Source organism: Magnolia sinica, chromosome 9 (genome assembly GCF_029962835.1).
Source record: "Magnolia sinica isolate HGM2019 chromosome 9, MsV1, whole genome shotgun sequence".
In the NCBI taxonomy this organism is placed as follows: domain Eukaryota; kingdom Viridiplantae; phylum Streptophyta; class Magnoliopsida; order Magnoliales; family Magnoliaceae; genus Magnolia; species Magnolia sinica.
The window spans coordinates 5,328,441-5,400,529 of NC_080581.1; the positions used below are offsets into that span (position 1 = coordinate 5,328,441).

Here is a 72,089-nt window from a genome sequence, read left to right on the forward strand (position 1 = left end):
ATAAATACGCCCTCTGCCTTGGGAAAAAAGGTACAAAAAAAACATAGAAAATAACAACTCTGGCTATACCTAGTCTGGTTTAACCTATCGGACTTAGGCATTGGAGGGTCCCTGACCATAACCAGCCCCCCCATTGTCTTATAATCTCTACTGGTGTAGGTATTCGATAGCTTACAGGTGCAGCTGTGGGTTCATCCAAATTCGAGCGATAACATCCACCATAATCTTTGACACGATATTTGTATCGCTTCCGCCATTTATTATTAGATTACAAATTGTTTGGTTCATGATGCACTTCATTTAAAAAGATGTTGTGCCGCTGTGGATCTATCTCTTCATTTGACGTGTACAACAACTTTTTCGTAATTAGAGTTGTGGCTTGTGATTTACCATTATTGAGTGTTTTGCAAACATGATGATTGTGGGGTCCATCACCGATCTCATGTTGCTCATCATTACGAACACGGGCATGTTATAAAACTTATGTCAAATGGTTAATTGTCACCTATAGTTCTTACATAGCTCGCAAATTCTCCCATTTAGAGTCTTATCATTATTGTTATAAGATTGTTTCCCGGAGCACTGTCCATGAGATTGTTGCTCGAACCATTATTAGATACCATCGAATCAAGAAAAAACCTTGTTCTAATACCATCTGACGCAATGAAGATTGTGAAACAATAATGAGAAAGATCACAATCTTCTCTCAAGTGGTCAAAACCTTAAATTTATAAGGTAAGTTCTCAAATTCATGAAAAAAACGAAATTTTTTATATCAAATAATGTGTATAATTTCTCAATCACAATAGAGAAAAAATAAACTATAATTCAAAATTATCTAAAATAGCAAAACTCTTATAAAACCTAATTTCCTACTTCTAGTAAAACTTTTCTAAAACCTAATTTTCTAATTTTAGCAAAACTCTTTAGAAATTTAATTTATCAAAAATAAATAATCTAAATAAACTTTACTGAAATATTTTTGACTTAATTACAAGTATTTGACGTAAATTCCTAAAACTTATAAAATCAATAAAAATAAAAATTTCAAAAATTTATATTTCAAAAAAATCACAATATAGAACTAGGAGTTTAGTTTTTATTTACTTATTTATTATTATTTTTGGCTTATGACGAAATGGATGAATTTGGCTAGCATAATAGGCCAGGTGACTTCGAAAACATGGTTACATAGACATCAACGAGTTGTCATTTTGTGACAAGATCAATAAGTTGTCATTCCGTGACAATGCCCATAAAAAAAATTACGGTTAATGTAATATCTACATTCGGAATTATAATTTTTCTTTATTTAAATTAAACCTTTTCGAACCTTCTTATCTGATGTGGGTCTAGATCTAAACTCAATGGACTACTTCTGGTTTTGTTTGGGCTTTAAAAAAAAAAATTCAACTATGCAAAGAACGTGTCTTACGTTAGGCAACCAATTCAAAATCCCGGCGAAAGCCAACTTAGGCTCACCCACTGGCCTAAATGAGAGGTAAATGGGCCCACAGAAATGACTGTGAACTCTATGTCAGGTGAGCCCACCACACAAAACGGCAGGGATTGAATGACCACCATTGGAAAATTTGTGGAGGGATCAGGATGATATTTGTGCCTACAGTTTATCTTATCTTAATGGTAATAACATGATGAACGGTTTGGATGGCACAAAAACATTACCGTTATCTTGATGGTAATAGTATGATCAACGGTTTGGATGACATAAAAACATCACGGTCAGCACTAAGAAGGCTTCCATTCTCACAGTTCCCTGCCGCTAGCTTCGCCGAAATTTTTTACCCTTGGCCCAACGTGAGCTTGAGAAGCTGAGGGAGGGAGTGGGTTTCTCGCGGCAATCTGTGTGGGCCCACGTAGCTTACGGCCACAGGAATTTCCTGTGGTTTTGGGAGCCCAGGCAATTGTATGCCACGTGTAAAGTTTCTAAGTGCCCTCATATTAAGCGTGGTTTGAAGCCAGAGCATCAAATAACTCCTCATTTTTAAAAGGTTGCGGAGAAATTCTAATTCCAGGCCGATCCTCAAACGCAAAGCACAATCGCATCACACGTACCAACGTGGCAAATGTGTAAAGGACAACTAGCATCCGTAGGGTGGTCCTCACAGCGAATGTTCGTTATTACAAAATCCCGACTAGTAAAGTTTTTAAGTGGGCCACATTTGTAGAAATCAATGGACGGTAACAACAGGATAAAGGAACGGTCTACATTCAACACAAATTTTTCTTTTCAATTAATTAGAAACTCGGCCAAAGTTGTTGGTTGCAATACATGCACTGAGAGGAACGTCTGATGAACGTCCCAGATCCCTCACATCTGTGTTAATCAGCACGTGTGGCGGGCCTATATTCGGTGCTGAACTAGCAGTTTAGCAGCAAACCACGGGGTTTATTACAGTACATCTCACCCTATGGTTAAAGAATACTTCGGCAGTTTAGAATTTGGATATTGGACTATATATTGATGATCCAAACCGTTTATTCGATTTTTATTATCTTAATTATGGATATAAGAAATTAAAATTTTTATATTGGAATAATCTAACCCTTCAATCATTTTCCATTTTTATTTCAATATGGACCGTATACTGGAATTTCGAATAATCACATGGTCGAAAATTTTCATCATTTATTTCCCTGAGTGCCCACATCCACGATGAGGCCCATAGTATATACGGTCTGTCTCATCTAAAATGAGCTTGATCCAACGGTCAAGAATCATGGACGTATTCTAGCAAACCTCACAAACCACAGTTTCGAATTTTACTCTTTTGTTTTGCCTTTGTCGCAACTCAGAATCCAGCGTCTGTCGCTGCCTAGTTGAGGTCCATAGGCTGAGTGATCTGATGATCGAACGGTCCATTCATGATTCTATGCTATAGTAGCCACCCTAAGAAATTTAAGTTGAACGGATAATCGTGACCATCAATATCTTAAAAGAAATATACAGCAATGAAAATAACTTTCAATGTCTCTCATTCAAAAAATAAAAATAAAAATAAAAATCAAAGGTCAGGATCATCAATGAATACATATTATCGGGTAATAACTTATCTATTGTATTAAATATAATATGTACGGTTAAGATCACTGGACCATCCCAGCCTGTCTGGCCCAGTGAGTGGCGACACACGTTGGACTCTTAGTCGCGACGGACGTAAAAACGAACTCCTACTCTAAGTTCTCCGGCCGCGGATTAGCTACTGACAGGTTGAGTAGCGAAACTCGTTACCGAAGTGACGTCACCAAGTTCCATGGGCTCCACCATTATGTATGTTCTGTATCCACGCCTGCCATTCATTTGGAGAGATCATTTTAGTGCAATACTCAGATAATGAGTTAAATTCAAAGTTTAAGTGGACCCCACCACAGAAAACAGTGGGGACAGTAACGCCCACCATTAAAAACAGTGGGCAAATTTGAATGGATTAAGGTGAATTGGATGGGATTTAAAGGTAATGATGGGGTTGTCAGTGGATTGTCTTAAGACCCATGGGATTGGGATCAGATCACCGACTCTGTTTGGCACGCGCGGCCAATCCTAGGATTTTAACTCCCAATCCCTTCCAATCCGACCGGTCAAAAGGCCCCTAATGGCTACAAAAGTTTCAGGTCAAGCTGATATTTGTTTTTCACCATTTTTCATGCCTTTTTTAACTTTTGAACAGGTTGGATTTCGAATGAACACCATGGTGCGCCTCAGGATAGTTTCAACGGTGGGAATCACTCTCCCTACTTTTTTTGTGGTGGGGTCCACTACAGATTTTTATCTCCTCCTTCTTTGGCTCATGCCCTAAAATGATATCTCAAAATGGATGGACGGTGTGGATACAGTACGTACATCATAGTGGGGCCCACAGAACTTGGTGACGTCACTTCAGTAGCGGACTCGCTACTCAACCTGTCAGTATCTAATCCGCGTCCTAGTTCTCCTCACTAGCCCTCTTCATAAGCCGAAAACAGAGCGAGCGAGAAACGATGGGAGGGAAAACCCCCACAGCGAGAAATCGATATGGTCGACCGAGACCGAGACAGAGACAGAGACAATAGAAGAAGAGAGAAGGACCGGGATCGGGACCGGGTCAAAGACCGAGACCGGAGACGGTCCCGCTCACCGGACCGGACCCGGTCCAAACACGCCCGTTCCCGAACCCGCTCTCCCGACCGTCGATTGAGGTCTCGCTCTCCCGACCGTCGATTGAAATCTCGCTCCCCCGACCGCCGCCTGAAATCCCGATCCCGATCCCGTTCCGCCGACCGGACCCGCCGCCACAACCACCATCGGTCCGCCTCTCCCGACCAGCACCGGAAGGTCCGCCGCCGCGACGACGACAGCAACAACAACATCGGAAGGGAGCAGCAGCAGAAGCGGGCCCCACAAGATGCTCCGCAGGATGAGGCCGCTGCTGTTGACGTGGACCCCGATGAAGTGGAGATGATGAAGAAACTGGGGATTCCGGTGGGGTTCGACTCGACGAAGGGGAAGCCGGTGGCCGGCGCTAACGTGAGCGGGGTGCGGGCGGTGACGAAGCGGCAGCCACGGCAGTACATGAATCGGAGGGGCGGGTTCAATCGGCCGCTGCCGCCTGAACGGAACCGGTAGCTCGCTGTCTCCTTGGAAAGGTTAGGGTTTCTGCTCTTCTTGATTTCTCATGTGATTTCGAAAAGGAGTTTGGTCGATTGATGGAAGTAGTGTAGAATCCGAATTGATGTTTTTCTTTTGTTAGAAATTCTGTTTGTGCATTTTTGGGTGTTTTTAGGGTTTCACTGGATCTTGGTCTGAAACATCTGTTGTGTATGTTTGCGTGTGTATATGTCTGCGTACGTGTGTGTTCTTGTACTATTGACTGGAATCTATAATGTAGAGTTAGCTATGTTTGGAGACATGACAAATGCTGATGCAGTTCAAGCAAGGAGGTGACACATGCCTGAGGGCCTACAACTAGACCATCTGTATGGTTGTAGAGTTGCCACCATTTTCAAAATTGTGCTGAACAATCATAGGAATCTAGCACACCAAAAGAAAGCTACATCTTACCAGTTCCCCTCCCCTCTCATGCACAATTTGCAAATATTTCCTCTCCACATGCATTCCACACGACCATTGTTGTCAAATGCGATCGCATATGCGCATATGCGATCACATATGCGCATGCTGTGGATCGAATTGCATATGCCATCAAGTATGCCATGGCATACTTTTATATGTGACCAATACACAATTGCATATGTGAGTATGCAATCGCATATTGCATATGTGATCAGATATTTCCCAATAGCCAGAGTGGAAGCAAATTTTTTTTCTCAATTTGGAGAAATTTTGCCTGTAATAGACTCAAATATTGTGATCATCGAAACCTCTAATATTCCACAACAAGATGGTTTCGATGATGCTTCATAAACATCATCGAAACCATCTTGTTGTGGAATCGACAGAGGATACTGCTTCATTTTAATCATTGAAGCAATTGTAGCATCAGCTTTCTTCCTAGCTTGAAGATTTAATCTGTCATTAAAGGCCAGAGAATGTTCTTTATTTGATGGGTTCTCTCCTAGAAGGAACCTGAAATGCAGAAAGAGAGCAGAACAATCCATTTCAGAGCTCCCTTCAAAACTAAAAGATAGCCAGCTTCTTATTGATTGAAAAAGAGCAATTGGAGCAGCATGCAATTTGGACATGAATACAAGGTGGGACATGGAAATCCTAGCAGACCCCATAAATCCATACAGTTGATTCATACCACTAAAAGACAAGTTATATAAGGGACTTATGGGTCTTGCTCACTAGAAATCCTACAGTTCTCTTGAGTCTTGACGAACATGATCCCCTCCATGTGGTGCCCATAGTTTTGTAGTCAGAGCACTTGATCTGTTGGCCCTCACTGTGGGTTAGCGATGCCCCAGAAATCTCACAGATTAGACTATCGTAAGCATTTGCCTTTTGCACTTTTATCTGTTAAAAGTGGACGGTTGTACTTTAGCGTCTTAACCAATTGTTTTAGCCATCAATAGAAGGGTTAGGACTGTCCAATGTGGGAGATTTCCAAGACATCCGCCATCCACAATGAAAGGTGTCATTGTCAACAACAGTTCGGATCAACAAACAGCAAGCCAGCAAGCAGTAAATCCAGTGTCGGTAGGTTGAAATAATACCTCAGCATATAGACATTGCTCATATAGGAAACTGGAATTTGATAGCAAGATATACATCAAAATTACAAAAATAATCGTCCCAAAGGGGAAATATAACTGACGATTCTCATGTCATAGGGGACAGTGTATGTCAGAAACATGTCCTCCACAGCAGTTTGTTTTATTCTGGAAAAGTGTCCCTCTATGCAGGCAGATTCACTGACAAACCAATAATTTTGGATAGACTTCTTGACCCACTAAACAACTGATGTGTACAGATCTAGCAGTTGAAAATCACTGTTCAACTTGTTTTTTTTTCCCTATCTTTCTTTCTTTGTTTCATCTACAATAGATAAAATCCATCTATCTAGTAGGATCAGACAATAAGATGTTAGATGATCTCCAAGCCAAACAAAATGTTTCAAGTCTTTTGACACATAATACATAATTTCACATAACAAAGAAAAACACAAGGTGAAATGCTTGTATAGGATATCAACTCACATACTGATAAAGAATTCATTGCTCAAACCAAATAAATGGAAAAATAAAGGCTGCAAGCAACAAGTGACCCTCTCGTCACTGAATAGGCTAAGCACCACAGCCATAAAAAATAGACAAGGGGAAGCCCAAATGGACACCCAAAATGCTATGAGACGAAATACAGCTACTCGAATCACCAATCTCAATAGAGCACAAACAAATCCAAATTCTTCTCCTCAACTGATCCATCAGCAAGGCAATACCCTTGAAATTTCTACTCCATTCCTTTCACAAAATCAATGACATCCAAAAAAAATAAAAATACCATCTACCACAGAGATTCCTTTCTGCCTTTGAATGGCCCGCGATACCATTCCAGCAGCGAACCTCTATTGCCACCATACGACAGTTGAAAAGGTGATCAACAAGTTCTTCCTCTTTATTGGACACGAGTCATATTTGGGAGAGCCATATTCTGCTTTAAGCTATCTGGTGTAAATATTTTTCAAACTCTAGGGAGAAGATGAGCCTTCCAAAAAATAGCACATGAGGGAGAAAAACCACCAATATCCGTCAACCTTGCATAGAATAAACTAGTCAAATCTTCTTCTAAACTATCACTATGCACCACACTCAACCTACCCAACATATTTGTGAAAAGAGATGCCTCCTCGTATGAAAGATTCCTACACACTCTAATACTGCAAACAGTGATACCACTCGCCATTTCACAACAGTCGTTGACTTTCCACACCTTGGCAGTGGAAAGCTTGAATAAAGATTGAAATGGAGTCCCCAAGGGACTTCATCAAACCAAACATCCCTCCAGAATTGCACTTCAGAACCACCCCTGATGAAAAGGCGAATACCTTTCCTAAACTCCGCACCAATTCTTCTAGAACTATCCTTGTTAACTTCCTCACTATGCTGGCCCATCTTGCTGATGGCTTTCCAAACCTCAGATCCTGTGTGCTGAGCATAAATCCCCAGCAACCACCCATCATTTGACACACCATATTTTCCATGAATACATTTGTCCATAACGTATTTGGTTCCTACCCGAGTCTCCAACATTTGCTCAGGAGCACCCATCCCTCTCCGCCACATTACAAATGCGCTGTCCCCCAAATTGCAATGGCTTTTAGACTTCTTTCCAACTGATAAAATGGAACTTATGATCCAATGCATTCCCTTACTATAGGATGTTCTTTAGGAGACTTATGATCACCTCTTTCTAGACCATTATCTTCTGTCCTGAACCTCCACAGCCATATGCCTAAGAGGCCAAGGTTCATTGACCTAACTCCCCTATCCCAACTCCTTCCATGATGAGCTTACAAACCTCCTTTCATTGTAACATATGGAATTTGTGCTTGTCTTTCGGCACTTGCCACAGGAAATCACACCTAATCTTTTCCAATCTATTCACCACCAGAGTTGGGCGACAAGCATATTCAAATGGCAAGTTTTCCATCTTGTGGGCTTCTTTTCAATTATCTTTATGGCCTTGTTCCACAGAAGCTTCACAGATTAAAAAATAATCGTTGAAGACCAAGATACGAAGGCATAATACTACCAACTTTGGAACCAAAAAATATCTGCCAATGCGTGAACCTCTTCATTTGTTGTTCTGATGCAAAAGATTTCTCTGTTACGAATGTTAATCCTTAGGCCCGAAACCACCTCAAAGAACCTGATGATTGTCCTTAAAATGTCCACATGCTTGCTCATTGAGTCATGAAAAAGAAGCACATCATTTGCAAATTGAAGATGTGAAATCTAAACCGACAAGCCCTCTAGTTGAAGTCCCTCTATGAGACCCACCTTGATGCCTCTATCCAACATTCTACTCAATGCCCCCACCACCACCATAATAAGAAAGGAGATAGCAGCTCACCCTGTCTTAGCTCCTCGATGTCCCTTCTTAGATAGTACACTGCCACTTTCACTTTGCTCTCTTCAATCATTTTCTCTATAGACTTTCTACCTCTACAATCAAAATCTGAGCGAATGGTAAATTGTTTAACCTTGGCTGCGCTCCCATCCTTCCTCCGATAAGAGCTTCACATAAAACTTGATGATAAGATCACATGATTAATTCGTTTTTCTTAGTACTTAAACCATTCACCATCAGGTTGTGAATATTTGTTGGATCTTGCCCTGGCATATGCAATGTCGTGGAGAAACCTTGTATTTCTATCTTCTTCCTTTAACCACACTGACCTCGAACGTTGCCTCCATTTGATTTCCTCATCCTTAAGCTTATCTTTATAGTCAAGGATGAGTTTAGATCATTGAGCCTTGTCCTCATCAAACAACATATCGCCGTCCTCCTCAAAGGCAACATTCTACAAAACATTTATATGCCTTTCTCTACTTCATTGCTACCAAAGAATTCTTTACTCCACTACTAAAGTTTGTCCTTCATAAGCCTTAGCTTTGCTGACAATCTATGCCCCTCCCACTCCTCCACCTGAAAAGAGCTCCACCATTCCTTGACCCATTGTGTAAAACCGTCGACTTCAGTCCACATAAGCTCAAATGAAATGACTGCGGACCCCTATTCTCCTCCAGCATCACAATCGGAAATGATCACAAATTGGCCTTTGCAAACCCCGTTTTTGAACCAAAAGGAAACCTCCACCCAGTTCATTGACACAAGGAACTAGTCAAGTCTGCACATAGTTGGCCTCTCCTGGCCATTCAACCCCGTGAATTCACATCATCAAATGGAAGATGCACCATTTCATTCCTATTGACCTAGGCAAAAAGTCTCTCATACTTCTTATTCTAGACCTATTAATTTTTCTTTTATAGGAAACTCTTAACTACATTGAAGGCTCCACCCACGCTCTAAGGAGTTTGCCATCTAGCTTGCACTTGATTCACTTCCATCGGCCTGTAGAAATGACCTCCCATTCATTTTGTTTGGCCCATACACAGAAGAAAATGCCCATTTAAAACCAGAGGCCACATCCCTAAGAAGCACCGAAGTTGAAAATTATACACACAAATTGTCCTTGCTCCAGATTCTAGAGTCCCATATCACCACATGCCACCCACTGCCCCTATTCCTAATGGGATTTGCTTCTAGACGAAAGAACAGAGCTGTTGAGATGTTTAATAACAGTCCTCAACAACTACTTCACATCTCATCGCCAGCCAAGTGCTCGCCTACTTAATTGGCGTAACTTCAGATATTTTAGTGACTAGGCAGTTGCCCAACATCAACAAAGAGCTTTGAGAAACCTCTAGGTGAACCCATCATCGATCGTCCATTCTCTGACTCCTTGACCCAAGCCCAAACAACGTGCCTCTGGGATTGAAGGAGGAGCTTACAACTATATCGCCGGCAGATTGACCGTCTTCCCTCCTAATACCTCATTGAAGAACCTATCTTTGATCCCCATACAACCTCCCAATATCCTTATTAGACTTAAGCTGCCATCGTACATTCCTGTGTTCTTCGTCACCTTGACATCAACACTCTTCCTTCTCCACCATACTATTTACAACTTCCAGGCCATATCCCGCCCTTTGAACTGTAAGGTTTTTGCCCAAAAAGCTCCCTCCATTCATCTTTGAAACAACCCTAGCAGCTTCCTTAGTTGATCCAAACTTGACGGATGCAAAACCCCTAATCTTGGCCATAGTTTGGAATATTGCTAATATCATCAAGATATCCATTATCTTATCCGGATCTCCAGCTCGACGATACCAATAACACTGGTAGCAACAAAAATTCCACGTATCAGTGTGTTACAATGTATCATTAAGTATCGTCAATGTATCGATAATGCCAATGTATCACCAATATTTTTTACTGTGTAAATTCTAGGTGTTGCTTCTATTGTCAGTGTATTGACAATAGTATCAATATCACCAAAAAATATATTTATTAAAAAAAAAATCATTTCAAATTTTTTATGGGCTCGTTGTTGTATGTAGTGTTCAAATTGTCGACAATAATATCGATAACATCGCGATATTATCATTATCGCAACATGGGCGACATCGAGACCAGTCTTTTATTTCCTTTCCAGCTGGTGAGCCAACCATTGTGTCAGCGCCACCATTGCGAACATGGTCTGACCTGAAAATGAAGAAGGCATTGTATTTAGGTGAGTCATACATGTATGTTGAGTATAGACCGTTGGTTCTCTTTGTTGTAAGATGCCCAATTTTGATTTCCTCTCATGTTGGACCACCAATGCTGAGTGGACCAACCTGATTTGTGTCGCAGGGCATGCTTATGTTGTGCATCTACATGATGGGTAGTCCAATTCTCACTTTCGTGTGCTATGTTGAGCTACCTGTTTAAATTATCTCATGTGAATCACTCAGCGCTTCCTTTGGCAACATTAGATGAATGTTGCTGGCGCCTGGCAATAGCAAAGTTTACAGAGAGTGATAGTTTAGAGTGTAGACATTAGTGCAATGATAGGAAAGGGGAACTAGGAATTGAATGCATGTTAGAATGTGGGGATTTTAGTTGATTGAGCTGCATGTCTACATGGCAAAGTTTACTTCAGTCGAAAGAAATCAAGAAATGGAGGAACTCTTGCAAGGTGGATGGTTCTGCAAATTATGTATCAAATTGTCATATTTTGGTGAGATTGCAAGATTGAGCTGACATTTGCAATAATGATTACTGGTTTAGTTTTCTAAAGTCAATGTGAGGGGGGAAGAGTAATGGGGATAAAATGTAGGAAGTAAGTTGCTTAGGTCATGCTTAGGTCCTTATACAAACAACATGAGAGTTTTGGGGAAGAGTGGGTGTCATTAACTCAAGTTGAAACAAAAAGAAGCTTTGCACTTGTTAGAGCATCAATTGTAGCTTTTCCTTCTCAGTAGATATGAGCAATGTCCCAAGAATCCAGCCTTAAAAAGAGCTCTCTGTAGCTTAAGATCAAAGTGGCTACTTCCCAAGCGGGTCGCTAAATGCCCCTGATGAGATGTTCTTTATTCCTAGATGCTTAGGCTCAGGGCTTTGGGCTGGTTATAAGCCATGATATAGCCCAAAACATTTTACTTAGTTGCTATTACAATTTGTATGAGAAGAACATCTAGCAACAATAAATCCTGTCGCACATTACAAACGATGGCCTTAGATCCTCCCAGAGGGGGCTTATCAATAACAAAGCCATCAAAGTTGAGTTTAGCCCATTCCAACATAATCAGGGACCATTTAACTATGGTTGGTTGAAAAGTTTTTTGGATTATGTTTTAGTTTCATTTGGATAGGATTTGAAGTTGATCATTGTTTGTCCATCATTTTGGTCCATAAGTATGCTAAATGGTATTTCCTTATAAAATGGAGGCATTCTTGGCTTTCCATCTGTACGGCCACACATAGGACAAGCTAACCTCTAATAAGAAAGCCTCATGGTGGAGCGTTTTCTGATTTTCAACCCATTTCAGAAATGCTTCTGTTGTAGAGGGTGGGTGTATTCGACTTCATAGTTGGGATTTGGTAGCTCTGGATTGAAATTAAGTAATGGTTGGTATGCCATGACATCTTATGGCTTTGTTTGTCCTCTGAAAAAAGATGACCTCAAAATTGAGAAGATCCAAAAAAATCCTTCGGTTGTCAAACAAAATTCACAACCCTCATCTTATCAAGTGAGATATTGCTGCTAGGCCAAAAGACCAAGGGGGCCTTGGTATAAAGCTGATCCTAACACTTTATAAGGTTGTAAGCAGAAACATTAAAGGAAAAACACCTCCAAAGTGGCAACTTTTGGTATGGTGAAAGTACCCCTCACTAATCTCTTACATGGAAGGCCATCTTGAGTCAGTGTGATGCTTTGAAAGAGGATACTGTTTGGGTGGTGAGAGATGGGAATGTTAGTGACATTTTGGGAGCATAGTTGGATTCCCATGAGCAAGTCAACAACTTTTAGCTACTCCTGAAGTTAAACTCTAAACCCCTGGCCTAATTGGGCTTGCATATTAATTCTCCATGATAGGAATTGGAATATGGAGCTCGTTGAGATCATCTAGTGTTGGGAGTGGGTTGATGCAATTACCTGCATCCATATCCCCTTAAAAGCTTGCCCAGCCTGCCTTGTTTGAACTAGGGACCCTAAGTGCTAGTTTTCAATGAATGTTACGATTAGGAAGCTTTCGAAAGCAACTGGAGTGTCCTTGCTTTCCCATGGAAATCAATATGTGATCTCCTTTCTGTCCAAAAAGTTAGCTTATTCATGAAAGGCTCTCGACCCTTAATAAAAGGAAAGCACACTCTTCTAAATCATGCTCCACATGTTGGCCGTGTGGCCCTAAAGTGAAAATCCATAACCACTTTGTTCTTAAATGCTACACAGTAAAGATTGTGTGAAAGAAAATTATGCAATATATTGATGAAAAACTATATCTCTCGTCCTCTCCAATAGGAAGGGTTTTTGAGACGGGTAAAAGATAGAAAAGCGGGGCACCACTGGGTCTTTTTTTTTTTTTCCTTTTTAGTAACTCCACTAGAGCCGTTTATGGAATGTTATCTTAGTAGCACACATGAATTCAAGGAATTTTGTAATACCAGTGGACCAAAATCCTGCATTAATGATGATCAACTCATGTCCCATCTAAATGGGACCAACAAAATCTCTGCAATCAATGGTGTTCAAATAGTCCTTACCTATACAAGGATGGGACAAGCTCGACTTTGATAGCTTTGTTGTTGGTAGCCTCGTTTGGGAGGATACAAGTGTAGTGAGTTGATAGGATTCATTACCATCACACATTTTTCTCTCACACACACACACACACACATATATATATATATATTGAAATAGCAACTCAATAAAGTTTTTTGGGACTATTTATAGCTACTTCTGAGCCTCGACCTTAAGTATCTGGAAATAGAGGACGACTCCTTTGTGGTACTATCAAGGGCATATGGGAACTGGTTGGAGAAGTAACCAGTTTGTTCCTGAGTTGTATGCAGTGTTCGAAATATCGATACTATCGGCCTATATATCGTTATCGCACCCCTGCGAGACGATACAGTCACGATAACCCCCGGAAGATACCCAAAAACTCAAAATCCAGATATCGACCGATATATCATCGATATCGCACGATATTTTGACGATATCACGCGATTTCCTTTCCATTATTGTCGGACATCGACGTCATCATCCGAAAAAATCGGGAAAAAAAAATAGAGAGTGGATTTCGGTACCTGTAGAGGAGATCACAATGATCGAAAGCTTTCATTTGGTGGGCGATTCGAATTGAAGCGTCATTCCTAGGTTACCGCAAATAACATCTCCGATTTTGGAGAGAAATCCGGAGACATCCGATGAGATTTGGGAGATATTTTAGGGTTCTGGTTTCCGGAACCCTCTCTGTTTGAAAACCAAAGGTCGTTCGAGCCTTTTTTCTCGGACGCGGGTTAGCTACTGACAGGTTGTGTAGTGAGATCGCTACTGAAGTGACGTCACCAAGTTACGTGGGTCCCACCATGATGAATGTGTTATATCCACACGGTCCATCCATTTGGAGATATCATTTTAGGACATGAGTCAAATAACGAGGGGGATAAAATTCTGTAATGGACCCCACTATAGAAAACAGTGGAGAAAGTGACATACACCGTTGAAACCTTCCTTAAGGGCCACCGTGATGTTTATTTGAGATCCGACCCGTTAATAAGTTAAAAAAGGCATTATAAAAGGGGAAAAAAATATATTAGCTTAATCGAAAACTTTTGTGGCCCTCAGAAGTTTTTAATGGTGGGCGTCACTCTCTCTACTGCTTTCTTTGGTGGGATCCATTGGAGCTTTGAATCTTAGTCATTCTTAGGCTAATGGCATAAAATGTTCTCTCCAAATTAATGGACGGTGTGGATACAAAACATACATCATGGTGGGGCCCACGGAACTTGGTGACGTCAATTCAGTAGCTACTCAACCTGTCAGTAGCAAATCCGCAGCAGGAACGGATTGGCTACTCCGCACCACCGAACTGTGTTGACGTCACCAAGTTCTATGAGTCTCAGCATGAGGTATGTGTTATATCCAGGCCGTTCGTCCATTTGGCGAGCTCTTTGTAAGGCTTGAGCCGCAAAATAAGACATATCCAAAGATCAATTGGACCACACTGCAAACAGCAGTGGTAGATTGAACGTTTACCATTGAAACCCTTTTGAGGGTCACCGAAGTTTTGGATCAATATGATATTTATTTTTCCTCTTTATTCAGGTCAGGTCTGTGTGACCTAATTAACAGATTGGATAGAAAATAAACATTATCGTGGTCCCTACGACCCAGGGAGGTTTCAACAGTAGGAATTTTCCTACCCACCTTTTCCTTTAGTGCGGCCCACTTTAGTCTTAGATTCTGCTCATTTTTGCTCTCAAGTGCTAAAATGATCTCAAAAAATGAATGGACGAGGTGGATTTCTTACAAACATCACAGTGGGCCCCACATAGGTTTTGAGCGAAGGAACTTGGTAGCAGCGCCCCACCCCAGTGTGGTGGGAAGTGGATCCCCTAGTGAGCAGTGTACTTTGTAAACTTTGTGGGCCCACTATAATTCATGTATTTTATCCACTCCGTCCATCCATTTTACCAGATAAATTTATGGTTTGAATGAAGAGAAAAAACTATTATTAGCCTGAACCAAAACTTTTGTGGCCCCACTAATGGTCAATCACCATTGTTTCCTATGGTATGGTCTACCTAATTATTGGATCTGTTTTATTTTTTAGATAATGTCCTGAAATGATATGGAAAAACGGATGAACGAGGTTAATACTGAATATAGTTGTCTTAGTTCAATTGGACAGCGCACAGCTTGGGACCTTATACAAAGGAAATTTATTATGTACACTTCTTTTTTGAAACTTTATGATTTAAAAGTGTGTATTAAGGGCTTTTTTAACAATCCCCAACGTTTCATTAAAAAATTCAACCATTTTCCCAATGTTTCCCCGTGTTTCCCAAAAAGTGCGATAAATTATGCGATACAAACGATATATCCCGTGCGATAACCGATACGTATCTGTATCCCAAGGGTGCGATACATTGTGCGATACCGATATTTCGAACACTGGTTGTATGGAACTTCTTTGAAGACTAACTGCTTAGCACATTTCTCACGCATACAGGGAAGGTAATGCTGCAACTGATGCTTTGGTAGGTATAAAGTATCTTTCCATTTTAGATGATTCACCTCAAACCATCTCTTATTATTTGTACGAGGACAATTTGGTGTGTTTCTCGTTTCACTTTTAGTAGATTTAGTTCCTTTCTAGCAAAACCAAAAAGGAAAAAAAAAAAGCAAAAAAGGAAAAAAGAAGAATAAGGAAACATCTTGCAAGGATAGGTCTTTCACAATGCTATAGTAAATCAACAAAGCTGCAACATGCTATAGTAATATCAGCATGGTTTACTATATTGAGTCCTAGAGTAGTCTATAGTTTTAATATCATTTCTTTTTTGTATTTTCTTGTAGAAAACTTGTTATTAGTAGGTAGTTGGATATGATTAGGATTACCTATGATGAAGTGTTTGGAACAATGAGGGATAGTTTGAGCCTCACTTGGAAACCTATGTACACTTCAGGCTACGATAGGCTAGTAGGAATTGCATATAAACTTCTTTATATGATTTTATGATTAAGAGATTCTTTGCTTTGAATGTCTTGAAGGACTTATGCCCTAAACTCCATCGACTTTGTGTGGAGCAAGGTGTTCCAACTACCACCATTACCGTTATGATACAGGCCGTAATGGCCATTGCGACTCTTTTTTGTTTTTTGAAAAAACTGTTACAGGACCTTTACGGCCGTTTTGACCCCGTAATGCGTAACAGTTATGACCGTTACCGTTACATAACGGCCATTACGTAACTGATTTTGAATACCTTGGTGTGGAGTGATTCCACATATCTGTCCTTTCTTTTATCTCACACTAGGGGTATGGCATGTGCGACACATGTGGAGATAAAAAAAGGAGGGATAGTTATTTGATACACATGCAGCATATGATGCTTAATGCACAGGCAGGTAGAATTGTATGTGTGACATATTTTGGAATCCAATGTTTTCAGTATCAATGATATCGGGCGATATAGCCCATGATATATCTTGTATCCCACCTGTGCGATATGAAACACATTGGTAGTGCCAATATATCCTACCTGTTCGATTCGGTGAGCATTTTCAATTTTTGATCTTTTTTTTTTTTTTTTTTAATTTTAAATTTCTTCTATAAATCATGTTAAATCAGTGTCAAATGGTTACAAATTCATGATTCTTCATATTTTGCATAAAAAATCGTGAATTGAGAGCTTCAATTTTGAGATTTGGGGGAGATGAGTTGAGTTGCGGAAAATTGAAAAAAACAAATTTCACAATTTCTTGCAAATTGGTTGTAAGCTATGTTCAAACACAAAATCAAACATGTATGTACCTAATCTAGTGATTCTTGGTAATTTAGGGATTTTCAGAAAACTTTTTTTTAATTAAAAATGTTATTATTTTTTAATCAAAATTCCAGTTCGATCAATGGACAATTGGGCCCCATTTCAGAGTATTCAAGAGTGTTTGATGAAATCATCATCACATACACTTTGATTTTGGGATTTGGGGGAAGATGGGCCGATTTGCGAAAAAATTGTTTTTTTTTTCAAAATTTCTAAAATCGGAGAGGATGAGTGCTATTGTTATGTTAGAGAGTATCTTCACTGGCATTACTCTACTATGACTTAGGCATAGTATTGTCGGTTTGTGGAGCAACAATACTATTTCCAACCCTGTCGAGATGGAGATGATGATTTTGAGCTACCACACAACTCTATGTGAGTTTGAGGCATAGCTTCAAATTATTGACATGTATATTTCTAGTTTTCTACTATAACATCTCCAATCTCATTTCTTCTCCCAACCTTGCTATGTGTACGGTCTGGATTGCCATACAACTATGCTATGTGTATGACTAACATTGGAGTCTAGTGCCATTCATCTCCATGTAGCAAACACCTCATCCCCTGCAACTGCAATTTATGTTGGCATTTGGATTTAGTTAGCCATATGAGAATTACATTTACCATTTGGTGTGGATATTCATGATACTGTTCGTATATGCAACCTTCAACCTTATTCTTGTGTTCTTCACTTTGTTCAAGTCCGGTTTTGCATGACGTTGCTTGCGAACCTGTCCTTGGAGAAATGCTATGATCAAGCATGCTTTCAAGTTGTTTGAATTTCTGTCTGCATTGTATCTGTGGCAAATCTATGTGGTGAGTGGGACCGTCTATGTAGTGGGTCACCATGTGGATTGGCCCTTGCCAATACCCAGATCTGCATTGATGGGGAAGTCCTGCTCACTCATCAGTGAATGTGGGCCTCTTGCAATGATTGGAGTAGTCCTGCTCGTCCATGTGCCACATCTATGGTGAACTTGTCTTTTTTACGAATTCCATGCCTCATGGATGTTGTTCCATCAAATGCGCATCTGTTGGAACTGCTTAAGTCAGTCATGGGCCAGTGGAGACATGTAAGGCCCATGTTTAGTGATCCAGGCTGTTGAAATGATGGGCTCCACTGTGGATGGGGGATTATAAAGAGATCTTCCAAGCAGATGATTCATGGTGGCCTATATAGATGGCTGCCAGGTTGTCAAGTGGAGGAAAAAATGCAAGACATCGGAGGTTGAGAGCCTATAAAGCTGGAAGATTTCCAAGGAAGCCTCAATCCACATTAGGTACTATCACATCAACAGTATGGGAAAAAAAGAAAAAGAAAACACACACACACACACACACACACACACACACACGCATTCGCATGTAAATATGTTTGCTGATGGGCAAGGATTATTATTCCTCCAACGAGACGTACCGACTCCTGCATATAATTTTGGAGGTTTTGACTGAATTCTGTGGCCATTTCTTGGTTTTGCATGGCCATTATAGTTTTTCAGAGTGGCATCTTGCACTCTGGGGTTTGGTGAAATGTCTTGCTACTCTGTATGTGATTTCTGATTATTGTTTTTTAATTCTGTAGAGAGGTGGCCATGGGTCTGTGTCCGTGCTTCATCGCTTTGAGCTCATGTTATCAGCAGACACTCTTCGCCTGTTTTGGGACTCAGATTGGAATTGGGATTGAAACATCGTGCTGTATTTCAAGGGATTAGTTGGCATTGAAACATCCAGCTGTATTTCAAGGGATTTTGTGACGGTGCAAACATTGGTGTCCTATCGCTTAGATACTAATATTTCAATTAGTTATGATCTAATGACATATCATTTCAAGATATGCCGGTAAGTTCTGCGTTGTTCCTTTTTTTTTTGAAGATATTGGTACCTTGCTCTTCTATCCATTTATTGTTTTCAATCTCTACTTTTTGGGAAGATGGATTAAGGTGGACTTCACCTCAAATGGCCCCATCTCCATTGAACGAGGGACTGATCATGTGGTGATTGGAGCTGCCACCAGTGGCATGTCTTCTGTGGATGGGCATCATATCAGTTGGGAGTATCCTAACTGTCCAATTACTACTGTCGAAATGGATCTTCAAAATGGAAGAAGCAAGTCTTTGTTTGGATTGTAATGTCTGGTTTATGTGGTGTATTGCACCGCCCGCCTATCCACTTTACATTGGAAACCACTTGCTGAACGGTTCTGATCATTGCAAGGGGGTCCCACGTATAGGGAGAGTCGCAGTTTGATGGGGTTGGGGCCTACATGCCTTTTCCACCTTCGGATAAGTGGTAGCTCATTTGGATTAGGGATTCGTGGATCTCAATGAGGTTGTTTGTTTTGTTAATCTAGGACTGAAATGGCTTGAATTTGATGGTATCTCATTCAGCTAAACAGATAAATTGAGTCTGACTCTGAAGGTGGGCCACGCAGGACAAATAAGGTTGGTCCATTCATTCGGTGGGACACACCGTCACATGCTCGGAGATGGTTACAGATGGACGGCTATAAAATGTTATCCAACGGTTGACACAAAACGGGGAAGGTCCCCTAATCTAGATAACCAGTAGATTGGTTTTGCCCATTCGAGGTGGGTCTCTACCTCATGAGATGATGAATGGTCTGGATGTTATGTCAGCTATGTACGAGATTTCATGCGGATGTATGTCATGGAAAAGTAGATGGTAGAAAAAACTTGGATGCTCTGGCAGAGTGCTGGATGATACACAGGCACTTACAAATCCAGATTAAACCGTACAAATAATGGGTCGCACTTTACATGTCTGGCGAACTAAAAATTCAGCTTATCTTTTTTTCTATCATCTGACTATCGTACAGATGTCCGAAATAAATCAACTCCGTCCATCTGCTTTAAAAGACTACAATTGGACAGGATTCTAAAAATCAGGCAGATCCAAAACTCAAGTGGGCCATACCGTGGGATTGAGCGCCCGGCAGTGACAGAAAGTTTTTTTGTCTGGAATATATTTGTTCCTACTGTTTATCCGAGTGGTAATAATTCTGTGAACGGTTTGGGTATATAAAAATCATGGTCAGCTCGAGGAAGGTTTCAAACGTGGACGTTGCTGTTCCCACTGTTTTGTTGGAGTGGCCCACCTAAGTTTTCGATCTGCTTGATTTTTATAATCCTGTCCTATTGTGGTCTTTCAAAACATCTGGACGGAGTGGATTTGTCACGGGCATCTCTGTCGACCCCACACAGCACCGGGCATATAGGTTTGGATTATTCAACCGATCTGATTTTGAAAGTGCGAATTTACGTGAGTTACGCAATTTAATAGGCTTGGTTTGAGTTAATATATTGCAGGTGTACACTCTCTTAGTGCCTGCGTATCGAGCGCTATACGGTGTCAGAGTATCAAATAACTGAATTTTTAGAGTTACCGGCTCTCCCATTATTTTTGGCGCGAAAGATCTCCAACGGCATGAGCAGAAGATTTTACAAATCTACCCCACTTTTCTGCAAGAAATTCCTGCATCTCTCCCATTCAAAGAGAAACGCAAAAAATCCATTCCCTCCCCCACCACAACCAGATCTTCCATACCTCTCCCTCTTAGAACGATGCCGAAACATGACAGAACTGAAGGAAATCCATGCCCAATTCATCACCCTCGGCCTCGTCCGTTACACCTACATCACGAGCCGGATCCTTGCGTTCTGTGCGATATCTGATAATGGGGATTTGGATTATGCGTTCCACCTTTTCAACCGGATCGAGCTGCCCACCATCTTCAATTGGAACATCATGATCAAAGGCTACTCGAAAAGCTCGGAACCCAAAAAGGGTCTCTTAATTTTTATCCGGATGCGGGCTGAGCGGGTCGAGCCCAATATGCATACTTTCCCCTTTGTGATCAAGGCGTGTGTTGATTTGTGTTCGCTGTCTGAAATTCATGGGCAGATTATGAAGTTCGGTTTTGATCTTGATGTCTATGTAGTCAGTTCTCTGATCAAGTGTTACTTGAAGTGTGGAGGAGTTGATCTTGCCCGCCGAGTGTTTGATAGAAGTCCGAATAAAAACATTGTCTCATGGACGAGTTTAATTAGTGGGTATTGTAGCCTTGGGCTAGTTGACGATGCTCGCCATGTTTTCAATGAGATGCCTGAAAGAAATGATGTTTCTTGGAGCGCCATGATTTCGGGTTACGTGCAGAATGAGTGTTTTGATGAGGCGATTGGGTTGTTCCGCAAATTGAGGGGGCAGATGAATGTGAAGCCCAACCAGTCCATTTTGGTGAGCGTTCTTAATGCGTGTGCTGGTTTAGGTGCTTCAGAAGAGGGGAAATGGGTGCATTCTTACATGGATGAGAATGGAATTGACTATGGGCTAGAGCTAGGAACTGCACTAGTTGATTTCTATTCGAAATGTGGGTGTGTAGAAAGCGCACAGAAAGTGTTTTATAAGATGCCTAGAAAAGATGTCATGGCATGGAGTGCGATGATTATGGGTCTAGCCATCAATGGGCACAGTGATTTGGCTCTTGCGGTCTTTGCTGAGATGGAGAGAAGTGGAACCAAACCAAATGAAATCACCTTTATCAGCATCCTGAGCGCATGTAATCACGGAGGCCTAGTCGATCAAGGGTGGGATTGTTTCAAACTCATGATTCATGTCTATGGCATCTCACCTATGATTGAACACTACGGGTGCATGGTCGATCTGTTGGGCCGTGCCGGGCATCTGGCAGATGCAGAGCAATTGATCAGCAGCATGCCCATGGAGCCCGATGCCATCGTATGGGGGGCATTGCTTAATGGGTGCATCATGCATGGGCACGTGGAGTTGGGTGAGAGAGTGGGGAGGCATCTGATCAAGCTAGAGCCACGCCATAGTGGGCGGTATGTGCTTTTGGCTAACATGTATGCTGGCATGGGTAGATGGGAGGGTGTGTTGGGCATAAGGAAGATAATGAGGGAGAGGAGAGTGGTGACAGTTCCTGGCTGTAGCTACATTGAGGTAAATGGGGTTGTGCATAGATTCCTTGTTGATGACAAATCACATTCCCAATCAAATGATGTTTACAAGATGTTGAATGAACTCAACATGGAACTGGTTTCATCAAGCAATGGAAGAATCATGACTGGAAGTTCATAGAAGACTAGTAGTCTTTATTTGCTGGGTGGTGTTTGATTCCTGGTAAGAACAGAACAGGTTTTCTTTATGTATTGGATTAGCCAAATGAAACCAGCGGATCCGGTGGCTTGCATTTGCCAATGTGGCGTGTGCATATGAGATTAAGCTGCTCATCAGGTGGGCTCGACTTTGTAGATCCGACGGTCTGTAAATCAGGCCAATCTGGTTATCTAGTGGGCCATACACGGAGTTGAATGCGAGCCGTTGTTCTGTTTCTTGTGGGTGTTTGGTCCAATTGGCTAGGCCAGCTCTGGCACATTTCGGCTCAGAAAATCTGATTCATCTAAAATCATAAGAAAGAGAGATAGAGTTAACAAATAATCTGCTGTTAGCCTACTGGTCAGAGTTTTCCATTTGAAGTTGGAGACTTGGGTTGAAGCCATGGATTGAAGAATCAGTGAGTTGGATCCTGAGCCAAGCAGCTATTTTCCCGAGTCGGGTTGAATCGGTGAAGTCTGGTGAGTTGGGCATATTTTCAGTGCTGAGTCATGGTGCTGAACCAGATCAGACTCGAACAAGGCCGAGTTGACTCACCCAACTCAGGCGAGTAATCAATCCATGGTTGAAGCTTTTGACTGATGTAGTTCATCTTATTTATTTCTAACAAAAAGAGTTTCCCAGCCCATTTTGGTGGTCTCTTGTGGTCACACCCGGTCCAGAGTACTGATGAACGGCTTGGATCTTGCATGCATGCCATGTTGGTACGTGTGTAACATTCCCAGTCCTTTAAAATGGGACTCAACCAAGTCGCTGGTCTTTGAACCGTTGGGTCCGAGTCCTTCAAGTACAATAGGAATATCACATGGCTATGTGCTATTGGTTTTTTTTCCTGTTGAATATAGACCTTCGACCGTTTTCAATCCTAGCCATCCGTTTGAAGGCTAGTGAGTTTGATTTTCAACAGTGTCCCATCCACAGATAAGATGGACGACATGGACGGTCTGGATCCATCACCCACATTCGACGTGCCCGGTCTGATGAACGTTCCATCCTGATCAAGTGCATCCTGATCAAGTCCACAGATAGGTGATTGTGATTGGTGGCGGCACAGCAGGGGAATGATCACATTAGTTCGAGCTGTGTGGAGCCCACTGTGATCTGCGAGTGCCATCCAACCCGACCATTAGATATGCCTCCCCATGTAAGGCCCAGATACCAAAATCCAGCCTGATATATAACTTAGGTGGGCCACACCAAAGGGAATCATGGGGGACATTGAGAACGGTGATGCCCACCGCAGAAATTTCTAGATGGAATGTGGGGTCCGCATGTTGTGTATATGCCCTCCAATCAATTCATTAGGTCTGCCCTACCAGGAAAATCAGGTGAGTAACACCACTTGAATATATAGATTTTAGGCGTGATTATACATTTCTCCTTGCGGTGTGTTCCACCTGAGTTTTGGATCTACGGTGAATATGAGGAAGCGCACCAGATGCACGGTCTGGATTCTGCATGCACACCACAGGCCTGGGCCCACGAATACCATGATCCGAACGGGTGATTTGATGGTCTAACCGTCAATTTGGGGATGCTAATCCGCTTCAACCCGTGGGGCCCATTGGATGAACCGTTCTGATCCCACTACTCATGGATGATCTTTAACGGAGGAAATGCTGACCAAAGACAAAAACCCCAAATCAGAAAAAGGGCCCACCTCGTAATCACCGTCCCTCTGTCCCCTTCAAAACCGAAATCTCCTCCCACCCAACATCACATCTGCCGTCAACTTCTGTCCTTTTCTCTAACCGTTTTCACCCTCCTTTACAAACCAGAACCCCCCTCTCTCTCATTTGAAAAGAAATGTCTGCCGGAATCCTCTCCACCTCACTCGCCGGCGCCGGCAACCCGGCCCTGAAAACCACCTCCCAAAAGCTGTTTCCGGCCAAGGACTCAGTTGGGTGGACCCGAAAAACCGTATCCAACGGCTCCAAAACACATTGCATGAAGGTATGTATATATACATAAACAGTATAAGGCTGCGTTTGGATGTAGCAATATACGATTTACTTAGATTGCAATGCTGAGTAATCACTATTCACAACATCTTCCTCATAAGAAAGGTTAGTTATGCATGTGGGGCCCGTTGTTTGATGGTCCCCACCATAGATGGGGTACGCCTGTAGATTGAAAGATCCTAACCTTACATCCATTGACTCATTTTTGGTTGAATATGAACTGTTGCTTTAGATTTTCTTTTTAATAGTCTATTTCTAGGCTGTAGACGGAAGAATCAGCATCTTCCAGTGTGGGATGGTTTAGCTCCATCCATCATCCACGGTGGGCCACCCCTGATCCATGTGCCTCACATGCATCTGTTCTGTATAAGTGCAAACCCATGTTTCAGCAATTCTAACCGTTGATATTGTGGGCCCCAATATAAATAGTCAGACCAATTTTTTTTTTCTATATTAAGATGATCCTATCCATCAGATCAATGATACTTATTTCAGGTCATTTGTGTGACTTTTACATATCTATTTATTTGTAGGACACTAATCCAGTGGTCAGAATTTTCAAATCTGTTAGAACTTTTCAGTACCACCCATCTGTTGTTGGTTACTTCAAATCAACCATTGGATCTCCAACTTACGGGTCAAAACCCCCAAAACTCCAAAAATTGGACTAGATTCCAGACAAGGTCCAAAGATCCAATGGGTACCCGAACCCAATCAGGTCCAGGTTCCAAAGATGACACCCGGCGAGACCAGAATCCAATTATCATGGGTACTGTAGGACAGGATCTGAACTGGACCCATTGGCTCATATCAAAATATCGTTGAGTCAAGTCAACTCGGTGAGTTTTGAGTCGAATCATCGAGTTGGAACAGGCGCATCAAGACACTATTCGTGTTGTGAAGCGTTAGGGCCCTGTAATAATGTCGTGAAATAATTTCGCGATCTTGGTCAACTGTGCATCCAAACACAGCCCAAAATCCGAATTGGAGATGGGTCTCTCTTTGGCATGCCACTTACTATCCTCATCTTTGGTATGTAGACATGGAATCCCATAGATAATAAGAAGTTCGAGACACTGTCCTACTTGCCTCCACTCTCTGATCAGTCCATCGCAAGGGAGATTGATTACATGGTCGCCAAAGGGTGGGTCCCATGCTTGGAATTTGATGAGGTACTCTCTTATCTTTTATTTTTTCCTTATTTCTTTTTGCAAATTTCTCAGTAGAAAACTATAATTTCAGTTCACACACACACAGAGACTTTGATACTCTAGCAGATTGTGATGGATGATATACAGGCACTTAGAAATTACTTAGAAGTTGCTTGTATATGTGGCATACTAGTAATTCAAATTGAACTATCCAAATTATGGGTCCTTGTTTAGATGTATCATGGACCAAAGTTTTTATCTGAGTATCAGATTGGTGGATTATCTGACTATCGGATTGGTGGACATTTATTGGATAGTTAAAAATGAAAATGTCCAATGGTCCCTATTTCAACAAAGAAGTATCCATGAATTAGGGACTGTGACCTAGAGACAGTAGGTTCTACAAGTCCGTTTAATTTGAGTTCCTGCATATTGTTATGTGCTGCCAGAGTATCAATTAACTTCAAATAGAGAAAACCCATGTTGTAATGTTTGAGAATTTTGGACTTGTTTTTCCATGTTGAATATTAAATAAAATAAGAATATCAATGATTTAGGATTTATTGTCAATCTTGTGACATCAAATCAAGTATCCATTTTGTCATCAACGTTGTCGAAATTGTTAAGCATCGCAAATCGTAATAGGGTTGAATTGTATGAATAAGAAATTGTATCGTAAATTCGTAATTTTTTTTTTTTTCCTGATTTCTTAAAAAAAAAAAAAAAACATAAAAACATCTGAAAAAAATGGAAGTAAATTAAAAATGATTACGAACTCATCAATTATCCATTTCCCATCAATATGTACCAAAAAAAGTATCATATATCATGATATTATCAATTGAAAACATTCATATTGTATGCATATCATGGTAGTAAAAGATTCTTGTGGGGTGTAAGAGTGAGGGGTGTGCCTAAAAAAAATGGTAGTAAAAGATTCTTGTCCTTTTCCTTTGTTTTCTTGTGTTGTCTTTAAAAAAATTACCTTATATATATAAAAAAAGAACTTTTTACATACACTCTCATACCCACACGCCACAATGGGTACTTGAACCCATGACCTTTGTGTTGTAACTCTTGTGAGTCACTAAGCCATGAGTAGGGATCCGAAAAAAAAAAAAAACCTTGAAACATATGGAAGAGTCCTTAAATAATCATGTTCTTTTGTACTGTCCTTTAATAATTATGTTCTTTTGTACTTTTCTTGAGTTTCATGTTAGAAAAAAATGACATTCCATTCCATTGATTGTATGAAAAGATATCTTAATTTCTTCGATTTGGGTTTTTTAATATCAAATCCCCAAATCTCTCTCTCTCTCTCTCTCTCTCTCTCTCTCTCTCTCTATTTCAAAAGAAAAATTGAGCATAGGGGAGTGTTTTTTTTTTTTTCCCATGCTTAATAAGCAAAAGGGAAAAAGAAAGAAGAAAAATTGAATAAAAGTTTTTTTTTTTTAAAAAAATCATTTTAAAGTAATTTTTGAGTCCATTTATGAGCCTACAATTATTGTCCTACAATTCGATACAACTATCATATGATTTAATACGATTCATAGATATTCATATGATTATTTAAGATTTGTGGTTTAGGTGTACAATTACACCCATATGGTACAATATGAATAATTGTGAATAGTACAATTTCAATAACACTACCTGCCACATTGATTGAACAGATCTAAGCAATCCAATCATCAGTCCTTGTTTTTGTTAAGAACCTAACTAATTATATACCAAAAGCCCCTGGACCGATTGAACATATCAAGATAGGCTCTCAAACTACTAAGGATCATAACACACCACCACACTCTGTAGCTGACGTCTGTGAAGGCCCACTCTATGGTGGCACTTACTCCAGCATCCTATCCAAGTAGGGCTGGCTGGAACCACGGTTACCCGATGAACCCAACCTGATCTTCACAGGTCTAGGTCTAATTTTTCAGATCCTTCTAGAAATTGGGTCAGCTTCAGATCCATGAGTTTGAACCGGATTATAAACTGGTTCTAGTCGGATTTGATCCGGGTTAGTTAAATTTAATAGTAAAACTATATATGCTAAATACATATTAGCTGCTCTATAAGTAGAAAGAGAGCCCAAGTGGCATATGTGTGCAATCTAAACCATCCATCGAGTGGAACCATATAAATGCCCTTACTTGGCCTAGACCTGACCCAAAACCAAGGTTCAAAGACCTGACAGGTACCCCTGACTGAATTGGATTAAGTTCTAGGTCTTAAAAAAATGAGACTCAGACCGCGCAAAACCTAAACCTGATAAACCCTAGTATGGGTACCTTGGGACCTGACAAGAACTTGACCTGATGATGGTCCTATGTCTAATTAGCCCCTTCCACCTTGAGAAAGTATGGTGACTTTCATTTTGATCAAGCTTTCCCTTCAACAGATCCTCCAATCAGGGATTCAAAACTGGTTCTGATACCAAATGTCAAGAACCTAACTAATAAAGGCTAATGAAAAATGCTAATCTTGAAAAAATTGAGTAGTTTGAATGATTAGGATTGTTAAACCACCTTGGTTTTTGGACCATGGCCTTCCTCATGGTGGCCTAAGGATCTCATCTACTCTTCATTAGTTCTAACAATGTTATCTTTGAATTTGCTTTGATCATATATATGCAAATCAAAGGTGGGCCATGTTCATCGGAGCAACAGTCAAATCCCGGGTTACTACGATGGGAGGTATTGGACACTGTGGAAGCTGCCCATGTTTGGATGCACGGATGCGTCGCAGGTACTGAACGAGATCAACGAATGCAAGACAGCCTACCCGAATGCCTACATCCGCTGTTTGGCCTTTGACAACAAGCATCAGTGTCAGTGCATGGCCTTTATCATCCAAAAGCCCACCAAAACCAATGACTCCTAAGCCTTCTCATTTCTCTCTCTCTCTCTCAAGTCTCAACCCTTAAATATCTCTTTAGAGACTTTTGATAATAAGATGGTTATGGGATTTGGGTTGTAGGAGTTTCTGTGAGACTGATATGGTAGTTTTCCAATAAAAATGTGCTTTCAGATGTGCTTGTCAGTGTATGTAATTTGGGTGTGACAGTTTACAGTGTATGGGATAAGAACCGTTCATCAGTTGGGTCCCGCCAGTTAGGGTGAGAATCAGACTGGTTTGATCATCTGGTGAGCTTGCACATGAACAATGAATGTAGGAGATTGTAAAGTTGTTTTTAGCTTTCCATTTCTTTTCTACATGGCCCATGCACCATGGAACCAAAGCATGTATCAGCAAAGAAAAATGAAGTGTAAGATGAATGATCACATCTGTTCCAGTGGTGTGGGGCCCACCTGTGATGTGGGTAGAATAGAATCGAAACCGTGTGCACATTTGGAAAGACCCCTCATCGGCACCGTACATTCTATGAGCCATCCCTATCAAAAGCTCAGATTGGACACACCACAGGCAGCAATCTACAAACATGCTTACAGCCTATGTATTTCACTTGTCGTGGCCCACCTAAACTTTGGAATGCCTTGAATTTTAGTATTTCCCTCAAGCCTGGTGGGACACACCTGATGAATGGGTTGGATGGGATATACCTAACATAGTCAACCCCGGATTCCCTTGGAAGTTTCTATGGCCGGCGTTCCCTCTGCAGTGTCCCTCATCACCTCCTTAGGTGTGGCCCACCTGAGTTATGAATTAGGTTGGATTTTGGGTTCTAGATCAAACATGGAGGGGCACATCTAAGGGAGGGTTGTATGGAAGTCATACATCATGGTGGGCCTTCAAAATGTGACCTTTGGCCGAAGTGTAATTATCCATCTATGTCAACCCAACCATTTGCTCCTGATCAGATGGTTATCAGATGTGGCCCTGTGAAATCCAGAAGTGGAAATCAAGTGAAGGGCCCACCCCATAACAAGGTGGGTGTCCCACCTGATCATGGTCCAATCAGGATCCTGTGGTGGTGATTTATTTTTGAATTGCATGGAAATTCTATATGCTTTACGTATGAAGATAAAAGCCAACAGAAAGAAATAGGAAAATGAGGAACGAAAAAAAGGAGAAATAGATACAACTTCCAAAACTAGGGGACTAAACAGGTGCAAGAGGCATCCGCCGAGATGATCAGACCGTCCATCTTCAGGGACCGATAATGTAGAGGAAAAATTCAAAGGATGATCCTGACCATCAATATATATATATATATATATACTTGAATCGGGACCATTGAAAAGAAAACTTTCAACAGTAAGATCAAGAACAAACACGGTTCCGAAACCGATCAATGCAAACTTTGATGGGCACATCCGCTCCACAAACCAACGAACCGGATCATTCTGTCAGCATGATTATTGGACCTTGACAACATCTACAATCTTTCCTAGAAGATGGACAGTTCCAATCAACCGACTCTGCATGTGGGCCCCACGCATGCCTTCAAGCCCAAGCTACAACTAACACAAAAATCGAAACTCCCAAAGATGATCTATTGGAAAACTACTGTTATATTGAGATGGATTGTTTCAATGACAAGAAAACTACTGTTCTATTGAAATGGATTGTTTCAATGACAATGAGCTGCTATTCAAACCCAAATCAATCTGATTTGGGGCACGTCCAATGAAAGAGTATTCAATTTGCATAGAAAGAATTACAGATAAACACATCCCATGGAACCACCTGCCCCAACCAGTTGGGATGTTGATTGGAATCCTCAATGCCAAAGCTTCATGCAGAACCCAGTCGTCACGGGCAGTGGCCTTTTGTTATATATACCTTCGGAGAATGTGTCGACAAGCTGGCCTGCAAGGCTAGCTGGGTCATCGATCAGAGTATCAACATAAACGCTCACGATCCTCCTTTCCTGTGGCGACGCCCGCAGGCTGAACCAGGTCAAGAACTTCACTCGGAAGTTTTTCTCGACATGCCCTTCGCATTCCAGCCACCTGACAACCTTCACGCAGTACTCGTAATTTCTCTCCACAGATCCGTCTCGGTCGCACGTCTCTTCAAATCTTCCAAAGCTTCTTTTCTTCGATGAGCTGCCAGCTTGTGGGTCCTTCTCAGGCCTAGTCGGACGGTTCTCGGGTTCGCTGCTGATGGGTTTCATTCGGCCGACCATTTCGAGCTTGCAGGGAGTAACGGGAAGGGTGGACTCAAAGGACCTGAACGGTACAACCTCCATTATGGCCACGTTCGATTCGTAGTTGATGCTCATCTCTTCAAGCAATGGGCCTTTCAAACGGCGGTCATTGTTGGATTTTGGGACGTCGGATGCCTGGTTTTCCTCAGTTGAATTCGTGGAATCTCTGTGTGATTCTGACTGGATTGTCGAGTTGGGTTCTGAACCAGCTTCCCCAGTAACACGTTCCTCGTCCAAGGCAGAAACCGAATCTCCCGGCATCTCCTCTTGCATCGTAGATTCTTCTCTCTGCAGTACAATGATGCTCATATCCTGGGGCCCGCCAACTTCTTTGTGGGCACAATCAGATAACTTACCAGATTTCTCGCAATTACCAGAGTAACTGCCGGGTGAATTGCTCAGGTCCCCATAAGTCTTGTTATTGGATTCATCTCCATCAGAAGAAGGATTAGATAGACCGCTGCAATTCATTCTCGGACTTCCGCATTTAGGTCCCATCGACCTTGCTTCATCTGTCGAATTCTTCATAACAACATCCATGGTGCTGCTCGTCGTAAATCTAACTTCACACTTCTCAAGCTCGCCCTTGTTGCTGACAGATTGGATTTTGAACATATATTCTGTAGACGGAGTGAGATCCGACACTGAGAATATTGTGTTTGGTCGGAACAAAGTAGACGTTGGTTCTTTAGGATAGTCGGCGCTGTCAGCTTTCTTATGCCACAAGGTGTAACAGACAATCTCCTCCGATGAAGGGCTGTTGGAACCCAAGATCAGACTAACAGAGGTCGGTGATGGATCTTCGAAGCGGATGACAATGCAGGGAATTGAACTGGATTCTGCAAATTCAAGAAAATTCAAACATTGAAAGATTACGGAAGATCCTGCCCATTGATTTAAGTAAATGTATTGGTATATGGTGATACATTTTGTTTTGGACTGAAACCGTATAAGACTCGGACAATAAGGAGCCATGTCAGACAATATTATCAAGACATGATCTTGCAAGGCTTTCATTAGGTGGGGCCCCATGGTGAATGTTCCTTGGCCCACAAATCAGATGGGCGTCAAGCGTACCAAGCGAAAAATGGATGGTTAAAAAAAGGGTATCAAACAGTCCACATCAGACATACACGAGTGGCCTAGCCCAACTTTTGGGCTACAGCACATTCACTGTCCAATCTCGATGACGAACGTCTTGTATCTCACACGTGAGCCCAACTGGCACGTGGGGCATTGTGCTTGTTGCTTGCAGGTGGGCTCTTTTTAAATTAAGCATTCCTATTTGAGAGATGCATACCTTGGACATTGCGAGGAGGGGATGGTTGCACGTCTCTAAAAGCCATAGAATCCAACATCTGAATTGCAGATGCACACAGCTTCTGTATCTCTGCGCCGGAAGAGAGCCTGTTGACAATGCCACGGGCCATCTTTATCGGCAAGCCATTTAGAGACCCAACTTCGACTTCAAGCTTCTTCATCACCGAATCCACAATCTCGTGCAGCTTTTGGTATTTCACAGCTCCACTCAGAAGCTTATGGCTAATAGAGATCCGATAGCACAATATGTCCACCCGTCTGGCGTCCTTTGCAATCATTAGCTGTTTCCTCCAGCATCTGAATAGAACGAGAGAAAATTCGGCTTGAAAATGCGGTCTGGTTAGCAATCTGTACCTTCCAGCACAGCTGTTGCATTTGTTTCTTATATAACAGCAGAGCAGCCAGATAGAGGTTGATGTATGGAAGAGACAAATGCCTTACATGATGCTTGATTGAAAGACAGCGTCCTTTCATTCGACCTATCAATAAGGTGAGGCCCACCTCTGGCAACAGTATACATTGTGCTAGGGTTTTCAGTTTGCGGGCCCTGGCTCAGTGATCCAATCGAGTACTATGATTCGCCCATCATGGAAAATGGGCCATGAACCGACAAATCTCTAGATGGGAAAACCTAGCTCTTCATTTAGTGGCCAGAAAATGGATGGTTAAGAAATGAAATACAATAATGGTCCACATACAACCAGAGAGAGGCCAAATATTCAATGGCTGGGGAATTTTGGTGCATGGGCCACCCACGGTGAGGCATGGTATGTCAATGGTTTGGGTCATCGCACAAACTGAAAAAAAAATCTTGTGTACCATCCTTACTGTCAGCCTGAGCATTGCAGAATAACCCCCTTTGGTTAACCTAAGCCATTCATCTGGTGGGGCCCAACATTAGTGTACATTAACTAGAAAACTTATAAGCCGTAAAAGAAGTCTGCTAAAAAAAATTAGTCAGTACAATTGAAGCTGGGATTGAAGGGGTAACCACATGGTCGCGATAAAAAAAAAGAAACAAAAAGAGGAAGAAAGGTTGATCTACACAATCAAATGATGCGTTAGCCATGGAATTTCATGATATTCTGTGCAACCAAACACGCCCTTGGATAAATGTTGTAGAGGGCTGAGAATTTCTACAATGGTAATGGTCTAAAGAACTCGAAAGAAAATTACCAATCATGTGCGTGTACAGCATCCAACCCATCTAGCAGGACTGGCCCACCATGGAAACGGGACGCCCAAAAAAATCATGATGACCCAATCATTAGGTAGGTCCCACCATAGAAACAATCGATTAGCACCCAAAAAACTCCAAATTCACGCAAGGCCTACTTAATGCTTGGATCAGCCTTTCCTTTTCGTGGCAGGGTGACCCTGCTAATTGGGTTGGATGGCCATGGTGGGCCCCATCACAACTAGTTGCAAAAACTTTTCTTCTACAGCTATTGCAAGTGATCCGTTCTCTTTTGACAAAACTCTGTAGTTTAATATAAATAAAGAATACATCACCAAGCATGTTCCGAAATTCACTAGTGAAACAGAAGATTCTTGTTCTTAATTAATTGATTATTTATTTTTAAATTTTTTGGAACAGAGAAGATAATTTCAAAGCATGTTTTTTACATTTCTGTATTGTCGATGCATGAAAAGATGAAGGGTTTTCTTCTTCTCTTTATGGATGACCAGAGAATTCTATTAAAACAAAGGAAAAATGAAAAATATAAGATGAGGGAATAAATGTCGTCTCCAAAAGTCTCTTCAGCAAGCCCATAATTCCATTGCCTCTGCAAACATATGATTAAACGAATATTATAGCAAGACAAGAGCCCGAATTTTGTTGAAGAAAGAAGCTTCAACCGTTTGACTTCTCTTTAGACCATGTTTTTAGATATCAGTTTTGGAGTATGACTCCACCAGGTACCACTGCTTCAACCAGACCCAACTTGCCTTGATTCGAATTGTTCTGAATTGGTAAGATGTGTGCATGCTTTCAACTCAGCTTGGCTCTCCATCACCAAGTCGACTTAGCCGATCAACTTGGTTTAGGCTGGTAATTAAAACCATGCTTTAGAAACCATGATTCATGAGAATCATGCCAGTATTTCTGTTTATCCCTGTCATCAACTTTGTGACAACATATACTCAACCCAAAATCATAAATCATAACTATCAATAGAAAAACATGTAGTCTCCCAACAGATTTCGTCGGTCTTCCCCTATGTATTGGCAAGCCCCCGATGGTTTTTTGGGACAAAATCATTGATCGCTTTCAGCTCTATCTCGCGAGGTGGAAATGTAGGTATCTTTCACTTGGAGGATGGCTCACTCTGATCAAAGCGGCGCTCTCAAATCTCCCCTTGTATTGCATGTCCCCTTTTAAATGCCCCACAAAAATTTTAAGTATCCTAGAGAAGCTCAGACGGGATTTCCTGTGGCATGGAAGTGAGGATCGAAACAAATTTCATTTGGTTGCTTGGTCTGATGTCTGCAAACATCATCAGGATGGTGGAGCTGGAATCAGAAATCTTAAAGCTATGAATCGCACACTCCTAGGAAAATGGTGGTGGAGACTTGGAGTAGAAGAAGGAACCTTATGGAATAGGTTGATCAAGTGTAAATGTGGGAAATTGGCTCAAGGTTGGTGGACAAATGGGGTGTCTAAGAATGGAGTTTCTGCTATTTAGAGAGGAATCATATCTCATCATAGAGCGGTTCAAACTCAATGCCGCTTCTCCATAGGGAAAGGGGACAAAATTCGTTTTTGGGATGACATTTGGGCGGGCTCCCAGGCGCTAAAACAGGAATTCCCAGATCTGTACAGGCTGGCCCCTAATCCGTCTCTCACAGTGACTGATTGTTATTCTATTCACGGAAACGCCGTTGTCTGGACTCCCCCCTGCAGAAGAAATCTTCACGATTGGGAAGTAGAGTCTTACGTGAAGCTTCTCCAGCGTCTAGAAAACTGCCTTCCTCATCCGGATCAGCATGATAAGCTTGTTTGGCCCCTTGACAGTAAGGGTACCTTCTCGGTTAAATCTCTATACCGGTTCCTGGATCAGAAAAACGAATCTCCAAAAGGAACGCTTACTGCGAAGATCTGGAAATATAAGGTCCCTCCAAAAATTGCTGTTTTTGGATGGCTGGTTGGAAAGAGAAAAGTGCTCACTATTGATAATCTGAGAAAAAGAGGGATGCTGTTATCAAACGTCTGCATTTGCTGCCTATCAAACGAAGAAACGACGGACCACCTGTTTGTTCATTGTCCTTTTTTCAATCCACTTTGGTCAACTATCCTCTCCAAATTCGACATTTCCTGGTCCTCTCCTCAGTCCATTGATTCTGTCTTTGCGGCATAGCATGGAGTCCCCCTGGAAAAGAATAGAGCTGCGGTGTGGCGAACCTCTCTCCTGGCTGCTTGGTGGGCCATATGGGAAGAAAGAAACGGACGATGCTTCAGAGATGAATCCCATTCCGTCATCTATGTGATAAACAGAATTCAGCATTTCCTCTCTGAATGGGCCTGTCACTCTTCATACATTAGCCACACCCCTCTTCTCATCGGTACTCACATTGGCTGGGTGTAGTTATTTTCTCGTGGATAGTTTCGCTTTTCTGTTTTTTGGGTTTTCTGTTTCTCTTCTTTTTGTTTTTTCCACTTCTGAAAGTTCTCAGTTTCGCTATCTCAGCGGTCTGTACCCTTCCTTTTCTTTTCAATGAAATTTTTTAGTTGGCCTCTCAAAAAAAGAAAAAAAGAAAAACATGTTTTCCCTCCTTTTTCTTTCCCTAGCATACATGAGGCCCAAAATAATAGTATTGGAGCACATCAGCTAGTCCCAGAAACAATACCCATCAGCTGATGATAGGCACAACGTATTGGCCATATTGGTGTGAATTTTTGACCATTTAGATCCATATCTTTGATACATACAAATACTGTACGGATATGTTTTCCAAAATACAAATTCACATAGGCAAATACTTTGAACTTCCCCACCCGCCTCCTTTTTTTTTTTTTTCTTTTCTTCCTGAAAGGCAATGAAATTTATTAAGAGAAAGAACAAAAGAAACGGAAGGAAGCGGCCAACGTCAAGTGACCCTCCCAGAGACCCATGACCCAAAGGGCCTAGGCAAGACCAGACAAATGCAACCCTCTCCAAACCCGATGGACAGTAAAATACCAATAGATTCCCCCATTCCATCAGTAATTCACCAATGCATTTATTAAAAGACCCCGAAACAAGCAAGGAAGAAATTCAAGACCTTCACTGCTGATTTAGCAGAATGAAACGATGATCAATTGATTCCTCCTCATGCACATGACGCACATATTGGGAAAAACGAATCCAAAGATAAGATTTCATTTTCCATAGTTATCCATGCAAATGCTTGGACTAGTGGGGGCACAGAAGCCTTCCACACTTGCACAATGAGGAGAGTCACCACCTCATGATGTCAACACTGAATAGGAAGACTTAGCCGAGAAATTGCCACTTGGCGTCCACTCCAAAATTTCCTATCCTCAATCCAACCGAACCAAGTGCATCATTTAATCTGCCTATTAAATTCTCAAGAGCCAATTCCTTGTCAGACAGATTTCCACTCTAATATTCCCTAACACTCCATCCCCACCATTTTGTAATATTCCTGAACCTTTAGAACTCACAAGAGAGAAAACACTGGTGAGGAGTCTCAAAGGGCATATCATCCTACCATGCATCTTTCCAGCATAGAACTTTGTCACCTTTCCCAACTAGGAATGAATACCCTTACCAAAATCCATCTTGACTCTATTTGAAGTGTCTTTATTTGAAGCATCCGATCTTTGATCCATATTGCTAATGGTCTTCCATACCTTAGGACCCATAGGCTTAGCACAAATAATCAGGAGCGATCCACCCTTCAGCTCAGCATATTTCGTTCAAATCACTTTGTCAAAAATGCACTTGGTTCTTCCCCATAAATCCTCCATTTACTCAAAAGTGCCCAATTTCTCTCTCTAACATTACTAATACCAAATGTCCCCTCACAGAATGGCTTTTTCAGTTCCTTCCAATTGACAGGATGAAATGTGCACCCTGATTCTCTTCCTTCCTGTAAGAACTTCCTTTGGAGACTCAATTTTCAAACCACAGCAATAGGGACCTTAAAAAGTGAAAGAAACTATACTGGAAGATCGGAAAGGGCAGCCTTGATAAGAACAATTCTTTCCCCCAACTAAAGAGGCATCCCTTTCCATCAGGTTTAGCTTCTCAATCCTCTCAACAACGGGATTCCAAAATAAGGCAGCATTTGGGGTGCTACGGAGAGGGAGACCCTTGTTACTACAAGGAAGCTCCACATATCTACAACCCATGAGCCCTGACCAGATCCACATTCACAGCCACACCCACAAAAACACTTGATAACCTTAAGACTACCTTGAAGCATCTAAGAATGCCTTTTACATTAACCTGTTCCATAGTTGTATCATATGACAGGAGAGTTTCATATGCCAAATGGAGATGCATGACAACCATTTTCATATTGACAATTCAAAAGCCCCTAACAAGACCAATAGCTTAAGTCTTTTCCATGAGAAGACCTAATTTCTGGGAAATCACACTGGATCAGTTACGAAGTGACGATCCCATAAAAATCCAGTTAAGGGCTTCCATGCAATAATGTTGAAACTTGGAACAGAATGTATCTCATACCAAAATGACTGCATGTATTGTGAAAGCCCTCAAAATAATGGAACTAGCTCCTAAGATCCCCGATGTTTTGGAACAAACTCCTGATACATAATTTACAACAATACGCGTGGAGCATCTCCAACCAGCACTTGTATAAGAATGGGCAGGTTATCAGTGAGGGTGGTCCCACTAACCTGTGCTTCTCAAGCCTAGATAACCTCTACCTAGAATTCGTCACATGAGACCATGCAATTGCTCACATAATAGATAACAGGGCATAATACCATTACCATCGTTGCCAGCATCATCATCATTATCATAGCATTATCCAACTATTTCAGGCTGGTTTCAAATCATTTTTTGTTAAGAAACACTATCTAAGGTCCTATCTTCGGTATGGCTGCAACTTGGTTCAGGTCAACCCAAATCTGACTGACCCAACCGGAGTTTGGGTCAGGTCAGGTTGGGTTGTCAGGGTCTGTGGGTTGGGTTTGGGTTGAGCAAATTAGGGTTGGGTTAGGTTGGTTTGGGAAGAATCACATGTATTTGGGTCAGGTTGGGTCCTGTCAGTTTAGAGTTGAGTACGAAAGTATTCAGGTCGGAACTCGGATTCAGTCAGGATATTCAGAATGGGCTGTGGGTTCGGTCCTCTTGCGTTCGGGTACCCTCAACCTGACCCAATCTACTCGGATCGGGTTGTCTCCCTCCTCAACACCTCAACCCAAGCCCTTTCAGGGCTTCCTCTCATCCTTTTTTCAGGTCCTTCAACCCTAACTGACGTTCCCCTTCTCATTGGACCCGTCGCTGGTCTTTGTTGCATATGACCAAACCATCTCAATATGCTCTCCATCATTTTGTCTCTTATTGGGACTACTATGAGTAATTACCAAATTATTAGAAAAAGATCTTCTTCTTCTTCTTCTTCTTCTTCTTCTTTTTTTAAGTGATGAAAATTACAGCAGAATAGAGAAGAACAATATCTCAAGGAAGACCAACATAGGGATATAGAAGTACATCAACAGATGACCACTGGGAAAGCACAGTCGAACACCGACCAACTTGCTCCCTACTACCCTATTTTATACTTTCGAGAAAGAGGAGAACTTCAAGTGTTGAAAAAAAGCTTGAGCCCAAGACAAGCCTAGAGAAAAGGTCAAATAAGCCTAGTGATAACTCTTCATGCACGACCCAAATTCGAGCTGCCGCATTTTCCAAATCATTAGCTCATTTCCAACATGGAAGACCAAAGAGGAGTGACCTTTAGGTTTGCCAATGCGATTTGTACGCATGCTTATTTCTATTTCCATCTGGCAGGAACATAAATAAATGAAATGGGCAGAAACCATATGCAGACAACTAATCAAAGTAACAGAAGGGAGCCTAGTTCTTACATGGTACAATTTGAAAATTTAAATTTCAATTGTCTGAAGTTACAACGATAAACTCTGCAAGCTCTAGAGAGGGGAACCAAGACAAAATCCCCTCAAGTCATGAGCCATTTAAATCGGGTCTTATCCTTTTGAGCTGCAAGGAACAACATACAGAAATGGTACAAATCCGTTTTAACATACAAAATGTTTAAACCAAGGTTGAAATAAGTCACACTGTTCACCAATATTCATCCATCCTTCCATCCAAACACTTGCATAAAGTACAATACACACACACACACACACACACACACACACACACACACACGACATTAAAACATAAACTTATAGGCCTTTTAAACTAACCTGATCTCAACCATGCATGAAGCAACTGCAAGAAACATATGGCAGCATATACCATCCATGCTACCACATCCCTCTAAGAGGTATAAACGCTAGCAGCAGACGCAGCAAAAATAAAAACAAATAAATTAAAAATGATATGGGCTAAATCAGTATTATGGTATAGAAGAAAGGTGCAGCCATGCATAGTAGCTTCTGGTCTAATTCCGAATGGTTTTGGTAGCAACATGTGTTGGTGCAAAATAACATATTAAATGCTGATAATTATACAAAAAAAGAAAGAAGCCTAACATTGGTTACACATTTTAAAATTAACTGCAGCCTAAGTCAACTTCGTTTTGTAGAAGTAACCAAGTAAACCCCAAAACATACATCTGGTTGGGTCACCAGGCCACTTATGGGTTTCAGCTGAAACTGGCTCAGTCATAGTACTTTCAGCTATGACTGATCGAGTCACTTTCTGAAACCTTTTGTGATGATGGGATCATTCAAAAAATAGAAAAAATAAAATAAAATCAAAGCATAGAAAATTCAAAACATTCACAATGAAGAAGAACCCAATGAAGCAATTAAAAAGGTAATGTGTAACAGGGTTTACCCAAGCAAGTCATTCACTTTTCTGCAAGATATGCAATAGAAACTCCCCTCCAATCTCGCAGAGCGTCCGTTCTTTGAAATGCCAGCTCTCTCATCCTTAAGAGCACATTCAAGATGACACGACATGCCACATGAATCTCCTTCATACGGAGGCTCTGAATCACAAACCAACCAAACACTTGGATCCTTGTTGTCGTCGTATTTGTGACAAATGCAGCATGAGCACCTTTTGCAAAAAGCATCTTGTGGGCGTAAGGAAGCTCTACAGGCCGAGTTCCGGCAGTATGTTAGATTATCGGGAATGCCATCACCCTCGGCAATGGCCAATCGTGATGGGTGGTCCATCTTCCTATGTCTTTTGGAAGAGCTTTGGGGGTTTGCGGGTGGTGGGTTTGACCCCGAGTCCGTGCTATTGGTGGGCTTCGCTGACTTCTCGGATACAATTCTAAGAAGGTGCTCTATCATTTTATACTTTGTTAGGCCAGTATATTTCCTCTCCTTTCCCATCTCTGCACACAGGATCTCTAAAAGCTCCCGGCGACTCCATGATTTTAGCATTTCAGGGGCACCTTCTGACCATTTTGATATTTCATATACAAGTTCTCTCTTCTCCTCCATGCTCAACTGACTACACTTTGACGGATCAAGCACAAATCCTGGAATAACAAAATTCATTTTCAGTTGAACAACACAGAATAGATGGTGCTGTGAAGGGCCAGGTTCAAGATATTAAAGACGGCAAGCAAAGTTAGAAATGAAATAAGGCCAAACAGATCTGGAAACTACGGTTGCATTCTCAGTTGAATTGAATTGCAATAGTTCAGTTTAACAAAGTGGAATGAGCTAAGCTGGGCCTAGCTGTTGGAGCAATGGCCATGAGACCCTCTTGATCCTAGCTGTTTGTGGTGGAGATCCTGGTTAATCCCCACATATGGTCCCAATCATTGAAATTTTCACTAGCCCAACTAAATCCATAGTATCAAATCCACATTATAAAATCATTAATCAACAATCATGAAATCTCATACTCTTCCAATTTTTAGCAGAGTCATACTACTTCCTTTTCTATTTTTAATAAATGCATGATTACCACAATAATTCATCAAACGATTTTTTATTTTTATTTTTTTAATTTTTTTTTAAATTTTTATTGGCCTATATAAAAATCATAATTTGTTTTTTCTATCAGATTTGAATCGGAAATTTCTATCAATGCATGGTTGGAAATAGCTCAATTTATCACTACAGCAGATAAAAAAATAAAATAAAATACGAAACCATAAAAACCAACATTGTTCGATCTTCTCACATACATCTTTCTCTTCTCTAAGAGCACAAAACTTCAAACACTCAATACAACTGCAGCATCGAAAGGAACAAAATCTGAAAAACGGTCATAGCAATTCACAAGAACGCTTGCCTAGCTCTTTGAACTCATTTCCCACGGAAAAACAGAGATGGGTTTCTTCCTATTGTCATTGCCTTGTATTCTCTATTCCACTCATACAATAACATTCATCGATTCGAATAAACATATAGATATGATAACTTCCAGCACCATCACAAAAAAAAAAAAAAAAACGAACAGTTGACTTTCATTAACAAAACAAATCAAGCCCAACTACAGCAATAATTCAAGCGCACATCTCGAATAAGTCGGAAGATGGAAACTAATCAACGAAAATTTTTAGATTTAAACCTAATTAAATGAGATTAAATGAAACTAACAGCGAATTCAGCATTTCATGACAAGAAAGCAGGCAAACAGCCCACAGCCACCCACCCACAATAGAAAAAAAATTTAAATATATATAGAAAAAATGATTTTTTTTTTTCTTGAAAATCCATCAAAAACAAGTCCAAGAAACAAATAAAAATAAACGCATGCAAAAAAGAAAAAAGAAAAATAAATAAAATAAAAATATTCCAAAAACCCAAACAGAAACTAATCATATATTCTCTGTATCTAAAGTTTAAATAAATAAGAAAAAATAAAAATTCCAACAATCCATTGATTTCACAAATACCCACAAAGCTAAAACCTTCCCGAATGCATCATACACACACATACATAATACATACGCATACATGCATGCGTAAAACGTACATACATACATATAAATTAATACATAAATACATATTTAAGAATACTATGAAAAATCCCAAATCAAAAAAAGGAAGAAAAGGGAAAGAAACAGACCAGAAAAAGAAGAATCCATGGTTAAAAATAGAAGAGCCAGTCCACCACATTACCACCCAAAACACACCCTTTCTTCCTCTGCAACGTTTGTATACTAGAAAATATTAATTACCACTGAAGAGAGAGATAGAGAGAGAGAGAGAGAGAGAGAGAGAGAGAGCAAACATGTACAAATAGATAATGGGGAGAGAGAGAGAGAGGTACAAAAAGCGAGAAGGGGGGGCTAGAAAATCTGGGCCATGGAAGGAATCCACGGACGGATGGGGTTCTCCTTGCGTGCTTTCCAGACCCAAGTAGCTACAAACGAGATTTGGGTCCCTTCCATGGCTCTACAAACGAGAGAGAGAGAGAGAGAGGGGCGAGAGAGTGGGGGGAGGGGGGGGGACAGAGAGCGTAGATACAAGGACTGTCATTTATATCATAATCCAGCAGAACACGGATGATGTAAGCATCAACACGTACAAGTATACACGTGTCACTTTTTGGCTCAATCGCAACCGTCAAGATTGTTGATTTTTCTAGGATGGACCTCTAACCTTCTGTTTTCCGTTCATGATGGTTAGAGATTTTTTTAAAAATCAACGGGCGAATTATAACGAACTGTACAGTTAATAAGTGTAGATGATTGAAGTAGATTTTTAACCGTTTCATTAAAAAGTGGGCCACACATATAGGACGGTTTAGATTAAGTGCATGTCTACTGGTGTATGCGTGGACGTTTATATGTGTATCATCCACCATACTCCCGCGCATAGTTTAACTACCACTGGAATAAATGGAGGCGCATGTGATTCTCTTGCAGAGAGGTGGGCCATACACAAAGAACGCTTAGCGTATCTATATCGTTCTAAAACTTAAACCAAAAATAAAACAGATTGGACGGCACTGATTATACAACCGTTGGACATTTTTATTGGATCTTGATAACTAACCATCTTTCTATTTAACCGTACATTTTCTGGACAGAAATTGGACCGTTCAGATTATCATATCAGTTAAAATATTTGATGGATGGTATTGATTGAGGTAAATCTGTACCATGTTAGCCTCTAAACAATGAATGTATACATTATTCTATACTCCTTCATAGTATCATATATATTCCCATAAATAAAAAACCAGGCATAATAAAAAGAGGCAAAAGCGCTGCATGACATCTTCTTTTTTCCCGTCCTGACGTCGTTATCTAAAAGAGGTGAAAAAAGAGAAATTATAGGGCTCTGATGCGTCAGAAAAGTGTCCAGATGGGTACAGGGCCCCATCTAGACGGTTGACCTGATGGGCCCCACAATTGATGGGTTATCAATTCAATCACACCGAAAATTGGTTGGCTGTATCAGTCCAATCATCCTCCTTTAGTCCAAGCCGTTACAGTAATCTTTTATGGACCGTCTATTTATTTGTTACTGATGGATGGTTATGATTTTCCAAAACAATAAATTTATGAGATCAATACATCTACAGTAAGGACAGTCATCGGACGGTTGGATTGCCAAACCATGGGCCGCACTTGTGCGAACTGGGCCATGAGGACTATTTTGATGCATCATGACCGCACAATTTCTTTCGGAAGGAGGTGGCTTGCACGATTAGTTCGTGGTTGGTCGCCGTGCATAAATAAATAGCCATACCGTTCACCATGCGTAAGTTAGTTATGCATGGTTAGAAATTCAAAGAAGATGGATGTATAAATGTCACGTATTTCCTTACATGCATTTTTATCATTTGTATTTTATTTGGGTTTTGTCTACAAACCCATTGCATGGCAACTTCCCATGCATATCACCCATTGAACGTTGTATTTTCAAAATCTTGAGAAAGCTTCACTTTCTCTCTCAAAACATTTCTATAAATAAATAAATTTTTAAAAAAAGGTTTGTGCGATGGATTAATATAAATGGATTTATCTCATTTTTAGTTAATAATTTTTTCGGCAAAGATAAAAAATAATCTTGATAAACGACAATCATAATATCTAATATAAAATGTAATTATTAAACTTTTTTTTTTCCACACATGCATACATACCCCACACACTCATGTCTTCGTGGAATTTCACCACCTACTCGAACCCTTGACCAGGTGTTGCTACTTCTGAGAGTCTACCACCCCAGCAAGAGTAAGGACCCATCATGATTATTAAACTAAGATGAACTCAAACTCATTTTAAGGCATCTGCATAGCAAGCCCTAATTATGCATTCAAATCATCTTTTCAAAACCTGAATGAAAATAAAAATTAATCATCCAATTCCAACACTTGCAAAGGTTAGTATTAATTTCATATAAATAGAGATCATAATCGCAAGGACAAACATCAATGAGGATACTAAATTAGAAAGATATACCATTGCAAGAGATGTGACATTACCCATCTTGTCGTGGCTCTTTTATCTCCTCTATGAAGTTTTGCTTCTTTACTTGATGTCACGTACCTTCCTTCACCAGTAGCGCCATGGAGAGCTATTTTAAGACCATGGTGTTAATTTTCTAACTCTTCAATGAGGATTTGAGATCACACATTCAAACTAAGGGATAATAACATGAAAATTTTGTTTTTCTACAATAAACTCAATTAACAAAGATAATGAGAATGAGATGACAACCATATAGATCACTACATAAAGAAAAATTTCAAAGAATGTACCTAAGATTATTTCTGATCTCATCCCTCAATAGAGCTCTCCTCTACAATGGCATCTTAACATGAAGCAATGCACATTGTAATCTCCGAGCCGGTTGTTGATGGTGTTGAAGAGGAGGGCACGTAGGGGTATTTAACCTTGCAAGAGCGTGTTAGAGAACCATACATTTGTCGATGGAGTCCGAAGATAGGATTTGCAGGACGCCAGCCATGCATATGGCCATGTGTGCGTGCTTGCGCGCCCGAATCTTCAAAAAATTGATAATTCTGACAGCCAAAGTTGTCGTTAAACGGTGATAAAATCGCCCTCAGATATGATCATTTATGGGGTTCAAAATATTGAAATGTAACGCATTAGGAGGCGATAGGACCTAAGCATTGAAGGTATCGAAAGTAATATGGCCCACCTATTATGGGTGTGCGACATCCAACTCATTCAATAGATGTGTCCCCCCATGGAAATGGGACACCACAAAAATTAGGATGATCAAACCATAAAGAGAGCCACCCTATAAAAAAAATACATAAACACACCTGAAAACTTACAAATTCAAGTGGTGGGGTCACCAAGTGAGCATACGCATACCATGAAGGGGCCCACACTACAAATTCAACATCAAGTGATGGGGCCCATATGATGGTTGGACTGCGCTTTCATATTTATATATATGTTGCATGATCATGGTAGTAGTGTTCTTAATGTATGAGTTGGATGACTTGCCCTAGTGAACCCCACACTTGATCAGCTTTTCTATGGTCGATGAGAATATTAATTTGACATATGGTATAAATGGCATACACACATTATGGTAGTCTTTATAGTATCATGGATAAACATTTATATGCAACTCATAAGGGCAATAGGAAACTGTAAAAGAAAAATAGCTTAACTACAAACTCAAGAATTAAAGTAAAAACAAATGACAAGAGATACAGAGAATTACATGATTTGATAATATATCTACATTTATTTAGCAACAACATATCACCATGACTCTTACACTTATAAGCCTTTTATGGTAAAATGACAATATCAAAATCATAATTAGTATGAATTTGAAAATAGTTACCAAACAAAATGGCTCTATAACTAGTCCATAAATTTAAATTATTAGTAATTTTATCAAAGCCATGATCCAATACAAGTAATGAGTGGACCTACTACCATAACCATGACCTACACGATTGGATAATCAGATCTTAAAGTAAAGGTTACAAGATAGATGGTGAGAACTTTTTTCTCTTATTATCCATTTCACATCCCATAGAATGATTTTATTTATTTATTTATTATTATTATTATTATTTTGCCATATATGACTCCAAATAAAGGTCCAAAATAATGTGGTTGGAAGTTGGAAGTAAGAAAAGATTTAACAACTTATATTTGACTGAGCATATGATCTTTGATAGAGTGAAATGAAGACAGGATTTGTATAGTTGACCCATTCAGTTGATATAAAGCGCAAATAATATAAATTCCTTCTATCCAACGGTTTCCATCAATCATTGGTGGGCCTACTTACAAAATTGTTGCTTAATAAGGTGCGACCAATTTGAACTTGCTCATTGGTCCCAATTTAATTAATTGGACGACTGGTTATTTTATAACTTGGACGTACAATTATTGAGTTATAATAGGTTTTGCTCAAACATGTTTTTTAGTTGTGTTGGGTCATTTTCTATAGCATTAAAAAGGCTAATATGATTTTCTATTCTTGAGTGGACAAGCTACCATAAGACCCCCCATCTGATTGGGCCAATCACGATATCCTATGATGAGGCCCACCTTCCTATGATCTAACGTATAATGCAAACCGTCTTGATCAATGGTCGTCAATCAAATAATCCAGAATGCCTGATAGACTTGATTTTGTTGGGTATCTAATCTGCAGTGTGGCCCACAAGATGAACGGTCCAGATCATAGTAAAGTCTCATGGGTGGCGTATACCACATAAAAGAAATGTTAAAAGACCAAAATACCCTCACTTCACGTGATGAAAAATAGATGGAGGACAGCGACGGATGCCCACCAGCCGAGATAAGGCGTAGGGTAAGAAAGAAAGACCATTGGCTGCTGCCGACATAATCAATTTCTCAAGAGAAAACTATCACGAGTCAATGAGTCGTGACTCGGAAATTTTAGCACAGAATCATAGGGCGATCCACGCGCGAGGAAGTCTTGAAGATACCTTTTTATAGCACATGTGCCGAGTTTGCACGTGTATGGGATCTGGGTCATTCATCAGGTGGAGACATGCATGAACATTGGGATACCCCAGAAGATCAGGTCTATCCATTCATATGGTAGAGTATTTTGGAATGAGAAAAATGAACGGTTGGATAAGGAAGGGCTTATGGAGTTTGTTAAAATGTACACGTGTGGCCCACTGATGAATGGAGTTTACTGATTTTTGTATCAGGGAACTTTTAAAGTGATCCCACTTGATGAGTGCTCAGGATCTCGCACATGTGTGACTATGGATAGCCCTTTCAATCAAACCTCGCGTGAATCCCCACTCTATTTCTTTATTTTTGTTTTCCTTCGAGGTCGGATCCATTACAAAGCTTTGTAGGTTAATCTTCACCTACAACGCCATGTATGGTATCCATATGAATCTGTAGATCAAATCCACTCCGTCCATCATGTGAACCCTCTCATATCCTCCTTAGAGGACAGATATCAATTCATACAAAACTCAGTGAAGGAAACCATTTAAAATCATACTTAAAACATATAAAATCAAGTGGTGTGGCCCAAAAAAGTTTTATAATAGGATGATTTTTCCTAAAAATATTAATAAGAGCAGGACTCACATTTTGAATGGATTGGATTTCAAATAAAAATTACTTTGGACCGGAAAAAATTCTGAAAGGTTTTTAATGGTGACCGTCCTCAGACCGGCTGTTCCATATGATGATGTGGCCCACATGATCTTTTCATTGTCCTAAATTTTGGGCTTTAAAGATACCGTTATAAATTTCACATGATGTACGGATTGGATGTCATTCACGCAACACTTTATACCACACATCGTCTTGTAGGTTAGGCTTAATCTACAAAGCTTTGCAGTAAAATGCGGCTGCTTTTCTTTTATAAAGACCATACGTTCGCCAGTACGTGAAACGGCCCAAAACTATAGTACGTGGGATCCTAACCATGCATGAGGATCTCCCTCAGTGATTTTTAACGGTTAATCTACTGGGCCCACAATGAGTGGCGGTAGAAACGAGAAGGGCATTGATTGGAACATCCTCAACCGTTGATCACTCTACCTTTTACAATTGTACTTGGACCATTGGCATTTACAAAATAATCATATGTTTCTACGTTGATCACCATATAAACTAGTCAGATTTTCGCATACCAAACAATCCACTTTGGGCCCATTGAAACGGACGGTCTAGAATACCCGATGCAGGTCAGGGGACACGAAAATCACAATTGACGGTGCAGATGCGAGCCAAGCAGTTGCCGAATTAAAAGTTAATGTAAGATATTAATAAAAAAATGCAAATATTTCTGCGACTAAAAGCCAAAGGTGGTTTGTTCTTTTCTTTTATTCCGAAAGTGCCATCGTTTTTCTCTTTTTCTAATTCGATATGATGAAATATGTGCCGCAATACTCTCTGAGGTGGGCCATCTTCTTATCTGATTGTGGGAGTAGAATATCTGAGATTATAATAAGTTGATAACTATTTCTAAATGGTAGTAGACTCACACATTAGTGTAACTTTGGAGTGAAATGTCTCTAATCATGGCTAGAATCTTATGTTAGTTTTGCACCGTTTAAAAAAGGTGGTAGACTCATCCTCCTCAGTTGACACTCTTGTACAGCTATCCAGACCGTGCAAAATGTGGGTTCCATCGTGGATGGAGGATATCTCTGAAGCTATACTAATCAAGCAATCCTAACCATCTAATTAATGGCTATCAAATGGATAGTTGAAAGTAAACAGCGAGTGGTCTGGATTAAAAGAGAAGAAAACAGACGGTTATATTGCCTTTTCAGTGTGGTTTTTCGGTTATGTTCCGTTTACATTTGTGTAAGCTATTTTGATGATATGAAGTGGCTTACAAGTATGTGTTTGAGACTTGCCACCTTTTTGGGAAGTCGCGTGATGCTCTGCCAGCAAATGGAACTTGATACACAGGCGGTTATAAATTGTAAACTTGGCATAATTAATTAACTTAAACTGGACCAACAAAAAGGGTGCCCTCTGTGGCCAAATCACAATCCCATAATCAGTTTGTTTGAGTGATCCTAACCTCCGATTTATTGAGATATACATATGTTGAAAATTGAAATAAGACCATTGGATGTTTTTCACTTTTAACCATCTAATAAAATTTCTACTAATATGTTAGTCAAATGATCAAAGAGCATAATTTTTATTTATGATACATCCAAACTAGAAATTATATTTGGACAACTTAACTTATATGCATGTATGGGCTCATAGAGTTTCGAACTGGGCACATGATCTAAACCGGCAATGCCATGGCAAAGTTTCGAATCAAGCTGAAAATTGGGCTCACAGAGTTTCAAGAGGTGTTGCATCACATCGACCGTTTAGATCATGTGCCTAATATGCTCATGTAAGAAGATGCAGGTCGGCGTTTCAAAGAAATCCCAGGAGATATAGGATTTTTGACTAGTATGACACGGTGGAAAAGTCCTGGAATGCGTCAACACCGTACATGTGTCATGGTTGTACAGCTAAGTATAATGTCCGAATCACCAACCCAACCAAAAACCATATTGAGAGGGTTATATTAAGCACCTGGTCTTATCCGGTGAATATGGACCACTTACTTTCTTTTCTTGTACCTATCCAATTAATAGCCACCATTTGGATGGTTAGGATTGGTGGACCAATCTAATTATTTAACTATCCTCCATCTGCTGTGTGCCCCACAGTCTGTATTGTCTAATCGTACATGGGTTCCATCAACAAAAAGGATCAGTCACCACCATTTTGTATATGTTGGTGGACCACCGTTATAACTCCCGTCCTAAGTTTCAATGGTGTTTGAAGATTCCGAGAGCCTGACGTATGTAGTGGATAGAACTGTAGTAATTTGTTTGTGAAAAAGGGCCATTAGTTGCTTTTGAATAGTAGCAGATCCAGTGCGTCTAAGGCACATACTTGCTATACAGGGACAAGATCTGTACCGTTCATTCAATGGGACTGACAGTGAGTGGATTGTAGACTAAAAATCAAACTATTTGGACGGTCCAAACCCTTGGATCCTGGTAGACAATTGGACACTAACAGATAGCCCCATCAGCACCTTCAGCTAGAAAAAAGTTCATTTATTAAATGGTTAGGATAGTCCCATCAAGACAAGTTCTGGTTAATGGCCAATTAGTGAAGGAACTGCAGGATGCATGGTTCAGATCATTACAAAGACCGCATGTGTCATGTTTATGGTATTGATGGACCCAACGTTGATGATCTAAGAGGGCCATGGTTTGTTGATCCAAGCCGTTGATATGATGGGGTCCAATGTCAATCACAAATGCATCATAAACCTTTCAAATGGAGGATCTCAACCGTCCACATTCAGCCGAGAAACAATCCGATATTGAAGGGTCAGGATCTTCCAAAATATGTGCTAATGACCGTTGATTTCTCACAAGCTGTGCTGATGAACAATTAATGATTTCTCACTTGTGAGATCGACGAGATAAACATGCCTCAATCTGAACTATTAAATCTGGACCCCACTCTAGGTGGGCCATAGCCCCCATAAGTCAGATTGAGTGGAGTGTGATCCATCTATGTTTGCTCCCTTCAGATCAACGGTTTGATTTCCAAAAGGCTAGAAACATGTGGCCCACTCTACAAAATTCCAAACTAGACTAGCATTTAATTCATCTTAATGGCTTTGGGCTCCGAGATTATTTTAAGGTAATGCTACCACCATTCGTTTGGAATGATTCCATGAGGCTATTTCCTCCCGTTGTGACACGTGTCACTTTACTTTTTCTGAAATAAAAGATAGAATGGTATATATACGGATCTTGCACTTCCACAAAGTGGGCCCAATAGTTTCCTTATATGGGTGCCGATTATATCAAATTTTCAAGCATATCATGTAGATGCTTAACCATCCACATTCACATTTTTATTACATGAGATACTCCAGGGTCTAGATTATAGAGATATGGGCCCATGTATCAGAATTGAAATTGCCAAGATGGGGCCACATATCATGTAATTCTTCAACCAGAGTAGTTTTTTAATACTCCGAAATAATGTGATGGTTGATGAGCAGGCAGTTAGTTGGACACATGGCATGCACTAACTTAAAAATAGAATGTCTAAATCATGGGAGGCAGGGATATCATAGAGATATAAGATTGTTTGGAAAATCATAGCTTCTTATTTGTACTTGGAGAAGAGAAACATGCATGAAAAGAAAAAAGATATTGTCCCAACCTTTAAAATAAACAATGATGATTCCTAAATTTCATGTCTAAGAATCATTGCTTTCACTGCTTGGATTGCAAGAAGTAGTGAGGAATTTTATTGGAAGAGAAATTGATTTTATAATATTTGAATTATTTGAATTACAAAAACGGTAAAAAGTTGTTGATATTGTTCTTATTGTGTTTATTGTAATTTGGGAATTATTCTTATGTTTTTTTTTAAAAAATTATTATTATTATGTTTTCATATCGAAGTTCAATCTAAATAGGCAAAGTTAATTTTCATCTTAACTGTCTAATTTCATTATTAAATTCAAACTGATGGCTAATTTTCATCTTAACTATTCAATTTTCATTAATTAGCTAATTTATCAAATTAGTGTTAATTTTTATTTACGGTCTATCTATTTACACTTGTTTGTCTATGTTATATCAAACAATAGAGATGACACCATGTGGCCTTAATATTTAAGGATTAGATCAAATAGAAGATTTTCTTGATTGAAAATTTAAGAGTCATGATTAGCTTAGAAAATGTTCCTATCACTATACCACTGATTCATGGTAGAATATGAGAAGATTACATTTTGGCTATCTTAATAGCCATGGCTAATAGCTAGTAACAGCTGAAATGAGGTCAAGCTAGTGATGAATTTGGTTAATGCACTATGATATTACTCATGAGAGACCTTTATAAGTGAATCACTCAATAATAATAATAATCAAAAACCCACAAAAATAAGATAAGGGTAGTACTAAGCTGGCCAATTTAGGTGGCACATGACACACATTTGAGCATAAGAAAAGATAGCTACCATCTACACATGACAGAATATAGAAGGCTCCAACTCACATGGTAACGAGAAGACATGCAAAACATATGGCCAATTGGGAGTAACCATTTGCCACACTTGAAATGATGTGGTAGGCCACGACTACTTATGACATAAACAATTATTTACGCATCAACAAATGTAAGAAGTGGCTATGAAAATTGTTGATGCAGTTTTCGACTCACCTCCTTTTCCTACGCGGACACCTGCACAGGAAGAGGACAAAGGAGACCTTGTGATGATACAGGGGACCCTCCGATGTTAAAGTCAGAATCTGAGTGTAAGAATAAGGGCATAGGGGTGAGAATGTGTGTGTACCTTTCACCTTTAGACGTCTCTTATTTATAGGAGAGATGTGATCCTGGGATATCGAGATTCTTTCCTGGTTCATAGGAGATTTGACTGCTGTCTAGGACGATCCCGAGATCTTCGGTCTCTCGAATTTTCGGGATTGGAGGTTATCTTCCAAGATTCTCGGAAGATCTTCAATATCAGGCCAACTACTAGGCTCAGCTCTGAACAAGATATCTCGATGAGTGTCTGATCGGTTCGCTTGCCGACCAAGCTGGGGTCGACTGTAGATGGCCGACCTAGAGGATAAACTAAACTAGGGTTGCGCCAAGGTCTAATCGGCCTATGGCTGGCCAACCTATGCATTGTGTCGGCTTTATGCACTCTCGGAGGGGTCTTTTGAGTGCCCTTAAGGCTTTATCGGTCTCCTTGAAGACCTCGCCTTGTGGCTCAAGACATGTGGGCCTCGGTCAGGCTCAGCGCTTAGTTAGTCTGGGCCATATTAGTAGAGTTGGTCCATTTCATAAGCCGACTTAACGACTTGTTAGCCAATGAATTTTATAACTAGGAGAAGGAATGAAAAACTCCATACCCTCACCAACCTAACACAATACAACACAACCTTATATCATAATGTTACTTATCTTTATCTTAAGAGACCATTTAGTTTAGCTTAGTTTTTCATTGCTCATTAGTACCACATTACTCTCAACATCAATCTTAGTTTCTAATTTAGTATAATTCTCATCATCCATACCATGTTGTCAGATTGTAAGGAAGAATAGTTATAATTGTCAGTATTGCTCTTAGCGTGAATTAGTCAATCAGGTGTAGTTAATTTAATCATTGGCCTCATCATCGGGCAAACCCTTATTTATAAGCTTAATGCAACCACATACTTTAAATAAACTAAGACAAGTGGCTGGATAGACAACTGTCTTTCAAGGTTTTTGGTCTTAGGGTCTATCTCAATCAATGCTTAGAGTCAAAGGTGTTCGATTCGAATCGAGCTGCATCCGGCTCTAGCACACCTGCCACAACACATGTATAACCCAATTTGAGCCAAGCACCATCCGATATACAGCTCAACATGGCTAAGTTTACTTGTATCCTGACACATGTATAAATTCTGAGTGCCTGAGTATCAACCATTACACTCTTTCATAGTATTAAAGTTTTTCTCTAACAAATGATCAGGCTGAGGCTTTGCTAGAGACATGTGCCCACCAATGGACACATGTTGCACTAGTCATTATTTATATTCCACTTATAAAGTGGCATCTAATCTTAATTAGAAATATTTACAATAAAATTCACTTGTGCATCCAAACACACCCTTAAAATCAAATACTTTTTCTACAGAAGTTAACTAAACCACGCGTGAGCGTGTGGAAGCACACATGCCAATACAGCACCACACGTGCTAGTTCCAATCTTTCCACTGGGTGGGCTACTCGATTTAGATTTCTGGCCAAGGCCTTTCATATTGGCCACAAATGAAGAAATGGGTTTCCGTAAAAGAAGTTGTTTTAGCTGTCCATTCGTTTTATACACTATGGCCCACCTGATACAAAGCTCAGATTTTGTACGTGTATGTATTGGCACGTGTGCTTGTCCGTGGATGGACAGGGCAAAGCAAATATGTGAACTTGGCAAACCTCTCATTCTACGGTTGGGATTGCATTTGAGACCGTTTATGAAGACCAATTTAGAAGAGTATTTGACTGAATCCTTAAAAACCATGAAGAATCTTAAGGTAGACCACACACGCTACGACCTCTATGCAATGTTAAACGTGCGGCCATCAATGTAAAATCACAAACGTCAAATCCAGATTATCATAGGATGATAGCGAAATTTCTGTGATGACTTTTTGTTGATGGGCCATGTTACAACTGTTTTAGGGCCATGTTTCAACTGTGCGAGGATAGAAATGGCATTTTCGTTCAGGTCGATTGCACATGGTGTGGGTCCCACTTCAACCAACCTTACCTAACCTAGAGAGGAAAAAGAAACGGTAGATGCAACAGCAATTAAAAGGCAACTTTTCGAGGTCTGATCCATTTCAAGGCTGTGTAGGACAGGCTTCACATGCAACGCCATGCATGGGAGACAACGTGATATATATGCATGAAATCCAATCTGTCTATCATGTGTACTGCCTCAGTTTCTATCTATATTTCAAAAATCAGTATGAAAAAGAACCCAATGGGCCACACGGAAGAGAATGGGTACACCCACCATTCAAAATCTTCCAGATTGTATGTGGGGAACAGTGTGATTTATTTATGCCATCTAATCCATTCAAGAGCTGAACCTCACCAGGATGAATGGAAAACCCAAAAAATATGGACATTCCAAGCGTGAGTGAGCCACACGGTCAGCACCAAGCGATTTTAGAATTTTAGGAATGAATTTACATGGTGTGGCCCATATGATTTCTCCATAAGCCTGATTTTCTGGTAATGAAAAAAACATGAGGGGAGAAACATGATGGACGGATTGGATTTCATTAATGAACCACAATAGGACCCACACATCACCTTGTAGGTTAAACCTAGCATACAAAGCTTTGTAGTGGATACAACATCCTGTTGTTTTCTCCTTTATGTCTACTCTTAAGCTTGCTTATCTTTTATAAATTAGGATTAATGAGGTTAACACCGACGTGAGTCCAATCGACCCTGAAATACATGTATCAGTCGTTTTCTTCTTCCTTATCTTTGATCCATAACGTCAGCTGGGGGGCCCAGCAAATCAACGGTCAAAATGAGTCCTCATAGGGGTACATCTGATGGTGGCCGTTCAGGCATTCAGTTAGTCAACACCAATGAAAAGTTGATAAACATGTGACCTGTGATGATCTGGGTCGTTAATCTGATGGCCCCAGCATGCATGGATGGAGGGCCACCCAGAAATTTTCTTGATTGGAAAATCTTAATAGTCCAAAAATTTTGTCATTTTTCTGATGTTTATGGGCCATGCTTTAGTAATCGAGACCGTTGATTTATTGAGTCCCAACGTGGATGGAGCTGGTGGAAGATCCTGTGGCCAGCTTATTGCTCATTTGCTATTCTCAGCATCCACATCCGCATGCGCCGCAAAGCAAAAGGTCAATATTGTTATAATGAGGAGATTTTTGAATCACTTGGCACCCTAGAGCCGACTTTCTATATTTTTCTTTTATTTTTCATTCTTTCTTTTCTCTCTTTAAAAATCAACATTGCCTTATTTAATTTTTTATTTTTTAATTTTTTTAATTTTTAATTTTTATGTAAGACAATCTTTTTACAATAATAACATATAATCTTGTTTCTTGACTTTAATTTACGAATAAAAGACTTGCTCATATGGTGTAAAAATGTAAGTTCTTTGCATGTTGGTAGATTATATTATTCCTATTAGAGTTGTATTAGCTCTGTCGCAAATCACCACTTAAGATCTAGCGTAGGTTGCCACATGCCAAGGCCCACTTAAGATCTAGTGTAGGTTGCCACATGGTGAGGCCCACATCCTTGGGATGGTCATATTTATGATTTGAGCCATTAATTATATCATCTTTATATTAGAAGCAAGGTATCATCCTACTATGACTATTCATTTTTTTATCCTAACTTTTGATGTTTAGGTTTCATTTGGATTGTAAGTTAATTTAAGATAAGCTACTTATTAAAAAGATAAGTATGTTTAGCAAACAACATACTTATCAGGTTCTCCTCTCTTTTGTCTCTCATGATGCCTCTCTTTAAATATTTGTGAAAAGTAAAAAAGCTAAAAGAAAATAACTAAAGTGATTATATACTTTCAAGTAAAAAAGTTACTTATGACTAATTATAAACCAAGCTAATTACTTATTTGAAATAAGTCACTTATTTACCAATGTAAGTAGAAAAAGTAACTTATGAGGTAGATCCAAACGGGCCCTTAGAGTTAAATTTGAGTAATCAAAAATCTTTTTTTTAAAATTTTTTTGCATTATTTGTAAATTCATCTACAGATGGTGATCGTCGGAATCATCTTTTCAGCTTAAGTTTCTTACTGTATCCTGCCAAGTCTATAGTCCGCAATATGTACGGTTTTGATCCTTGAATACTTGCCATATTGGCTCCAATTGGCAATGACAAAGTACACGGAATCATTATAAAGACAAAACGAGCTCTTTCTCCTAATCTAACAAGCATGGAGCAAATGGGTTAGGTTAGTCCCATAGATAATCCAGATTAAATAGGAATTTAGACCCATGAGCACATCTACATCCAAAAAGGTGGATACAATTATTAAATGCATTCCGTCTAAGACTTTTCAAAATCGACCAATTGGACCGAACACAAACCCTAGAGAATAAATGTAATTGCACGTGACATGTTGGTGAGAAAGAAAAGAATATATGTGAAAGTTCGCATATAACTATTGTACAATATCGTTTTTTATCCAACAAAGGAGAAAAAGAAAAACAAAAGACGACTATCCCAAGAAATGTTAGCTTGCATGAACGGAAAACTTCACAAAATATATATCACCGACGCACGCATGTGCAAAGTATATGTGGACCATCCATCGCATATACATCATTACAGGTATTTTGGAGTTGTGCCCTAAAAAGTTAATGTTAATTTTATTCATTGATGACATTGATGGTAACTAGCGATATTGATAATCTTATTGTTAATCATGATGAGCATGGGCCATAAATAGACAAATTGTAATGCCATAGTTAACCTATATATATATATATATATATATATATATATATATATATATATATATATATATATATATAGGTGGGATTCCACTTGATATATATTGATAAGAAAGAATGTACATCTTAGGAATTTGGACAGGCCCACAGGAAGACAGGCCACACCTATCATTTGTAGAAAAACTAATAAAGGAAAAAAGGAAGCAGGAGCTGGAATCGGCCGCCAAAAAGGCCGCTGACTGGCTAATGGCCCCCAAACATGCCAGAGAATAGACACCCAGGAAGAGGGCAAGACGCCGGCCGGATGAGAAGGCTAGGGTGAGCAGGGCAAAAAACTGGCAGAGGCCATCCCCAACGCATAACTGAAGGAGGCCATAGATAACCTTTGAAAGTGCCTTAAATATACATATACATAAGCTAAAAGGTTGAGTTTCCTCTGATTTTCCTTAAAAAATTAAGGGTAGAGACAACAGTCGCTAATTAAGTAAGAGTTGTGAGCCATGAATATTAGTATCCTATTGTTTCATGACTACCTAGGGAGTTGTATAATAAGCTTGTGGTTACAGTTATTATAACTTTGTTATCTCGTGTGCTAGGACTGGTGGCGACTTTGTTATCTCGTGTGTATAATAATGAGTCGGCATTTAACTTACTTCATATAGGAGTGTTAGTGTGAGATGGGAATAGGCTACTGGTGTTAGACTTGTTGGGCATTTGTATTGGTGGATCTGATTGAAGTACCTAAACTGGAAGGCCTATCATACCTAGATTATAATCGATTTGAGGATGTGCTAGCTAGATCTGCTTAATACTTGGACCAAAAGACATGTGAAGAGTTCAAGGCCTTAATTACTTATGCTTTGACTTGCTTTAGGGGGTCATCATTTGACTAATAAAAGTGAGTGTAGTCTGGAGCATCCATTAAGATCTTGTTGGGGCTCACATCATCCACAAAGGGATCTATATATTAGTTTCTTAGAAACTATGTTATGATTTAATTTAGATCTTGAAATTAGATGTTTCTCAAAGATTTATTATTATTATTTTTTTTCCCTGCGGGGCTAGCACTCAAAAAGCTTTAAAAGATTTTATAAATGTTTTCAACTATCAAAATTTTATTTTAATAGTTGAAAATATTTTAACTTGATGATTATATGATGGTTTAGATTTGGACTCTATCACTCAATTTGTATAAATATTGGATAAATGGTGGATGGCTATAACAATGGAAAGCTTGGATAAGATCAAGGTATATAAGAAGGTGGGATTGCAAGATTCTAATATAATCATGCATAAAAAAGATTGTTGGGTGGTAACCATGCCTCACCTGCATATATATAGAGAGAGAGCGAGATCATTGATCAATATCCTCACCTTCATCAATCCTAATACAGATTTCCCATGCTCAGCCAGACCTAGTCTAGACCTACCTAACTCATGAATCTCATGGCTTCAAGTCTTGTTGATGAATAGCTTAGATTTTCCAAGGTTAAAAAAAATATATAAATATATAAAATAAAATATAAAAATATAAAAAAATTACCTTTTGGGTCTACATTTGCTCATATTCAGTGCTGACCCATTAAACAAATGGTTCATCTTATTTTGAATTGGACCTGATTCAATGGCTCCAATCTGGGTTGAAAATACAAACCACATTATCAAATGGGTTAGGTTTGAGACTCCCTAGTCCAGACCTGACCTATTTGCACTCCTATTGATAGGTTTGCTAATTCCACACATTTGAAACTATAGACAAGTGCACAGAAAGAGTGTCATTTTCAATCGTTGAGGCTGCTAATTTGGATCGTCTTGATTGACATACACGTGTGCCCCATGTGTGGTAGTCTATGTGCAGTAGATCTTGCCTACTTGTAAGTCTATTGATGAATGCCTCTATGACCTCCATTCATTGATATAAAAAAAATCAATGGCTATCATTAGTTTTGGTTTTGGTGCACTTATTTCTCACTTCCCAATAAAAGTGATTCAACTACCTTAGTTGGACCCAACATGAAGTGGGTCTGTTGATGGGATGCCCCCCAAAAAAATCAGCCCTATCCAATCATCAGGTGGGCCACACCATCAGACAACCACCCAAAAACCTCCAAGTGGTGTTTCTCAAACCATGTGCCATTGCCAATCAGGACTCATCACCAAAAAAACCTAATAAAAGGTACCTTGAAACATGATTAATATCATGCCATTTCTAGTAATTTGATTATGCACGTCATGTCTCAAGACCCACTCCTGACTCATGTGTCATTTACCATAGACACATTCATAGTGTTGGGTGCATGTTTTCTTTTCATGTCTATCACGTATAAAGGATACCACTCATATACAATGCATCATGGTGATTGTTGCTTGTCTGGCATGCAATGCATGCATGGACCACATGCGACATGGTCGCCCTAGCACATACATGTATGCCATCACCATTGCATTATTGGATCTAAACCATGACACATTACACCCGGTGGCCCGAACCGAACCACTTGACCCAATCTGACCCATTTAATTGTAACTTGGGTTCAGTTCGAAACTCACTTACTCAACTTCAAACTTGTCCGAGTCAACTCAACTCGGTGAGATTTTGAGCTGAGTCCCAAAACCTAATATTGGGCGTGAGTGGAAAGACTCATTGAGTTGACTTGATATGACTTGAGATTATTCAAACCAACCCGAGTCTTTAAGTTGACCCAACCTACCTAAAAATTGAGTCAAGTTGAGTCGACTTTTGGGGTCACCTAATATTGGGCGTGAGTGGAAAGACTCATTGAGTTGACTCGATATGACTTGAGATTATTCAAACCGACCCGAGTCTTTAAGTTGACCCAACCTACCTAAAAATTGAGTCAAGTCGAGTCGACTTTTGGGGTCGACCGACTCGACCTGGCATTACCCAACTTAGGTTTAGGAAGTTCCATTAATGGAGAGATTTGTAGATATCTTTTAAAATATTCCTATCTTCTTTTAAAATGATTTAAGGCCACATGAATTTAATAATTACGATTTCAAAAAAATAATTTTGAATGTGAAATGTTTAAGCTGTCCATTCCTGTCCCCACCATCAGAAGCTGTTTATTGTTGCAATGATTTTGGGTTTGTGCGATGCAAACAGGCCCAAACCATCCCGGGCCCACCACATTGACGGTCCTATCTTACCTTAGTATAGGACTCTTTGTCAACGAGGCTTAGTTGGGCCCATGCCCATCCCAACATGAAAACCGAGCCTACCACAAATCCCATCATATAAATGATTTGAGCTATATATCCAAACCGTTTATACGACCGGACATGTAGTAGATGAATGATACCGCAAAAATTCTTTTATTGGACTATTTCAAACCATTGATCATTTAAATCTTTTTCTTTAGAGGCCAGGGTTTAGGGACTAGTGTCGAACTAGCCTAGCCATCCCTACTCAAGACACAGCCTATCCAGCCCATTAACAGCCCAATACTTGTACAAACAAAGGGTTGTGATTAAACCTTAAATGGTCATGTAAATCCAAATGGGTTTTCAAATCACTTGGACAAACACATAAAAACACGATGAAAAAGGGAAAAAAAAAAATCCAATTGAGGGAGCTGTGGCAAAAATTCTATGTGAATGAGAGTCAAAGGTACATAGGCAGTATGTTGTTGTGACAGTTGAATCTAAAGGCCATGTGGGTCCCACTTTGTTAGCGTACAAGTGGGCACCCTTCCACCCAGACATTGCCAAACCCCACTGGAATAGGAAATGCAAAAGAAACAAAATGAACTGATAGTGTTAGGTTTAAAAGTCCAGGCTGTAGTGTTTGTCTGGACCCAAACATGTTCTATGTACGACTTTTTCTAGCCGTGGAAAAGCATGCCATTGATCTTATGAAGATGAAAAATTAGTTGGGGTGGGCCATGGAAGAGGTTGTCCATCAATTCAATCATCGATGGGTGAGTGTACCAACCCAAAAGATGTTTGCTTGTACAAATGATTTATACTTTTCAGGATGCGTTTGGTACAGGGTGCGTGCAAGAGTTATTGGGGCTTTGTTATCTCTTCTCCCTTATCGTTGAGATGATGCACCTTCTTATGTGTAATATGTTGAACATGTTCGTTTTTTGTATATGTGTTGATACCATGTATAAAATGTGTAACCGCCCAATTAAATTAACCATTTAAAAAAATAAAAAATAAAAAAATATTCCATCATGAGCTGGGTATAGTGTTCGGGAAGTTTGTTGACGGTTCACCAAGTCCAACAAATAGCAAGGAAGTTGCTTCGACCTAAGTTTAGGACTCCGAAAGTAGTAGTGCCCAGTTCTAAATTTGGGGCGTGACAGACCAATGAATGATGATTCGCCTGAGTTGGATGTAACACATCATTTGAGTTAACTTGGACTCGGTCAAGTTCAATTGATTCAGCGCCGTGAGCCAGGATTGAGAATAGACAGTAACGCACATGATTCATATGAGTCACACCTGACTCGGACAAGTCTCGACTTGACGCAGGACCAAACGAGTGACTAGGCTCGGGCCATCGATGGGCCGCGATGAGGTCCTTCAAGCCTGACGTGGACCGCAAAATAACACTTAGGACTGAGCTCATCTCAAGAGCATGATGGGTCAAAAAAAAGTAGCCGGAGCCCGGCCCACGATGATTATTCACGGATTGAGTCCGATCCCAGCCATCTATTTTTGTACACATCCGGGGATGTTCATTAGGTGTGCCCCACCATGCAGAGATATGGAGAAAATCCCTGGAAATGGTAAATGCGGTGGACCAACAAGCTCTTAGACAGAGCATGAGATGGGCTGGCTTAGTAAATGGGCTGTAATTTAGGTCCATGGGCCTGACATTCGACCCCAAACAAGCCCATCAACAGCCCACAATGTAATTGTGTTGCTTTCAAGTTAGACTTGAAAATAATGTAATTGCAAACCTACATCCTCTAATTAATTATTGCATTTGCTTTGATTGTGCATCCAAACACGCCTCGCTGAGAAAAAGCACAACTAACGACTCTCAAGAGGATAAATCTAAAGAGGCAATCCATTGCCATATACACCAATCATGAACCCGTGTATGAGATCCAAGCCATTCATCAGGTAAGTCCATCAGGAAAATTCCATGGGCTAAAAATGGGACTGGTCCACTCCAGCTGGTGCACATGTACGTTGAATACAGACCATCGATCTTTTTTCTAACCGTCCATTTTTCTAGTACATACATGGCCCATTCGATAAGTAAACCTGCCTAACTGATGAATTACACAGATTTTACAAGGGGGAGTTACTTGATACTCTGACTGCATATGAAGCTTGATAGACAAGCACCATAAAATTATACATAAGCCATGCATTAACTCAAATTCAGGCAACTAAATTGTGGAAATCACAGTGCCTAGGTTAGTCCCAAAAATAGATTGGATGAAAAATCCAAACCACTGCATTGTGGACACTTGTTTGTTGAAGTACCATGGCTGCATATTTTTATTTTTAAATGTCCAAACATCCACAAAACCATTAGTCAGTTAATCAAACAAGTATTTTTTTTTTTTGGTTCATAAGATGGGATTGTATTATTAATCCCATTTTGAAATTCCGGCTGACATGTTTGGAAGGAATGTGAGATGGGATTAAAATTAGCTCCATATGCTTTGGAAAAGGAGCCATGTATTGAAAAAGGTTACGAGAAATGTCTCTCAAAATTCGCCCAGCTTTGTAAATCTACCTGAAATTCAAAACATACCAAGTTTGGAGCTGGCCTAGCACTATGCCAATCGAAGGAATAAGTGTAGGATCCACATCAGCAAATTTTGTGGGTCCCATCATATGGGATATATCTAGACCATCCATCCATTTTCTAGGTCCCATCTTAATGTATGGGATATATCTAGACCATCCATCCATTTTTTGATGTCATATTAGGGTATGGGCTCAAAAATCAGTCAGATCCAAAGCTCAAATGGACCACACCATAGAAAGCAATGGGGATTGAATGCATGCCATTGAAAACTTCTTGGGGACCATGGAAGTTTTGGATCAATTTGATATTTGTGTTTTCCCTTTATCCAATTCCGCGTGACCTCGTGAATAGGTTTGATGGAAAATAAACATCACATTGGGCTATAAGAAAGTTTAAATTATGGGCGTTACTATCTCTACTGCTTTCTGGTGTGGTCTAAGCTCTAGATTTGTCTCATTTTTTGAGTCGATGCTACAAAATGATCTTGAAAAACAGGATGGATGCCGTGGATATAACACATACATCACAATAAGGTCAAAAAACCATGTTAACGTCAACACACTAGGAAAGTTAGGTCGATGGCTTATGTGATATTATAAAAAAGAAAAAAGAAAAAATGTCCCCCGAATGATGGATTTTTGTTGTATCCACATTCAATCCAAATGCAATTTAAAGGTAAATCCTAAGATTTATTTTTTTAATACTTATATTCCAAATATAGCAGTAGAAAACATGAGATAAACTCATTCATGTACAGTACCTTATACATGCATTTATTACAACTTTTGTAATTCCATCCACCTTAATTCCAATACAGTTGGCCCTAAATTAGTACCTACAATTTATACATTTCTATTTGAATACCTCAAACGCAATTACTATATAATTTATAAGTGCCTGTGTATCATCAATCCCACTCTGCCAGAGTATCAAATGTGGCACTATTTTACAATAGGAGTCAAAAGAGTCCTTCAAAGATATGTACAGTTAAAATCATGCATGTTAAGTCTGGCATTGTGCACCTACTTTGGACTATGCTTTAAGCTTTATTAGATATTGGACAGTTAAAGGTGTGTTTGGATGGTTTTTGCCAAAATGGATATATGATGAGACAGGTGATAGACTCATCCAAACACTGTTACAATAGAAAAGACACCAATGACCTGTTAGATCTGGCACGAATCACGGACTTTCTTTGCGTGCAACTATGGTGATTTGAGAATAAAACAAAATAAAGTCAGAGCTGTTAAGGAATTCAATCATCTATAATCCAACCACTACGGTAAAGAAGGATAATTTTCATCCCTTAGTTTTTATGGTATAGATGGTAACCCAATAAATATTGGCCTTGATCAACGAACAGGATCGATTGGAAGTGGGTCACTTATTTTCCTTTACTTTCATCTCTGGGGGCTCGAATTTGGTAGTGACCCCTTCAACTGGACAGTGCTATGTGGGCCCCACCATAATGTATATATTTCATTCACGCAGTCTATACATTTTTCAGCTTATTTTAGGGAATGAAACTAAATATGAGGCAGACCTATGACTAGAGGTGTACATGAGTCGAACTGAGTTAAGATGTGCCTGGCCACTTGCTGACCCAGCTCGAACTCGGCTCAGCTCGGTTCAGTCAGCTGCTCGGGCCAGTTCAAGCTGAATTCGAGCCAAGATCAAGCTGAAAATATCACTGTATGTAAAACAGCAGAAGTGATTTTACAGGTATTTCATCAAACACCTTTTAGGCAATATATACATGCCTTCCTTGCCACCCGCCACACTTCGTTGAATCATTTCATCAAACACTTGGTGAGCAATATCAATATCAAAGTAACCGAGTCACCGAACTTGGTTGATTCGAGTTCAAATTGAGTTGGGTTCGATCTGAGTCAAGTCAAGCGCGGTTCGAAATTTTTTCGAGCTCAAAAAATCAGCTCGATTCAGGCTCGAACTCAGTTTTGAACCGAGTCAAATTGAGGTTTTTCAAGTCGAGTCCAGCGAGCTAACCGAGCTAACTCGGTTTGTGTACAGCCCTACCTATGACTCAGTTGGATTACATTAAAGGAAACAGTGGTGATTGATCACCCACCGTTAAAAACTTCTTGGGGGCCACAAAAGATTTGGATTAAGCTGATTTTTGTGTTTTATCTTCATCTATGCCCGTGTCACCTAATCAACAGGTTGGATGGCAAATAAACATTACAATCAGCCCTATGAAGTTTTTAATGGTGGATGTTAAATCACCACTGTTTCCTGTGGTGTGGTCCACCTGAGATTTGGGTCTCACTCATTTTTGTGTTCATGCACTAAAATGAGCTGGAAATATGGATGGATGGTGTGGATGAAACACATAACATCATAGTAGGGTCCACAGTACTGGACGGTTTACTACAGAAGCCAGTCATAGAGAGAATTAGATCTGCTTTAGTAGACTCTACTAAAAGAAGAAATCACTCCTCAATGGGCCAAACTAAATTTTCCCAAAAAGGAAAGATGCATGTCTCTCTATGAAAATCTTACTAAGAAAGTCGAAGTAGAGGCCCACCCACTGGGGATTGCGGGCCCCATGGTGACCAACGTCCAAATGGTCCAAATTCAATTCACTGTTTTGTTTTGGCCCATCTAAAGATCCTATGGGCCAGATTTTCTAGCTATGGATCTTGAAGGGCGGTTCGGCCCGCCTAGTGGACAGTTTGGATTATCACCATGTGTGCCATGTTGGCATATGTGCAATGCTACAAAGTTACTACAAGTGCAACAAAGAACATCTTTTCATATGCATGGAAAATGCGTGCGGTCCACTTCTTTTTTGAGCCAGCGCCCAAAAATGGGCCCTAATGGCCAACAAGACATTTCCGGTCCCTAGCGCTTTCGTCCTTAAATGGGATGTAGATGAAAGAACATCTAACTAACTTTGAGCAGGGCTAACATGGTGTCTATATAATTCAATCATTCTAACTGCTTTGCTGTTTCATAAAAATAGGATGGTCTAAAAAACGGGTTGATTAGCCACTTGATAGGAAAGAAATGGACAACAGTCTAAAAATCTAGAAATTCATGGCCCATATGATGGGTAGGGGATTTTTGGGTATCCTATTATTATTATTTGGCAACTATGTTAGACCAGTTGAATATCTTACATGCATGGCCCCACACCGGAACTAGTTGCAAGTACTAGTCTTCTGTTTAAATGATTCACCCCTAAGTGGGCTTATCTTGGGCCTGGGCTGGGTTTGTAGCTTCTATAAGGCCCACTCAAATACAACAAAGTCTGGCCCATTTCTCAGTATTGAACCTATGGCCCATCCATGGTGAGGCCCACCTTGTGGACGGTTTGGATCAGCTAACATGATACCAGATCCAATCAGCTAGAGGACCCGAATTTCCGTGCATTAAAAAAAAAAAAAAAACTGCGGGCCCGACCATGATGTGTGTGTGACATCCACTACCGTAGAGATTGTGATGCCTAGCATAGAAAAATTCTAGGGACCCACAACTTTTGGATAGGCTGTATTTGTGTCTTCGATTCATCTGGTGGGAATGACCATATGAACGGGTTGGATGGCATATAAATATCACGAGCAGTCCCAGGAAGGTTTCAACGGTGGATGTTTCCATCCCCACTGTTCCTATAGTGTGGCCCAATTGAATTTAATATCTGTCTGGTTTTTAGTTTCAAGAACTAACATGATCTAGAGAAACTGATGGACGGAGTGGATTTTATACAGACATCGAAATGGGGCCCACAGGGATTTTGTTGCACGGACTCGTCCCCGTTCCCATCCTCTGGTAGTCGCACGTATGTAATTGCTATGGGAATACAATGCTCTGGCAGTCGGACCGTTTTGTACTGTACGTTCGGTTATTTTTTTTGTACACGTGGCGTCATTTTCAGAGATCGAAGACATCTGATATGGTGGGTCCCGCAGTGGAATTGTCATACAGAAAAAACTTCTTCAGATTGGGAAATTCTAACCTTCCATTGCGTTTCCATTACATAGACGGTCAAGAAAGAAAATGCAGCAAAAGGTACGCATTCAACCAGTAAAATAACAGAGATTCGGTCGTTACGATCTTCCAATCTGGGAGATTTTCGACAGATGATCCATCCACAGTGGGACCCATCATATCAATGGTTACTATCACTGGACTATGGCCTATGGGCCTTACTCGTACGAACTTAATAACCAACAAGACCTCTTGCCATATGGTCTTACATCAGTCAAACCGAGTCGAGCTCTCGGCCACTAGCTGACCTTAGCTCAAACTTCGCTTGGCTTGGTCCTCAAGCCTCACTGGCCAACTTGGCTTGGTTTGATCAGCCGCTCGGGCAGTTCGAGTTAAGATTGATCCAAGTTTGCTTGTGCAGCATTTTCACAAACACCTGCACTGCACCTTCAAAATCTTACTGTATTTAAGACAACATTAATGGTTTTATAGGTATTTTATCAAACACCTTCTAAGCAACATAAACACCAGCCACACTGCATTGAGTCATTTCATTAAACACTTGGTGAGCAATATCAATATCAAATTAACTGAGTCGTCGAATTAGTTCGATCCGAGTTCAATTCGAGTTGGGTTTGATTCGAGTCAATTCGAGCTAGGGCCAGCTCGAACTCGGTTCAAACTCATTTTCGAGCTCAAAAAATTAGCTCAACTTGGTTCGAACTCAACTTCAAACTGAGTCAAATCGAGCTGTTTCAAGTCAAGTCAAGCGAGCTAATCGAGTTAGCTCGGTTTGTGTACACCTCTAATTACACTATCGGTTTTTAGTCCTAATAGCCTCGCTATGACTTAGTTGTTGTATTAGGCCATCTTCTCTGATCTTAAGGTTTTTAACCCTTTGGGCACTTTTTTTTTTAGGACAATAATGCCCATATGCCACAACTACTCATCATATGGCGGGCTCTTGTCTTGAAATGAGAAAGGTTTTTTGAAGGAGGGGCATGGGCCCCACTGAAAACAAGGATTTGACCCACCTCTTGGTTGATCTGATTCATTCAATTTAATCAAATAACCTTGAACCAAAAGGATGATTTTTATTTTTTTTAGTTTTCTATTTAAAGGTCTCTATGACCCACAACTATAGTAACATCATGTGCTAATTTTGAACTATTTTCTTTGGTGTGATTCATCTGTGATGAATTGTTTCCTTAAACTTGACCTGATGACATGAAATTAAAACTCCTTACATGTAGACAGTATTGGTTTGCTTTAAGACAACCTAATGAGCCCCATATACGATGAAAATGGGTTCAAACGTGGGGACCTTGTTTCATAAAGGCATTTGGTCATTTCCTTCTTCCCTCCTTGATTTTTTTCATGGGAAGGAATCTGGGTGTGAAAGGGAAGATGATATTTTTTTTGTTCCTTCCTTCCTTAGTTCCTTTTATAGTTGTTTTTCGAGTTTTTTTTTTTTTTTTTTTTTTGTATGGATGGTGGAAGTTTGTGAAAGAGAAGGTGTGGTTGTTCTATTTATAGTTTTTTTTTTTTTTTGGATATGAATGGTGGTAGTTTGTGAAAGTGAGGAGAGTATAGAAGAATGTTGTAATGTATGAATTTTTTTGTAATGAAAGAATGCCGTAATGAATGAATGTAATAAATGTTAAAATGGATAAATGTTGTAATGGATGAATGCTGTAATAGAAAAATGTTAAGATGGAAGTATGTTATAATTGATGAATGTTATATGGTGGATCACTGATATTTACTGTGAATCATTGATATTCATTGTGGATCGCCGATATTCTGTATAGTTTCAATATTTAGTATGAATCACTGGTATTTACTATGGATATCTGATATTAACTATGTACTATTGATATTCACAATGAACCACATACATTAACTTATGGACAATTGATGTTAACTGCGGACTGTTGATATTCATTGTAGATCGCGGATATTCATTGTGAATCGCTGAAATTCATTGTTTACCACTAATATTAATAGTGGTGATATTCATTGTGGACTATTGATATTCATTGTGGATTGCTGATATTAACAACGATCTGTTGATATTTACTGTAGATCGCATATAATATTTGTAGTCCATTATAAATATTAGTAATCCCACAAAAATGGTCATAACTCTTCATTATATAATTGATTTGGGTGATCTTATATTTATTAGAAAAATAATTTAATGAACTTTCAAATATCTTTAGTATAATCTCATTTGGACACCATTTAGTTATCTAAATGTGAGCTCAAAGTTCTCCATTCATTGTGGACCGCATATATTCATTATAGGTCACCGAACCCATGAAAACGGACAATAACTACTTCCTTATTATATATAGGGCAAGCCAATCTTAGCACATGGTTGGCATTGTATGGAAAACATCCCATGCAAATAGTTGCATGTGAATGGGTTGGAATCCACATCGTTCATCTAGACCCTCCATGAGGTTCATTTTACTTTTCTTACGCGACTTGCATACATCACGGCAACCAGATGTTCCTAAACATCGGTGACTGGACCTATATTAATCCACGAGTGATCTTGTATTTTCATCTTTTGCATGACATTGCCTGGATGGTTTACTGGATGGTTTAGATCATCTGATTGGTAAACAGAAATTTCAGGGTAGACCGCAGAGAGTGGGATGGACTTAATGGACGGTCCAGATATGTCAAGTGGATTGTAAAGAGCTCAAAATACAACTATACAAATGGAAAGGTGTCCCATCTCCATGCAGTGCAAGCGCTCTAAATCATTTCACAGGACGGATTACAACTGAGGCCGGTCATGCTTGCACGTGTGGGCCACATGAGTGTATGTATGAAATCCAACCTATCCACCACAGTCACAATACAGTCAAAATAAGATGCCTTAAATAAAACTTTGATGGAGGACAAAGTAAAGAACAAATAGACGGTTGGATCCAAAAAGAAATCAAGCCAGACAGGTAGAAATCATGTTAAAAAGTTGAATGCAATAGCCCTAAGTTTACTGTTTCAAGGTATGTTAGGGTTTGGATGTATGGCCCTTACATTGGGGCCCACCTTTATGTATGTATTTTATATTTACACCGTCCATCTATTTTGTTTGATCATTTTAAGGCATTAGCCAAAAAAATAAAGATCCCTCAGGAGCGAAGAAGATCTTGAGTGGACCATTTTATAGGAAAAGTAGTTATTGAAGGCTCTATCGTAGAAAACTTTTTAAGGTGCATGGTAATGTGCCTATAATATTTCAACTTGTTGATAAGGTTGCAAAAACCTTGACAATTGGAAAAAATAAAAAAAAATAAAAAAAATCAGCTTGATCCAAAACTTTTGTTGCTATTAAAGATCAATCACCGTTGTTTCCTATGGTATGGTCCACCTTAGAATTGGATCTTCTTATGGTTGTATAATGTCCTGAAGGGCCACACCATCTTGGATGAGGCCGGGTGCACCTAATCCCATCCGATGGCTATGGCCTATGGGTCTGGGTGCGATACCAATAGGTAGGTTACGGGTAAACGGATTGGCTACTCCCCTGCCACCAGCCAATGGCTGGTGGTCGGTGCCCTGTGGGACCCACCATGATGTATGTGTTTCATCCATGCCGTCCATATATCTTTAGAGATCATTTTATTGTAAGAGACCGAAACTTAGGTATATCCCAATCTCAAGTGGACCACATTACAGGAAATAGTTTTGAATGAGCGTATACCATTAAAAACCTTTTTGGGCCATAAAAGTTTTTTGTTCTTTTACCTTCAACTGGTCCTGCATGACATATAATCAACAGATTGGATGTCAAATAAACAGTACAGTGGGCTTTAGGAGGATTTTAATGGTCGATATCCAATCACTATTGTTTCCCTGTGGTGTGTTGTGCCTGAGATTTATATACATCTCAGTTTTGGATAAAGCCCTAAAATGACATTTAGAAGTGGATGAAGACAGGTTGGGGCCCACAAGCACAGAGCACCGACCACCCCCCACGGGGCTGATGCCTGGGGGAGTAGCCCATCTGTTTCCGGTTATGGGTACCCTTGTACCGTAGAGGGATTGGCTATTCCCCTGACACTAGCCAATGGTCAGTGGTCGGTTCTCCGTAGGCCTCACCATGATGTATGTGTTTCATCCATGCCGTCCACCCATTCTTCCAAATCATTTTATGATATTAAGTCAAAAACGAGGTTGATCCAAATCTCAAATGGACCACACAGTGTTGATTGAACGGCCACCATTAAAAACTTCTTTGGGCCACAAAAGTTTTGAATCAAGCTGATAAATATTTTTTGCCTTCATCCAAGTCTGTATGACCTAATCAACAGGGTAGATGTCAATTAACCATTACAGTGGGCCCTAGGAGGTTTTTAATGGTGGACATTCAATCACTACTGTTTTCCCATAGTGTGGTCCACCTGATATTTAGATCTACTTCATTTTTGGCATCAAGCCCTTAAATTATCTTTAAAAAGGGATGGACCGCGTGGATAAAACACATGCATCATGATGGGTCCACGTAGCACCGACCACTAGCCGCCTGGCTCTAGCCAAACCGCGTCACCTTGTACCCGACCCGAGCCGGGTCTATCGCCATCCTAAATCCATGCCCTCACAGAACATGAGAGGGGCACGTGAGATCTCACGCTCCAACGTGTCCCGTTCTGACAAGCACGTGCTGTTGATTATTATATGATTACATGTTCCTTAACAAGGAGAAAAAAGCATTATCTCTCAAATCAAAGATTAGTCAAAGGACACGCTCCCAACCCCTTGATTCACGAATCTCTCTCACATGCTCGTACCTTCTAGTGGGACCCACGTGACTGGAACGGTGGATAGATCTTGCCCCACTCCTGCTGATGTGGTAGATGGGTATGAGATCCGGGCCGTTCATCAAGTGGGTACCACTTCCAAGATACTAGCTCAAAAATCAGGCTGGTCCATTCAAGGACAACTAGAAAATGATTAATGACGGTCCATTTCAATGTACGTATTTTTGGCCATCTGACAAGTGATTCGACCTGATTTTGTGGTCTATTCCAGCACGCCGATCTTCTGAATGGATCAGATCTCATACACGTGTGAGGCCAGGAACTCTGTCCATCTCACTCTACATGATTCGGGTTGATATTGCTGGCCCACACGCTTTACTTAAAAGACAAATAAAAAGATCATCATCACCTTAGTCAATATCTCCAATCTACGTTACCAGATAAAGATAAATCATGTGATCCTCGACCGATAAAAACAATGCTTTTTGCTCGACCCAGCAATGATACAGGTGGGACCCACATTTCTATGGACCTGATGCGTTGATCTGTGCACCTTTTCATATGATTAAAGCCATGATCTATAATCCAATCCATCCAAAAGATGGACCATCCACATGCACGATCACTCTCGATGGGGAAGATTAATTTCGGAGGTATCTCCAATCCATCATGGGGCCCACCATGCCAATGACTCGGATCACCATGAAGTGGGGCCCACAAAGGTTTAACCAAGCACTTTGTGTTATCTTCTAAATTATATAT

The 72,089-nt window shown here is 40.1% G+C and overlaps 4 protein-coding genes across 4 annotated transcripts; 3 read left to right on the plus strand and 1 right to left on the minus strand.

Moving 5' to 3' along the window:
- Nucleotides 1–3,967: 3,967 nt before the first annotated feature.
- On the plus strand, nt 3,968–18,930 carry LOC131256731 (uncharacterized). The gene is made up of 2 exons (XM_058257754.1): nt 3,968–4,644; nt 18,648–18,930. The coding sequence occupies exon 1, from the start codon at nt 4,034–4,036 to the stop codon at nt 4,622–4,624; it is 591 nt and encodes a 196-aa protein (XP_058113737.1). The 5' UTR covers nt 3,968–4,033; the 3' UTR covers nt 4,625–4,644; nt 18,648–18,930.
- A 1,579-nt stretch (nt 18,931–20,509) lies between these two features.
- On the plus strand, nt 20,510–22,180 carry LOC131256321 (pentatricopeptide repeat-containing protein At5g66520-like). Its single transcript, XM_058257278.1, has one exon. The coding sequence runs from the start codon at nt 20,510–20,512 to the stop codon at nt 22,178–22,180; it is 1,671 nt and encodes a 556-aa protein (XP_058113261.1).
- Nucleotides 22,181–23,942: 1,762 nt separating this feature from the next.
- LOC131256732 (ribulose bisphosphate carboxylase small subunit, chloroplastic 3-like) lies at nt 23,943–28,359 on the plus strand. The gene is made up of 3 exons (XM_058257755.1): nt 23,943–24,169; nt 25,218–25,349; nt 27,972–28,359. The coding sequence occupies exons 1-3, from the start codon at nt 24,023–24,025 to the stop codon at nt 28,209–28,211; spliced, it is 519 nt and encodes a 172-aa protein (XP_058113738.1). The 5' UTR covers nt 23,943–24,022; the 3' UTR covers nt 28,212–28,359.
- A 1,428-nt stretch (nt 28,360–29,787) lies between these two features.
- Nucleotides 29,788–42,343, minus strand: LOC131256733 (VIN3-like protein 2). The gene is made up of 4 exons (XM_058257756.1): nt 41,967–42,343; nt 39,768–40,422; nt 31,742–32,058; nt 29,788–31,280 (listed from the first exon to the last, which is right to left on the minus strand). The coding sequence occupies exons 1-4, from the start codon at nt 41,983–41,985 to the stop codon at nt 30,013–30,015; spliced, it is 2,259 nt and encodes a 752-aa protein (XP_058113739.1). The 5' UTR covers nt 41,986–42,343; the 3' UTR covers nt 29,788–30,012.
- Between the last annotated feature and the right edge of the window lie 29,746 nt (nt 42,344–72,089).

Excerpts from the sequence above, each read along its gene's own strand:
- LOC131256731 (XM_058257754.1), top strand. The coding sequence starts at position 4,034 with ATGGTCGACCGAGACCGAGACAGAGACAGAGACAATAGAAGAAGAGAG.
- LOC131256321 (XM_058257278.1), top strand. The coding sequence starts at position 20,510 with ATGAGCAGAAGATTTTACAAATCTACCCCACTTTTCTGCAAGAAATTC.
- LOC131256732 (XM_058257755.1), top strand. The coding sequence starts at position 24,023 with ATGTCTGCCGGAATCCTCTCCACCTCACTCGCCGGCGCCGGCAACCCG. Across the intron at positions 24,170-25,217 it reads CCAAAACACATTGCATGAAG|ACATGGAATCCCATAGATAA; the intron begins GTATGTATATAT and ends TTTGGTATGTAG. Across the intron at positions 25,350-27,971 it reads CATGCTTGGAATTTGATGAG|GTGGGCCATGTTCATCGGAG; the intron begins GTACTCTCTTAT and ends TGCAAATCAAAG.
- LOC131256733 (XM_058257756.1), bottom strand. Across the intron at positions 32,059-39,767 it reads AAAGTGAATGACTTGCTTGG|ATGCTGGAGGAAACAGCTAA; the intron begins GTAAACCCTGTT and ends CGTTCTATTCAG. Across the intron at positions 31,281-31,741 it reads CCCTCCTCGCAATGTCCAAG|AATCCAGTTCAATTCCCTGC; the intron begins GTATGCATCTCT and ends TTGAATTTGCAG.